Source organism: Lynx canadensis, chromosome A1 (genome assembly GCF_007474595.2).
Source record: "Lynx canadensis isolate LIC74 chromosome A1, mLynCan4.pri.v2, whole genome shotgun sequence".
NCBI lineage: Eukaryota > Metazoa > Chordata > Mammalia > Carnivora > Felidae > Lynx > Lynx canadensis.
Genome location: NC_044303.2, coordinates 112,130,804 through 112,202,086, shown reverse-complemented (window position 1 = coordinate 112,202,086; position 71,283 = coordinate 112,130,804). Strand labels below are relative to the sequence as shown.

Here is a 71,283-nt window from a genome sequence, read left to right as displayed (position 1 = left end):
CACTTGGCTACATGCTGGGGACCAGCAGCTGAGTTCGCACCCACGCTGGAGTCTTTTGCTGGAGCTACTTCCTCCTCAGCTCTAAGATCCCGAAGTCTTCACACGGTCTTCGGAGGGATGAAGAAGTGCCCAAGCCTCTAAGCCCGCGAGGCCCACGTGGGCGCGCAGGACGCATGGGTTTGGGGCGAGCTAGGGACTGCACCCTCAGGCCTCAGGAGCTTCTGCTGGAGAGGTGGGAAGGAAAAGCCTGGTGCTATGCGCTCCCGGCTGCCCTTGGATTTCTGAGGGACGCGGAAGGCAGAGTCCCCGTTACCCCCAGGGGCCAGGAGGGTACACTCCCGCTCTCATCGCGGCGCGGCACGCACAAAGGGCGAGGCGACGCAGTCGTGCCTACTAGTTAAAAGCTTATCAGTCCCCTTGGAGCGGTGTGATCCCACTTTGTTGCTGAAGGGCCTGAGCGCGCCCTTTCATGCTATTGTGCCCGCCGCGATTTAGCGCGGCCTTTGTGGGCCTGAAAGGACCCGCGCCCCCTCCGGGAGCGCATTCTCGCGGCACCAGCTTCCTCGGCATCGCGGTCCCGGACGTCCCGAGGTGCTGGGGTCCCCAGAGCCACTGCACCCTCTAGTCTGTCTTCGTGCGCGGCAGCCGGGGTAGACGGCACAAACCATTGCACCAGAGGAGCCCTTATTTAGCCCCCGCTCCCACAAGGCCCTCTCTTCTTACACCCCCGCTTCCAGCCAAAGTGAAAAAATGCGTGCGGACCCTTTACCTCTACTTAGGGGCAATTGGACTGAGTTTAAAAGGCTATTGAGGCCTGGAGAGGCCGCCTCTCTCTTTATAGCTTTGTGAAATGTTTGCAGAGACATTTGCATCTGTTTGCGCTTGGGGGAAAGGCCCTGAAGGCTCAAGAGCAAGAAAGCTCGAGGATTGTTCTATGTCGCCCTCCCCCTCCTCTCTCGGATCCGTGCTGGCCGATTCGTGCACCGAGCAGAGGCATGCAAAACCCGCCCGGTTCAAAGATTGGGCGCCTAGGCTCTCGGTCCACTTTTAAACAATTGCTGTTAACAATGCAATTTTAAGCAGAAAATCGTCTAACTAGATTAAATCCACATGACATAAAAACCAGAGGGGAAAAAGTCCGCATAGGCATAGGAGTGCGGACGCCTAACAGGATAGAAAGTGTGAAATGCATGCAGAGGTGGAGCGACCGGCAGGTGCCCTGGCCTCCCTCCTGCCGGACTAGGGCTGAACTGCGTGCCTCCCTCCAGCCCCAACGCCCCTGGAGAGGAAGGGGCTCCCGGGGGCGCCGGAGCGCGAGGCTAGCCTCCCACCTTTGGCGACCCGGGGAAGGGTGCTGTGTGCCCAAAATCAAGTCCTCTGCTCGCCGCCCCCGCACCCCTGCGGGTCCGGCGACCTAGCCCAGTCTGCGCCCTACTCTCCCCAAGGGCGAGGGGCGCAGGGGAAGACTGGAGAAGACGGAACGCCCTCTCGGCTCGCGAGACTGAGCAGACAGGCTTTTTAATGGAATCGAATGAAAGTCAGGCCATAGAAAGCCCTATTGCTATGGCAGCACAGTACCCACAAAGCGACAAAGCCCAGAGCCCCTCCCTCCCTTCCTGGCCCTGCCCTGCGCTCCCCTCCCCCTGCGCTGCCTGGAGCCACGCTTGGAGCGCGCTCGGACCGGTTAATCACTGTAAAAACAAAGAGATGAAAGACTCTCCAATTGGAGAGCTCTCGGCGGCCTCCTCCCCGGCCTGGGGGAGGGGAGGGGGCCACTTGGGCCGAGTTTCCCCGGCGTGCCCGTAAGACTCCCCTGCCCTCAGCCGGGTGGGAGCCACATCCCACCATCCCCAGGCGACGCCGCCCACACAATCTGGCGCCTCCCTAAGGGCCTGCGGAGGCTGGCGGAGGGGGACAGGCCGTCTCCCCCCACAATCCCCCTGCAGCCACAACCCCACAAAACAGAAGCACAAAGCCTCGGGCTTTATCACAGGCCTAAGGAAATGCTTGAAACTTGAAAAAAAATTACCAGCTCTGAAAAACAAAACAACCCAACTCCAGCAAAATTGAAATGAATAAACATTTAAATGTCTGTATATATAACATCGTTAATTAGTCAACTGTAAATCAACCTAACTTGTATACTCATAGAAAAATTAAATTTAACATGGGATCTGGGAGTATTTTTATATCTTTTTTTAACTTTTAAAAAATTTATTATTATTATTATTTTTTATTTTTTTTATTTTGAGAGAGACAGATAATGGTGAGAATCCCAAGCAGGCTCCACGCTGCCAGAGGAGAGCTGAACCCCGAGCTCAAACCCACATCCATGAGATCATGACCTGAGCCAAAATCAAGAGTCTGAGGCTCAACGGACTGAGCCACCCAGACACCCGTATTTTTATATCTTGATATGATGTAGGGTGCAGCTCCGGAAGTTTTTAAAAGTTTAAAATTTTCCTTGTAAACTTCCACTGGGAGCCAGGCAGGTAGAATCCAAAGGCAGCAGGTAGGTGCCTAGTGTATGTATGTTCTGTGATTGCTTTATTGGGGTTCCTGGCCCTGCCTTGCACCCACCTCACCCTTACCCTCATCCTCTCAGGCATAGTGACTGGCCCCCCAGTGAGCCAGACATCCTGAGATGGGAAGCAGAGAAAGGACCTGTCTGGTCACTCACCCTGTCAAAGGCCACGCAAAGATGGGCCTGTGGTTTTTGTCTGGGGCTGTGTCTTTCCCAGTTCTGAGTGTCTGTCCACTAAGAGAATGGGGCAGTAGGAGGGAGAGGGGCACAGAGGGGCTAGTTTGCAGGGTATCAGGATCCAGGGCTCCAGGGGGAAGTAGCCTTCCCACAGACTGACTCTGAAGTATGAGAAGACCAGTGGGCTCCTGGAGGGATGAGGAAGACTGGCACTGGCCTTGGAGCACTGCCTCTAGGGATGCTTTTCAGTAACTCGCTAGAGCCGCTTGGAGATTTTTTTTTTTTTTTTTTTTTTACGCTGTAAGTCTAGGACTACCACAGCTTACAGTCTCACCTAAACCAAGTGTCATCTAGTCCCCCTTCCTATGTTATCACATCCTCCAAGGGAAAAAGAGCACCTACCCACCCCCGGACCCCAACACACATATGTCACCCAACCTGATTCACTTCCTTAAGTCTCCTCATTTAGCATCTAGAGCCCTCAGATATTTCCGAGGTCAAAAATAACACTAAGAAAAATCTCGTCTAAATAAAAAAAAAAAAAAAATCTCTTCCCTTTTCTGGGACTCAGCATCCACATAATAGTAGTAAGAGATTCCTGAAAAGCTCTGAGGGCAGAGGCATGGGCAAGAAAGGCCCAGCCCTGGCCTGAGTGAGGCTCTTTTGATGTTCCTGGGCCTCAGGGTGCCTGGTGGTGGCATTAGCTTCATTTCACACACTGACAGAGGGCTTGTCTGAGGTCGCCCAGGGTGAGACAGCTTTGCCACCCCAGTTCTTACCCGCACCATTTTTTCCTGTCTGTCCTGGCACAGCCACCTTACTAGGGCCCCCAGCCTGTTCTAGGGGATCACTGAGGCAAGGTCCCCAGCCTGTTCTAGGGGGATCACTGAGGCAAGGTCCCCAGTGATAAAAAGGCTAGAGAGGGAACTGTCTCTCTCCGTGAGCTTTGCTCCCAGCCTAAGCCTCCTCCTTCAATGAGCCAGAGGTTTCTCTTCCCTTTTGCCTCTCCAGGGACGGCCATCTGTTCCATCACTGCCATATCCATCACTGCTGTGGAGGGGGGTGATGAGCCCCCCTGGGAGAGGGAAGAATGGGGAAGCTGCTCAGTCCAGCCATTCGACCCACTGTCTTTGGTCCGTGCCTGGGCCTTGCTGAGTTGCTGAGTCTCAGGGACCTTCTCTGTGTCCTCAGCTCGATGGAGCCAGGAACCAGGCCATCAGAGCAACATCTCCTTTGACTTTAAACTCTTCTGTTTTCACATCTCCTATTTTCTATCCTGAGGATACAGGCTTTCCTCACCCCCTCCTACCCTTCTTCATAGAAGAACATAATAAGGTAGTAGGGGCACAGCCTTCTGACTCTTTTGGTGCATCATGCCCAGGGCCAAGGCCAGGGCAAGCCTAGCTATGGAGCAGCTACACCCCTTCTAGGCTCCTGCCCCAGGCCCAGGACCAGAGAAGCCTCAATGCCCCTTCTCTGAGGGAAGGCAGAGTGGGCTCCCTTCTCTGTCCCCTCCCCCACAAGTCCAGGGTGACTCTGGGACTTCTGTTTTCTTCTTCTCTACCCAGCCCCAAACCACTTTCTGAAACAGCTGAAGGTGGTAGGGGCCCATCTAGTAGTTGGGGGAGCTTTTGTTTAAAAACTCAGACTCTGACTGCTGGTGGGAATGCAAACTGGTGCAGCCACTCTGGAAAACAGTATGGAGGTTCCTCAAAATATTAAAAATAGAACTACCCTACGACCCAGCAATTGTACTACTAGGTATTTATCCAAGGTATGCAGGTGTGCTGTTTTGAAGGGACGCATGCACCCCAATGTTTACAGCAGCGCTATCGGCAATAGCTGAAGTATGGAAAGAGCCCAAATGTCCATCGATGGGTGAATGGATAAAGAAGACGTGGTATATATATACAATGGAATATTACTCGGCAATCGAAAAGAATGACATCTTGTCATTTGCAACTACGTGGATGGAAATAGAGTGTATTATGCTAAGCAAAATAAGTCAGTCAGAGAAAGACAAATATCCTATGACTTCACTCATATGTGGAATTTAAGGTACCAAACAGATGAACTTAAGGGAAGGGAAGCAAAAAGAATATAAAAACAAGAAGGGGATAAAACATAAGAGACTCTTAAAGATCAAGAACAAACTGAGGGTGGCTGGAAGGGTTGTGGGTGGGGAATGGGTTAAACGGGCAAGGGTCATCATGGAGGACATTTGTTGGGATGAGCACTGGGTGTTAATATGTAGGGGATGAACCACTGGATTCTACTCCTGAAATCGTGACTGCACTATGTCCTAACTAACTTGGATGTAAATTTTTTAAAAATAAATTTTAAAAAATCCCAGGCTCTGAATCCAGGATGGGCTTAAAACCAGCTCCACCCCGAAGCCGTATAGGGCTGATTGTAAAATGGGGAGAGTAGGAGCACCCCTCCATGGGGCTGCTGATAGGGAAAAATGCCGTAAGAACTAGAAACGGTGGGCATCTGCAGTGGGAGCAGCCACTCCACAAACGTCAACGATCCTCATCCACCAGCGGGACTTTCATCCCTTCTCCACCCTGGGCTGCAAAGAGACTCCCCCCTAGAACTTCGAACATTCAAGCAGAGTATCCAATCCTTTCTTCTCCTTGTTATTGTTCCTGCCTTGTCATTTATCGAGCACTCATCATGGCGCTCAATAAGTGACACTGCCTTAACACCTGGCTTTGTAGATGGAAAGCCCACCCAGAAGCACAGAAAGGTTGATGACCTGCCAGATTTCACAGCCAGTGATGGAGCCTGAATTGATCCTCGTACCTCCTGGCTCCAGGGCCATGCTTATGAAACCCCAGTGGGCCCCTGGTTGTTCCTCTGTCCACATCTGCTGTCCTTTCCTTAGACCAGCTGCCTCTCTCTGACCCACCAAGACAGGAAAGGGCAGTCCTGGAAGAGCCTGTGGCCTTGGCCCCAGATCCCTGAAGGGGAGGTTTGAGGACTCCTGTGAATGAGAACAGAAAGCCCCCTGAGGGGGGAAGGGCAAGCTGAGCAATTTGTCTCCTCTCCCTTTCTTTCTCCATCATACCACCCACAACACTCAGTGTGCCTCTTCCACGAGAGCTCTGAAACCCTGGGCTGCACAGCGGGCGTGGGTGCCACCATCCTGACAGTTTCCCATTGGCACTGTACCTGACTGGTCAGAGGCAAGCAGGTGGAAGAATATCCCACCGCCCCTTCTGGAAGGACCCTGCTGTGTTGGCAGGACAGATCAACCCCCTCAAGCCTTGATCTCACCCCACTGGTGGGGCCTGCTGGACTCCAGCCCTTGTGAATCAGAGCCATCTAGATGGGCAGATGCGAGAGGCTGATGCACAGCTTGGGGTTCATCCCCCCTCACTGCTCCATTATAGACCAGCGGGGCCTGCCCTCATCCCCAACGTTTCCAGAAAAAACACCTTGCAGCTTGCTGGCCATCTTCCACGTTAACCACCGTGTCTAGCCTAACCTCCTCTCACTGCCCAAGAGCAGAAATATATTTCAGAGCTCAAATGGACCAAGACAATGAGCCATCTGCCTTTGGTAACCAATCAAATCCAAGGTCCTAACTAGAAAGATGGGGAAAGAGAGGCCCAGAGAGACAGTGACTTACCTTCATCAGAACCAGTTCAGTAATTAGAAACTGGGGGAAGAGAGCGTCCAAGCCAGGAAGATGGTGTATTTCCTTAGTAAATGAATCGACATTCCCTGCAAGCCTACCTCTGCTCTAGGGTTTAGGAAAATACCTGGAGGTACTTGTCTCATGGCTGATGGGTGACCTTCAGGGGTGAAAGCTTAACCCCTCTTAACCTTTGATCTCTGGCCATCAGTCCCCTCTTGGCCCCAACTCCATCTCCCGGGCTGAGTGAGTACAAATCCAGCATCAGTCTGTGTAGAGGCCACCTGGGGGGACAGCGAGGCCAAAAGGCCTGGCAAGCACAGAGCCCCTTTAAGCGGATCAGCCTTTCCTCAGCGAAGGGAACCCTGGAGGGAGCAGGGTTGCCGCCTGGCAGGATAATTGCTGCAGGAGGGAAGAGCTGGGCTAGGCCCAGCTCCTGGCTCCCACAAGGGCCCCTCTGTCCACATTCCCCGGACCGAATACCATGCCTGGGATGTGCAAATGCTCTCGGGACTTGGGGGAAGCATCCAGGGTTGAAAACCCCACAGCCCTATCTAGAGCAGGCTCCTGCAGGAAAGCTTGAGGCTGGAGGGGATGTTAGCCTACTTCAAAGAACAAATAGCTTTCAAGGGCTCTCTGGAGCACCTACTTCTTTGCAAACTCTTGTTATGCTAATGAAAGATCCTTCTTCCCTGTTCACTGGAGCACATCTCCAAAAGACCTCCTTCTAGCTACTGTGTGTCTGTGTGCCTTTGTGTGCAAGTGTCTGAGTCAAACACAGGTTCCAGAAAAGGCCTGGGGCTTCACTGTACACCCCGCCAGCGTGTGATGTGACTGGAAAGGACATGTCACCAACATCTCACCTATTTAGAAATCGCTTCAAAGAGACCTACCCCTTCCCGGAGCACCACTGAGCTTTGGGCAGCCAGCCAGGGGACAAAAATGTCCAGGCTGCACAGGAGATGTCACCTAGCTGTGCCCAGGACCTCAGTGGATCACAGTGGTGAGTCCCTGATTCCCGTCTTGGCTCTGCACTTACATGGCAGGTTCCCGAACCCCCTTCTGAGACTGACAGTGTCTGTCAAATGGTGAGGATTCTCCTCGAGGCCAGGAGCTTTGGAAAGCATTTGGCACAGGGCCTGCACACAGCAAGCAGGCAAACCCTCAGGGTGTCGTCTCCACGTGGTGAGTCTTGCTCTGTTCCTTGGCTCAGTGCTCGGCGCTTAGGAAGAACCCAGGACGGGCAGGTTTGGATGAAAACTTTGGAAAGGAGGCCCCTGGGTAAGTCCTGGATTTGTGGCTGGCACTCGGTGACCAAGTTGGGTAAGAGCTCAGGCATGCTTCATAGATTGCCTTTTCAGAAAAGCTTGACTGGAGGTTTTCATCTGAACAGAAGACTGAATAGGAGTAACTTCCCAGAAAGCGTAAAGGTGCAGGATAGATTCCTCACTTCCATCAGAATCAGCCAGGGGTCTGCTCCTTACCATATGGGCCTGTGGGTGCTCTGGACTGAACGCCCCTCCCCATTCATATGTTAAAACGCTAACTTCCAAGGTGGCTGTATTTGGAGATAGGGCTTTTCGGAGGTAATTAAGGTTAAAGGAGGTCATAAGAGTGGGAAGCTAATCCGACAGGATTGGTAGCCTTAGAAAAAGAAGAACAGAAAGGGACCTCTCTCTCCCTCTGCGACATGATGAGTGACACACTGAGAAGGTGGCCATCTGTAAGCCAGCAAGGGAGCTCTCGCCAGAAGCTGACCATGACAGCCCTGATCCTGGGTCTCCAGCTTCCCAAACTTCTATTGTTTAACTTCTCCCATCCGTGGTATTTCGTTACGGCAGCCTGAGTTGACTAATGTACTCGGCCTCTTCCTACCTTAGTCTCCTTATCTGTAAATGGGGATAATAATAATACCTTCCTCATGGGGTTGTCAGACACATTAAGGGAGCTGAGCCCAGGGCCATGCATCAGAGTAAAGGCTCAATAAATGTCGTCGATCGATATCACGGTCATCCTTCCATGATGATATGCATCTCACCCCCTACAACCATGATAGGAGGTGACAGTCCAGATGCAGACCCTGAATGACATAGCAGTCTAGAAAAGCAAGACCTCTCGGGCCTCTCCTGGGGTCAAAAATGGCTTCCTGGAAGAGGAGAACTTTGAAACACATGTTGCTAGTGGCTTTGTTGGCCCACCCCCCTCCCCTGCTCTTAGGGGCAGGGAGGGATCAGGCTGGAATAAGGTTGAAGTAGTCAGCAGGAGGAAACAGCTGTAATGTGGGGCTCACCTGTGCCTCGTCCCCCACCCCCATCCCTTACCTCAACCCATTCTGGGGCCATGCAGGGGCAGGATGCTCACACAGAGCGAGGAGAGGGCTGTTGCCTTGGGGAAGAGAAAGCCCTCAAGAGCAGGCCACTGATCTCAAAGGGAAATAATGGGATTTTCTGGGATTCACATTGATCCCCAAAGGAGAAAAGCTTCTGTTTGCCTTTTTTAAGCCGCCAAACAAGGAACTAAAGCCTCTTTCAGCCCTGAGTCAGGGCTGTCCTTTCTGAAGTCCTTATTATCCCTGGGGCACTGGGAGAACAGGCCCCAGCGCTGGGCCCTCCACACAGGGAGGTTTCCGCCGGGCAGAGGCCTGCCTGGTTTCCTAGCGACCCATACCCCACCGGACCGCAGGCACTGGCACCTTGACCCACAGTTCTTGACTGTGGCCTAGCGAGGGCCTGGCTCCTCTCCTCGATCGGCCCGGGGATGTGTTTCCCCACCCAGGAGGATGAACACAAGAAGCAATAGCTCTCCACGCCCCGGGATACCACACACACATCCCTCACCCCAGCTGACCAACAAGGATGTCAACCATGATAATAGTCACCGTAAGAGAGAGGCTAGTTCTTGAGCAGTGTGATTTTCCAGGCTCCATCCTCTTTTCCATGTGGCCTTCCCTCTGGAGACCCTGACACCTGGTGGGACAATCAGCCCTCACCCCCAAAGACCTGCTCCTAGCTCTAGGCCCACCAGCCACCTTCACCTCTTGACACTTGAGTTTTGCTCCTCTCATAGCCACACTCTACATGTGATCATCCTTCACCACTACTCCTTCCCCTTCTGCAACTACACACACACACACACACACACACACACATCACTAACAACCCTTAACTCAGTCTCCGGCCTTCTCTCTGTCCAGCTTTTAGACCCTCTGTTCCTTGGACACTCCTCCACCCCACCTGCTCTCCTCACTCCTGGCCAACTTCCTCAAACTCAAGAAAGGAAACCCCTCTTCTCTTTCCTGCTGCACCTTGGCCTTCCTCCATCCACCGGTCACCCAGCTCAGAGGCCTAAGAGGCTCTCTCCTTTACTCGTACTTCCTCTCCTGCTTCATCTTCTCCTACAGATTTGACTTCTGGAATATTTCAGTTTAGAAACTGACCTACAGTTCAGTTCTATAGTTTAGACTATACACTACACTTGGAGATAAAGCCAAATCCCTTTTTGAGGTGCACAGGGCACACACCTAAGGCTTGCCTGTCTTTCCAGCATCAGCTCTGGACGCTGACCCCTGTCAACACGGGTACATGTATTTATGCACACACACACCCCTGTGCACACATAACATTGTCATGCTGCCATATGTCAACCCTATGCTCTGCTCACATGGTCCTCTCTGTCTGGAATGTCCTTCCCCTCTTCTGCAAATAGCCTGCTCCAGTTCATCTTTTAAGATACTTAAGGGCCACCTCCTCCAAGGAACCTCCCCTAATTCCTACTGCCACCACCACCTGTGTCTGTGACAGAGAGATGGCTGATTGTCTTTTCTTCTCCCATGGTAAATGGCCAAGAGAAAAACTACACTTCCCAGCCTCCATTACAGCTAGATGTGGTCATGTGGCTAAGTTCTGGCCAATGGACTATAAGCAAAAGTGGCATGTGGCAGCCATCAGGGACCTTTTCTAGGACAGAGCTGAAGTTGTGCCCTTTGCCTCTTCATCTCTTCCTCCACCTTGCCCCCCGCAACACTGCCACCGTCTTGGATGATGAGATGTAGGTCCCAGGCTAGGAATGGAAGGGACCTGATTCATGAGGGTTTCATGAAGTAGAGCTGTCATGTTGGGCATGGACAGAAAATCCAGAGAGAAAAATAAACCTTTAGGCTGTATAAGCAACTCTTGCTTTGGGTCACTCCAAAGAGCATCTTTCCATGGTGCCCTCTCTAAATGGCAGGTGTATTGAGAACATCCTATTGTGATACAGTCACTTTTTGTGGATCTGCCCCCTAGAGAGTGAGCTGCTTGAGGCTAGGGGTGTATCTAACTCAACACTGCCCCCTCCATCTGGGAGCACTGTAGGCACTCAGTAGTCAATGGAGAAACAAATGGTTGCTTGCTGAGTAGACACAAAGATTTGGAATGAAAGACTTGCCTGGGGAGGATAAGTGTTAAGTGCGGTAGCATGCACAAACTGTCCCAGACTCAATTGTGTACTAGCTCAGATCTGCACACTGGCCTTGCTTTCTAGTTTGCATTGTTCCAATGGCTGTTTCTGGTCCCTCCTGTCACTTACAGCATGACCATCCCGTTTGCCAAGGGACTTCCCACACAGGCACACCAACCAGCTCATTCCCCCAGGCCTGTGAAGCTGAAGGCTATACAGGTGGGTGGACATGCTGGGGCACGCTTGGAAGCCAACACTGCTGTCTCAGAACCTGGTTTCTCTGTGACTGCTGCAGGGCTAGGTGGCACAGCCTAGAAGGGCAGGGGAATCGGCACCCTGTGGAGGTGAACTTTGGCCAACGAGAGACAGAAGCCAATCAAGTTTTCTCTCTGCCTCCTCCGGACTGTTTGGAGTTACAGTCACCTCATACAGCCTCTGAAGATGTCCACAGACAGCAATCCGCTATGCTGGAAGCCACACAATGGCCAGCTCTCCCTTATATTTGTTTCTCTCCTTGCCTCTCTCATTCCCTTTCCCCTTAGTCCTGCTTCCCTGGGATTGAATTCCCAATAAAATGTTACCACTTGAATTTTGTGCTCTATTTTGTTAAAGAAGACCCAAGGGTATCATGTTCAGGGGACAGTGAGGGATCTGGTGTGGTCAGAAAGCAGGGAGTGATATGACATGACTGGTGAAGTCAGCTGGTGGTGGATGGGATGCCCAAGAAAGATTGAATGCCAGGCCAGGAGTCTTCTCTTGAAGCCACTTGGGCACCATGAGAACTGTGAGAGCTATCATTGGGTAGATGCCTACATTTTCCCTGCCACAAACTGGCCAAAAGCTTCCCTTACCTCCTCCCCTGCCATGAACCCAAGGGCTTCTGTGATGCTCAAATATTGGCAGAGAAGATTCTATATGCTGCAAATGAGCCTTCCCTTTGACCCACCATTGCACTTCTAATAAAATATGTTCTAGGTCTACTGTCATGTGTACAGTTGAAAAGTTTCAACTACAAAGTTGAAAGTGTAAGTGACTCAAGTCAGGCCAATTAGACTCCTTTCCAGGACTTTGCCAGAATTAACAAGAAATTAACACCCTCCTTTTGGCTTAACTGGGAGGATGTGAGCCTGGAGTAGATCTTGCCTTTGCTTGTGGAGAGACTGAGAACAAAGCCAGACATAGAGGAGCAAAGCCAATAAATGAGAGAGAGAGAGAGAGAGAGCTAAAGCCATCATATGAGCATGATTGCACGGACATGGAAGTTGTAGCCAGACTTATGCCACATGAACCAATGAATTATTCTTCAATGAAGCCAGTTTACATTAGGTTCCTAACATTTGCAGATGAAAATGCACTCATCACTACAGTAAATGAGGATATGGCAGTGTTGTTTTAAAAGCAAAAATGTGGCACTATCTAAATACTCATCGCAGTACTTACTTAAGTAAATGGAACTATTTGTTCATAATGGAACTATGTAGCCATCACAAAGGACCTTATCTTTGCCCACATGGAAAGACATGCGTGCTATATCATTAAGTGAAAAAGATGAGGTGTAGAATAGTGTACATGGTATTTCCCAATAAGTGTGTGATTTTTATTTTTATTTTTTAACATTTACTTATTTTTGAAAGACAGAATGGGAGCAGGGGAGGAGGGGCAGAGAGAGAGAGGGAGACACAGAATCCAAAGCAGGCTCCAGGCTCTGAGCTGTCAGCACAGAGCCCGACGTGGGGCTCAAACCCACAAACTGTGAGATCATGACCTGAGCCGAAGTTGGACACCTAACTGACTGAGCCACCCAGGCGCCCCATAAGTTTGTGACTTTTTAAAGGAGGCACACGCATATGCAAGTACAGTTACATTTACACGCACATTTGTTTGAATTTACATAAAATTTTCTGGAAGTCGCACGCACAACACTTTGTTGCTAAACCTACCTTTTATGTATGTGCATTTGGCGTTGTGTTCAGTAAATGCATTATTCTGAGAGCTCCACGTGTTTTATCTCATTTTATTCTCACAACATTCCAGTGGGATTGGTACTGTTATTCGTCCTATTTTATAGCTGGGGAAACTGAGGCACACAGAGCTTTGCACATAGACCAAAGTTAAAGAGATAGTAAGTGGCCTTTAACTGGCTCAGAGTGCTGCTTACCTCTAGGCGGTGGGCATACAGGTCAGAACAGGCCCTTCACCTTTTTACACTCTTCCCTTCCACACTGCTTGTTTGGTCCCAAAAGTCACATATGTGCAGGGCAAAATAATGGAAGAAGAGCTTGGAAAGGACTTTGGGGAGTCCCTCTGCATGGTGCACCGGCCGGAGCAGTTAGAACAAGGTGGCTTGGCTGCAGGAAACCTCTGTGACTCAGACGGGAATCTGAGGGTCCCCCTTGGACCTTGAAGCTGTCTGTGCTAGGCCTGACCTCATGGGCTGCCCACTGTCCCCCTGTCCAAGTGGGTGGAGCCTGCTGACCATCACCCAGCCTCCAAGAGGTCTCCAGTCCCCAGGTCCCAGGAGTTAGAGGGCATCTGAGGCTCAGCTGAGAGTAAGGCAGCACCACCAGTCCTATGAATGACATGGCCTCAGATGTCCAGCAGTGTATCTTCCAAACAGGCGCTTAACCCCCAGGCCTCACCCCCAAGGCTATGCTCTTTGTTGAGGGATGAAAGGCTCCCTGGAGGCCACTACAGTGCTGCAGTGACCTTGTGGCTCCAGAAGGAAGACCTGGCCTTGCAGGGAGTGGCCGGCTCTGTTCATGTTGCATTTGGACCCCAGGCTGCCTTGCTGGGTGCTGTGAGCCAGGCTGGTCTTGGGATTCACTCTGAGCCCAGAGCTCTACTGTGTGCGGTGTGGATGATCTGCCCTGTGAGGGCTCGGGTGGTTACCACCGGGTGGGAAGTCTTCCACAGACCTCCATTAACCCTTTCAGTGCAGGATTAGCCTGAGCTGCCCCCCTCCACCCCCAGATGCTTCCATCCCTCTCCCTCAGTGGCAACGTTTACTGCCCCACCCCAGGCCACCTGCAGCCCCAACTTGATGTGACTCCTGAACACCTGGAAGCCCCAACCTGCTGATCCCATTACATGCCTTCCTAGGAAGCCCAGTGTGGTCGGGCTGAGAACCCAGGTTTGGGTTCAAATCCTAGCTCGATCACTCTGCATGCATTTGTTCATTAAGGATTAATTGGGTACCTGCTCTGTGCCAGGCACTGTGCTAGGACCTGGAGATAAAGCAGTGATAGAGAAGTGAGAAAGAGCAACACAGGCCCTACCTCCATGGAGCTTAGAGTCTGGTGGGGAGACAGAGTTTTAAGAAACTGTTCCTGTGGATTTTTCTGTGAATATCTTACTAGTACAAAGGTCACAGAGTGAAGATACCAGCGTGGAGACTGCTGCGGGTGGGGGACTCTGACCGGGTCAAGGGGACAGCTACTAAGAGGAAGGATGTATGGGAGCTGAGTTGGGAAGAGAGCGCAAAAGATGTTCTGCTCGGTAGGAATGGCATGTGCGAAGACCCTGTGGTTGGGGAAGAGTGCCTTCGATGAAGGAAGCAACTCACACAGGCCTCAACTCAGGGGCAGGTAGGACAGGGGCTGTTGCTATTTTGCAAACAAGGAAACAGGCCAGGAAGGTGAAGTCACTTATTCAGAGTCACTTAGCTGGTAAGTAGCCAGCGCAGGCTGTGAGCCCAGACTACTTCCTTCCAGAGCCAGCAACCACTGAGCCAGATTCACACCAGCAACAAGGGCAGATATCCAGGGACAGGCAGAGAGCCCAAGAGGGAAAGGAGCAGGGGACACAAGGACCCGGCCCACCCCAGAGCTGCCTGTCCTGGCCTTCCCAAAGCTTGATTATCCAGCTGTCCTATGTGCCTGTGCATGTGTCTCCTTTCAGTTTCTTCTCTCCCCAAGCCCATCTCATTCTGCAGTAAGTCCTGTTCCTGACAACCTGACAGAACAGAAGGCTTCTCAGAAGAGGTATCAGTGATGCTGAGCCTTGAAAGATGGACGAGAATCAGCAAGGGCATTCCAGGCAGAGGCACATCAGATCAAAGGGCTGGAGGCTGGAATGGAACTTCCCAGCCTGGGTGGGGATTGAGAGCAGCCCGACTCAGCAAGGATGGGGGGGGGGGCAGGAGAGGGGGACATTGGGAGATGCTCTTGGGCCAGTTTCTGGGAGGCCTTGGGCATCAGGCTGAAGAGCTGATTGTTTATCCTGTAGACAATGGTGTGTGAGTGCAAGACCCACAGGATAAAGATGACTCTTTATCATAGAGATGGACCTGGGGATCGGGGGAGCAGAAACCAGGTCAATGCCTGGGAGGCCCGTTGGGGCAGGTGTTTGCCTGGCGGCTGGTGGGCAGACGAGACAGGTGCAGAAGGCTTTGGCCCTGGCCTGCCCCCCTCTCCGCAAAGGCAGCTCCAAGGCCTGATTCTGGCCCAGCTATCTCCCCTGCTGATGGCTTGTGCCCCTCTCTCGCCCCAGCACAGCTAATCAGCTTAGGATGGCGGCAAATGAAGGCTCCAGAACTGCAGGGCCCTCGCTCTTGCAGCTACAAATTAACACTTCAATTAAAAGCCAGCCAAGCCAGACCTGACATCAACACTCTCACTGGGTGAGGATTTAATTAAGACATGGTGGGGAGGTGGCGACCTCGGAAGGCCTCACCTTGAGCTGCCCATCTTGGTCACTCTATTGTTTCCAGCTCAGACCATGAGATTGAGACCACAGAGCACACTGGAAGCAGCAGGGTTTGTCGAGGTGCAACAGAATTCCCTTTAAAGGGGAGGGAGAGCGCTTTGTCAAAAACATCCATTCACGGACCCTATCCCAGTGCTTCTGAACCACCTCTCAGAGATGGGCCCAGGGGCTTGTATTTTTATACATGCCAGGTTAGGGGCGGCAGGAGGGGTTTCATGGCCATGAACATTTGAGAACTACTGCTCTGGTAGGTTGTAAAAGCAGTGTGGTGGATCAGCGTCGTAAACAATGGAACAGAATGTTAGAATAGGAAATACCAGAGGGCGTTGCCTAGACTCAGGGGAAGTATTATTTTGTGAAACTTTTGCTTTAGTTATACATCTATGTGTGTATATTGGATTGCTATGAAAAAAGTATATATGTGTGTGTGTATATATATGCATATATATATATATATATATATATATATATATATATATTACTATGGACTTCAGTAAAAAGAAAGTTTAGAAAACCCCATACCCACTCTTCAGCAACAAAGAGAGGCTCTAGGCACACAGCTCATAGATGTGCCCAGCAGTGAAACATTACCATAGCTGCATAGCTGTTCCTCCAAGCCTACTGATGGGAAAACATCACGCCCGCTAGCAGCCTGCCCTCCCCCAGGGGTCAGCAGCAGACAGGTGGGAGGGTATAGCCGCCAGCTGCTCCTCAGGGTAATGGCCCTATTTCTGGCCCACGATAGGTGACGTATTGGAAAGGGGACCCCAAAAGAGACCAGAGCTGGGGTTTGTAGCTATGTCAAGCCCCGAGTTCCCAGGCCAGCCTCCCAGCCAGCCTGTGAGCCCTGGGCGGCACGAAGGCATTAGCAGCCACCTCCACACCTTCCAGAGCCCAGTGCCTCTTGGGAGGAAGAGAAGCAGTGCAGGGAAGAGCCTGAAGACATCACAGGGAGGCAGAGCAGAGGGAGGAGTGGATGAAGGGAAGCACGGGCCCGCAGGAGGGTGGGGCTGGCAAACAGGCTGCCCTCTGGAGTGCCACATTCCCCAGCCCTTGGGAGGCCACACAGTCCCTGCCCTCTCTGCCTTGGAAATCCCTTTGAGCTCCAGAGGGCAGATGGGGGTCAGAGAGTGATGAGCCCTGGCCCCAGCCCCGTTTGAAATCGAAGCATCCTGGGCCAGGGGCAAGGCCTGTGAGGTGGGGTCGCTACCTCCAGGGCAGCGGCCTCCTCGCGCCTGGGCCAGCCCGTTGCTAGGGCCCCTCTTCGGAGGCATCAGGTTATAGGGCCGCGTGGAGCAGCCCATCTGCCGGCTAACTTCTCACTTTCCCCCCTAAGGCTGCCTGTGACCCGGCTCCCCAGGCTCTGGCCCGTGTGTAAAGTGGCGGGGGGCCTTTATTCCCACCGAGCCCCTTCTCAGCGGCTCCGCGGCCAAACTGCTCTTGGATTACATTTTGATGAGTTTTCAATTTAGGCCCAGCAGACAAGGGAAGGGAGGGGATGGGGGTGAGGGGGTGGGGGCGGGCGGGGGCGGGCAGGGGAGCCCGCGGAATAAATGCAACAGATGGGTCCAATTGTGCTGCCTAGGCAAATGAAGGAAGACATCTGTAGCTCCCGAATACTGGTGGTCTGAAACGCAATTAGCCCTCTGTGAAAGGGGCCCCTCGCAGCCCCCTCGGCCAATCCCCTCCGAGGCACTGCTCACGTTACAATGGCCTTGACCACAATCCATTGAGCAGAAAAAGGAAAAAAAGAAAAGAAAAGAAAGAAAGAAAGATTAATCCAGGAGTTGCTGCTCGGTGGGGCCACAAGGAGAGCTGGAAAGGTTACTTACGTCTCTGCTTTTCCCTTTTTTTCTTGTCTATGTATCTACGGTAGGGTAGGTTTGCCTTAAAGAGGAGGGGAGAGGGGAGTGTCTTAGTCCTCGGCTTAGCCAGGCTATGTGGACCCACATCTTGAGTCCTCACTAATCTGCAAATGGCTCAGAAACCTCAATTTTCTACTGACTTGTTTGGAAAATAATGAACGGAGGCACAGTCCCCGTGGTTGCCGGTGGGCCCCACCTCCTGCCCCCTGAGGGGTGAGAAAGTTGTTATGTGATAAGACCCCTTCTGCACGTGGTGATTACAATGGCTGCGGTGAGGTTCAGCCAGTTGTCTTGCGCAGCTGGACACACGAGTTCTGCTGGACTTGGAGGACGACCTGCCCTTTCCCCACTGTCGGGGAGCCCAACTGCAGAACTGGGACAGGGCCAGAGCCTCCTTTATCTATGCATATTTCTGATCAGTGGTACTTGGTAGAAAAGGGGGAAAGCCCAGTACAACGGTGTGCCCTGACTCCGGGAGGGTACAAGGGGGTCAGGGCACCTTTAAGATACGCTCCTGGCTTTTGCTCCCCTCCGTTCTTTGGCATCTGATCCAGGAGGTGGTGGCTCTGACCAAGGAGGTGAAAGAAAGCCCAAGCTCTGGAGACCTCTTCTTGCGTTTCTGCTGCCCGTGCCTCATCGGAGCCTTGGAACAGCCCAGAAAGCTCCTGAACCTGGATCACAGGGACCCCTCCGGGACATGCACTTAGAAGCTGAGTTCCGCCTTTACCAAGAACCTGTACAGACTGAGAGCAGAGGGGGCGTGTTCCTATTGTTCGTCTTATTGTAGTAAAATACAAATAACATGAAATTTACCATTTTAAGTGTGCAGTCCAGTGGTATTGAGTATATTTACATTGTTGTGCAACCATCACCGCTATCCATCTCCGGAAATTCTTCATCATCCCCAGATGAAGCCCTATACCCATTAAATAATAACTCTCCATTTCTCCTCCTTCCAGCCCCTGGCAACCACCTTTCTACTTTCTGTCTCTATGAGTTTGCCTTTTCTAGGTACCTCATAGAAACGAAAGCATACGTATTTGTCCTTTTTGATTAGCTTACTTCAGTTAACATATCTTCAAGATTCGTCCATATTGTACCATGTGTCAGAACTTCCTTCCTTTTTTAAAGCTGAATAATATTCCATCGTCTGTATAGACCACATTTCGCTTCTCCATTCATCTGTCAGTGGATCCTGAGGTTGCTTTGACCTTTGCTCCTATGATTAATGTGGCTATGCATGGGTGTACAACTAGCTGCCCGAATCCCTGCTCTCAACTATACTGGGTATGTTCCACCCAGAAATGGAAACGGTGCATCGAATGGCGATTCTGCGTTTAATTTTGTTTTTGTGTTTTCCTTTTTTACTCCTAGTCTGGAAGCTTCACGTGAATGAAATATCAGTTCAGTCCCAGGAAGATGCAATGTAAAGACCATGTTGATGATGACTTCTGACAGCTTTAGGCAACTGACGCTTGGATTCACGTTGAATTTGGGGACCAGGTGCTTTAGTTTGCCCTGAGTTAGACTGTGTGCGATATAAGCCCCGGGGTTAGCTGGTTCCTGGGGTTGGTTTGGGCTCCCGTTGCATTTGGCTCTGATCTCCATCAAGGCTTGCTCCTGCCAGACCCTTTCTCTTCCCAGGTCAGTGACAGTGAGCCAGCTGTCAGGAGGTTTTTGTTGTTGTGTTTACAATTATTCTCATGTGTGCTTAGACGAAACAATGGATGCTTAGACTTAATTTTTATAAGCTTCCCTAACCAAATGTTCTAAGATTCAGGGATTTCCTAATTGTCATCACCTGATGCTATCTGGTTACTCAAGGCAGCGGGAACTGAAATGAATGATCTGTGCTTATGTGCCTATCTTCCTGAGAACTCCCAGTATTTCTCCTATGGCCATATATGTCTTCCCCTTTCCCAAATCCCTGTGGTGGGCATAGGATTAGTTTGAAAAAGTTGGTGACCACTCATCCCTGATTTTTCAGGTGCCCTGACACCCTTCTACTCAGGATGACCCTGAGTTCAAGTACTGTGCTCCACATGTCATTTCCTTGAACCTTCATAATCCAGAAATCCCAGTGTTTCATCATGCAGGCTCTCTCTCCTGTCCTGGAAATGGGCAAAATCACTCATCTGTGAGGCTTTCCCTGACAGAAGTTTGCATATTTACAAGCCCCTGTCTGTGGGTCTAGCTTCTAATCAGCCTGCACCCGTGGGCTGTGATTCTCCCCTTTGGGACACTGATTGGTCTTGGCATACCCTCAATTACTGGGATCCACTAAGAACAGAGTAAGCTGCTTGGACAATCACAAAGACCCCATATAGTCAAAGGAGTCTTGAAAAGGAAGAACAAAGCTGGAGACATCAATGTTCTGATTTCAAACTATATTACAAATCTATAGTAATCAAAACAGTATAGTATGGGCATAAAAACAAACACATAGATAAGTAGAACCAAAAAGAAAGCCCAGAAACAAACCCATGCATATGTGGTCAATTAATTTTCAACAGAGGAGCCAAGAATATACAATGGGGAAATGTTAGTCTCTTCAATAAGTGGTGTTGGGAAAACTGGACAGCCACATACAAAATAATGAAAATGGACTGCTATCCTACACCATACACAAAAATTCAAAATGGGTTAAACACAGGGGTACCTGGGTGGCTAGTTAAGCGTCTGATTCCTGATCTCAGCTCAGATCATGATCTCACGGTTAGTGGTATCAATCCCCGAGCACAGAGCCTGTCTGGGGTTCTCTCTCACCCTCTCTCTCTGTCCCTCCCTCCCTTTCTCTCTCTCTCTCTCTCAAATAAGTAAATAAACATTAAAAATGGATTAAATGGGGGTATCTGGGTGGCTCAGTTGGATAAGCACCTTCAGCTCATGTCATGATCTCCAGGCTTGTGGGTTCCAGCCCCATATCTGGCCCTGTACTGATAGCATGGATCCTGCTTTGGATTTTCTGTCTCCCTCTCTCTCCGCCCCTCCCCGGCTCATTCTCTCTCTCTCTCTCTCTCTCCCTCTCTCTCCCTCTCTCTCTCTCTCTCTCTCTCTCCCTCTCTCTCCCTCTCTCTCTCTCTCTCTCTCTCAAAAATAAATAAAAACATTAAAAAAAACTAAATAAAGGGATTAAACATTTTGGTGTTGAAGAAATGACCTTGAACATAAGACCTAAAACCATAAAACTCCTAGAAGACATCATATGGGGTAAGCTCCTTAACATCAGTCTTGGCAATGATTTTTTGGATTTAACACCAAGAGCAAAGATAACAAAAGCAACAAAAATAATAATAAACCAAAACAGACAAAAACCAGAGGGACTACATCAAACTGAAAAGCTTCTGCACAGCAAAGGGAATCATCAACAAATGAAAAGGCAACCTGTGGAATGAGACAATATTTGCAAACCACATATCTGATAAGGGGTTAATATCCAGAGCATACAAGGTACTCATACAACTCAAGAGCAAACACACACACACACACACACACACACACACAAACAAATAACCCAACTTAAAAACGGGCAAAGAACCCAAATAGATTTTTCCAAACAAGGTATACACATGGCCAAGAGGTACATGCAAAGATTCTCAATACCACTAATCAGGGAAATGCAAATAGAAACCACAATGAGATGTCACTTCATACCTGTTAGGATGTCTATTTTCAAAAAGGCAAGAGATAACAAATGCCAGCAAGAATGTGGAGAAAAGGGAACCCGTGTGCACAGTTGGTGGGAATGTACATTGGTGCAGCCGCTATGAAAAACATATGGAGTTTCCTCAAGAAATTAAAAATAGAACTACCATATGATCCAGCAATCCCACTTTTGGGTATATATGCCAAGGAAGATAAATCACTGTCTCGCAGAGGTATCTATACTCCCGTGTTCACTGCAACATTATTCACAATAGCAAAGGTAGAAATAGAAAACAACCTAAGTGTCCATCAACAAATGCATGAATAAGGAAAATGTTACACACACACACACACACACACACACACACACACTGGAATATTATTTAGCCTCAAAAAAGAAGGAAATCTTGCTGTTTATGACAATATGAATGAATCCAGAGGGCACTATGCTAAGGGAAATAAGCCAGAGGAAGAAAGGTCAATACTGCACCGTATCACTTACCTGAGAAATCTAAAACAAAGAAAAAAGGAAGTTGAACTCATAGAAACAGAGTAGAATGGTAGAATGGTGGTTGCCAGGGACGGAGGGATAAGAAACTACAAAGAGGCTGCTAAAAGGGTACAAGCTTTGTGTTGTAAGGTGAATAATGTCTAGGGATCTAATGTATAACATTATACGTTAGAGTTGATAATATCGTATTGTACAATCAAAATTTACCAAGAGAGTAGAACTTAATTGTTCTTACCCAAAAGAATACAAAGAAAAAGAAAAAAAAAGTAAATATGGGCAGTGAAGGTATGTTAATAAACTTGATGGTGTGAAGTCTTTCACAATGTATACATAAGTCAAATCTGCACACTGTACACTTTAAATATATTACAATTTGATTTGTCAGTTGTACTTCAATAAAGCTGAAATTAAATGAATGAAGTAACAATCTCATTTCAGGTTAACCTATGACATTTTTAATGAAAAAGAGCTTTGTTTTTTGAAACAGGAACTAGCGAGAAAGGTGACATTTACATGTTTGCAAATCTCTTTAATATCTGGCTTAATAGAAGACAACTAGATTCATGTATCTACTTCTGCATTCAAGCTGGTCTGATGTGGTTTTGAACTATATGAAAATGCTTTTTCACATAAATATGTAGCTGGAAGACAAAGACCTTACAGACTCCATGTGAGGGTCTCAGGGATTCCCCCCTCCCCCCGCCAGGGTCCTTGGAACATACTTTGAGAACCATTGGGCTAGAGCATGCCCACTAGTCCTACTTCAGTGTGTTTCCTAAGAAAAGAATATTTAAAAATGTAATCTCAGGACAATTATCAAAATCAGGAAATTAAATATTGACATATGCCAATATCTAATGTCCAATCTGTATTCAAATTCCTCCAGTTGTCCCAATAATGTCCTCTTTAAGTATTTCCCCCCTAGGCCAGGATCCCATCTAGAATCATATACTACTTTTGGTTGTCATGTCTCCTCAATCTTTTTTAATCTAGAATGGTTTTTTCAGCCTTTCTTTATTTTTTGTGACCTAGACATTTTGGAGAAGTATAGGCCAATTATTTTATTTTATTTATGTATTTTTAAGAGTTTATTTTTGAGAGAGAGGGGGAGAGAGAATATGTGTGTACATTCATGCATCAGCAAGGGAGGGGCAGAGGGAGGGAGGGAGAGAGAGAGAGAGAGAGAAAGAGAGAGAGAGAGAGAGAGAGAATCCCTATGCTGTTAGTGCAGAGCCCTTCACAAACTGTGAGATCCTGACCTGAGCCGAAATCAAGAGTCAGACACTCAACCGACTGAGCCACCCAGGCATCTCTAGGCCAATTATTTTGTATAATGTCCCTCAATATAGACTTTTCTGATCTTTCCTCATCATCAGATTCAAGTTTTACATTTTGGCAGGAATACTACAGAAGTGATGTATGAGAAGTGAGAAGTGATTCTTTCTCAGTTCGTCAGACGAGGAAGCACTTGGTATTCACTGAATTGTCCCAATATTGTTAATGTTAACTTTAAGCACTTGATTAAGGTGATGTGTTCCAGGACTCTCCACTGTAAAGTTACTATTCTTATAATTAGTAAGCTTATTACAGGAAGATTCCTTGGGACTCTAAATATTCCAATTCACATCGAGCTTTCACCCAGTTTTAGCATCCATTGTCCATTTTTGCCTATAACAATTATTACTTAATGTTTGCAAAATGACAATTTTCTAACTCCGCCATTCCTTCTCTATTCATTAGTTGGCATTATACTGTAAGGAAAAGTTTCTCTTTCCCCCCATTTATTCATTCACCTATCGATTCATTCATTCATGTGTACATTTATACCATTTGGATTCATGGAATTTTATTTTTATTCAATGGGTTATCATCTTTCACTGTCATTATTTGTTTTTTGATGTTTATAATTTTCCAGATATGACTTGTGGGAGCCACTTCCAGCTGACTTCTGAGACTTTTTAATTTGTCCCTGTCATTCTTTCTGACATAAACAGATGTCTTACACTCATCTTATGCTTTCCCTGCCCAAGCCATCCTCCAACAAACGCTTGTTCCTTTTTAGTAAGGAATGGCAGTTAGAAACCAAGATTTAGATATTAAACGTGCTCATTGTAACTAAGGTGCTTTTGCTTCAGGACGTTTCATTGTACAAAGGTAGAAAATGTACGTATGTATATATGCATATTTGTTTATGTATGTATATATTACGTATACTGTATGTACTGATATCTCCAATCTTACAGTTCGAATCCAACTCACAGAATTCTTTCTTTTTTTTTTTTTTAATGTTTATTTTTCAGAGAGAGAGAGAGGCAGAGCACAATCAGGAGAGGGGCAGAGAGAGAGCAAGACACAGAACCCAAAACAGGCTCCAGGCTCTGAGCTGTCAGCACAGAGCCTGACGCAGGGGTCAAACCCATGAACCGTGAGATCATGACCTGAGCTGAAGCCGGACGCTTAACTGACTAAGCCACCCAGGCACCCCTGAATTGATTCTTTCTTTTTCTTTCTTTCTTTCTTTCTTTCTTTCTTTCTTTCTTTCTTTCTTTCTTTCTTTCTTTCCTTCCTTCCTTCCTTCCTTCCTTCCTTCCTTCCTTCCTTCTTTCTTTCTTTCTTTGTTTTTAAATGTTTATTTTTTAGAGAGAGAAGCAAGGAGAGGCAGAGAGAGAGGGGAACAGAGGATCCGATGTACATTCTGCACTGACAGCAGTGAGCCCCATCTGGGGCTTGCACTCACACACCATGAGATCACGACCTGAGCAGAAGTTGGATGCTCAACCAACTGAGTCACCCAGGTGCCTCACAGAATTCTTTCTAGGCTTCCTCTATCCTCTGTTTTGTATTCCCTTCTCCAACAGTGAGAATCTGACTCTCAACATTATGTATTTACTCATTTGCTTAATCCCACAATACCACAGAAAATTGCTATACTCGTATAACTGTGAAAAACACATTACAAGTAGAGTTTAATATTTGCGGTTCTTTTTGCCTTAACCTGAGGGTATATAGTCAAAGTATTGTGTTCAAAAGTTACTCAGGTTACTTTTCTGTTTCTTCCTTCAGTATGGTTATGTTATTCACTGGAAACACCAAGTAGGTTCATCTGTTTCTATTTTTAGGGTTTCCTCCTCCATCATGGTTGAGTTAATGGGGCCTGGATCCTTAATTACTAACTACTGTTGCAATTCTTATTCAGGCGTGGGCCCTGAATAAGTTGGGTAGTGTGGGGCTTTTGGACCCAGTTCTATGGTTTTTCTTAGCCCCACAACAATACCTATTTTCATCCTGATTTACATTTCCGGGACGCTTTCCCACTATCTTTTACAAACTTAGCAGCCACGAATGCTCTTCTCTCCTTCCAAACCTGAGTTGTACATGCCCCACTCCCGGCCTTTGTTGTGCTGTCCCTTCACACAGACATCCCCTATCTGCTCTCTCAGGCATCAGGCCATTTAAGGCCCAGGTGAAGGCGTGGCCCTCCAAGACGTCAGAATGGCAGACTGGGCCCAAGGGAGGCCATCTCCAGATTGCCAACCGTTACCCAGAACGGCTCCTGTTGCTGCGGGCGCCCTTCTGCCTCTGCCTCAGCCTCTTTAAGCGGAGACCTTGAGTCAGGTTCAGTGCACATTGAACCAAGTCTTCCTACCACGTGGAGCCTGCGGGAAGCAGGCGCCCAGCAGAAAACCCTGGGATCACGATCTAGAGCAAAACACCTTGTTTTCTCTGTGAAGAGTCCCTCCTAGAGGGGCACGGGCAGCGGGCTTAGATCTGGGACAGAAGCCCGTCTCCTCCAAGTCTAGATACTTCTGCGATCACCAGCCCTAGGCAGCCTCCCATCCAGGGACTCACTCCCCTCGCTCCTCTCTGCTGGGCCCTACATGGGGAATCCCATCCAGAAGGGGGAAAAGCCAAATCACATGTCAAATATCATTATCTCATGGCTGAACAGAATAGCCCCATCACCAGGGTCCCATCAAACCCTCTTGTTTCTTAGCCACCCCCTTCGGTTCCAGGACTTCGGTCAAGTTTTCTAGGATACAAACCCTTACTTGGCCTGGGCTATGAGGCATGCAGATTCCAGAGCTGTCCACTGCCACCTGGGGCTCATGAGGCTCCCTAAGTCCAGGGTGGGTATTGAATGTCTTGCGCCCCAGAGATCCTGCCCGGTCCACTTGCAGTCCCGAAACCCCTACCAACGCGCGCTCGTCTTGGATCTCTAGCCCCTGGGACAGAATCTCTGACCTCCCCGTCGGGTCGCCCCGGCCTGACCCTGTTGCCGAGAGTAGCAGATGCCATCGAGTGCTAGCGTTCCGGGCAGTCTGTTTCCACTTGGGGACAGTGAGTGCAAATTTAGCTCCTGTGACCAGGACACACGTCACTCTGTGTGCACTTCTAACGAGGCAGCACACAGGCACGCGCACACACACACACACACACACACACACACAAGCTGTTAAACTGTGGACACGCTGCAGCTTGCCAATGAGAGAGGATTTCAAGGGTGTATTTTTATAAGGAAGAAATGACATAAGCATCCGCCTTTGTTATTTAAATTTCATGAAAATCAACTATAGATGGTGTGTAATTGAGCACAAAATAGGTCCCAGAATATATTCTGAAATAACGGGAGCTCTTTTATCGGGCTATATATGAAGGGGGGAAAAAAAAGTCAAAGAAAAGCAAAATCTCCGTGCAAAATAATGAACTATTTGAAGGAAGAAAAAAGCGAGAGAGCGAGGATCAAGCACGGCTGGGAGAGTATTCAAGAGGCTGGTTTTGAGAAGTCGCTTGAGAGCCGGGGTTAGAGACAGCGTGGGTTGTGGGCATTACTGGTCGACTTGGGCTCAGAAACAGGCTGTAAGCAGAACTTTGCCCAGGACCCAGGGCCGGGCGAGTGAAAACCCAGAACCCCCCAAGGTGGGCCAGGTGACCCAGCCTCTGTACGGGGACAGAAGCGGCTGCAGGTTCTAAGAGGACATGCCTTCCCCCACCTGCCCTCCCCCACCTACCCTCTGTACTCTGTACCCTGCGGCCCTCAGAGGCAGTCTGACCCTGGAGCCAAGCACCCAGGGGACAAGCAGAGCTGGTCTGGGCGTGTGGTCAGGAGCTGGCCTGACTCAGGAAGAGGAACTCCCCAGCTCTGCACATATATGCTCACTAACAAGCCCCCACTCCTTCACCAGCAAAGGGGTCCTGGCCCTAGTGTCTGCCAGGTCCCCCACTCCCTGTGACAACAGCACAGCTTCTCATCGGCCGCTCACCCCAAGTACACCAGGACTTGAGGCTGTCCCTCTCCCGAACCACTGTGATCCTCTCTGCCTAAGCAAAAAGAGAAGGTCTCCAGAAAGGCTTGTCGTGAGGAAAATGCAGGATTCAGTGCCTAGCACGGTGCTGGCCACAGGAGAGGTGTCTGTAGGATACTCTTTTCTTTCTGTCAACCCAATGCCTCCACTTACTCCCTTCTGCTCTGCTTCCCTCTGGGGGCTACTGCACCAGCTGCCCTGTGGTTCGATGTCTCTTCAAGGCCAGGTGCAGCTCTGAGTCCTAAGGAGACAACAGCTTCAGAGAAGGTGCCCAGAGTGCCACAGTGAGACCCTAAGGAGCCCAGGAGTCCCCAGGAAATGATCACACTGCTGTTCTCGGTGCTGCTGGTGCCACTGCCATGCCCCCAGCATGCCCTCATCTGCTCTCCTTCATTTCTCGAGCCCCAACGGTGTGCCTGGCGGTGCCTGGTCCCGAATATTCCCTCAGGCACAGCCTATGAGAACACGAACTCCAGCCTTCACCCTAGAGGGTGCAAGGCCACCAAGCCTGGTGTTTCCCCAATTCTCGAGTTCCTGCCCAGGACCCGAGTGTCCTAGACGAGGTCACGCTGAATTGCCACGGCCTTATTTGTCCTCCTCATTGGACCGTGAACACTGAACACTGAGAACACAGCACGGGTCCTGATACTCAGCAGGTGTCACACAGTTTCTGCTAAAGGAAGAGCAGTGAAGAGACAGCTCGCCCTCTGAACGTTTGGCGCCTCCCACCGACTCTGGGTCGGGCAGGCTGACACTGGGATCTCCAGCACGGAGAGCGGCAGGGAGCGGGGTCCGAGCGCCATCTACAGGCAGCGTTGCAGACTGGCAGGAAAGGGCTGTTGAAGCCGAGAGATCCAGGGCGCCTCCCTACCGCCCCTACTGCTGTGATGTCGACCGCGATCTGCAACGCTTCTCCGGAGTCCACGCTCTGCACGCTGCCTCGCAATCACCAGAAAACGTGGTCGCCTCATTGAGAAAAGAAGAGTAAGGCCCGGGAGTGAGTCGAAGTCTGGATGGTGTTGAGAATATGCAGGAAGGGCTTCTCTTCCACCAGCTTGTCTAGGGCAGGAACTACCAAGAAACTCTCCTGCGTAGAAGGCATTGGGCAGGATGCAACGACTACAGGTACTGCAGAGCTGAGGTAAGGGCCTCCTCCCTGGGAGACCAGCAGGCTTTGGGGTCAGACAGACCCAACTCTGCTGCTGGCTAGCTGTGTGACTAAGGGCATGCTGCTTTCTCTGTGCGTCTGTGTCCCCACCTGAAACACAAGCTCCGTGATTAGAGGGTTGCTGTGAAGATGGAAATCATATCTGTAACCCAGAACCCACTGTTCCCAAGGGTCAGGCTTCTCTCTCGGGCCCAAATAGCACAAGAGACCCAGCCTTCACCCTATCTGCTCATTGTATGGCCAGCTTTGATCAGGTTCCCTCCTCAGTATTTCTGGGGGTCTGCAGGTTAAATTTGCCCTTCTGTCAAATCCTGGCTGTGGCTCCTATTTTGTTACACCTCCTGACCCTGGCTCCCCACTCTCCTTTTCTCCAGTGAACTCTTGCCCCCTCATAACAAGATTTCCCAGGTTCCACTGATGCCCAGACCTCCTCATCCCAAACGTGGTCAGGGATGCCCCCCAAATACCCCAAAACCCAAAAGGACCAGACTTGCCTGAAAGAATGTCAGGAGCCACAGAGCATGCTGGGAAACCCGTAAGTAGCTGCTGGGGGTGGCCAGGCTCAAAGTCCTAAAGCCAGCCTGGCCCCAGGTTCCTCTTGACTCTGTCTCTCTGGGGTCCTAGACTAGCATCTCCTCCAGAAGGGTGAGTCCAGTCCCTCCCTCAGTTCCAGAAGCATCCAGCTTTCTGAGTCCCTGAGAGGAAAATTGCTTCCCTCATATTTCTGCAAGCAAACTGGCCAGAGACCCAGTTCTCCCCTGAACAAAGGCCACCTTTCGTGTGATTCTACAAAACAAAACTCTCAGGTATTTTTATTTGGTGGGCTGGAAGCTCTCCATCCCAAGACAGCATCATGGCTTTTTCTATATAAAACCAAATTTCCTATTAGCTATTTTTTCCCCTTTTCAGAAAAACAAAGCAATGGCTTACTCTCATAGTCGTTTCCTACAGAAACTAAAGCTCAAACAACAACAGTTAACATTTCTTTTTTTTTTTTTTTATGAAATTTATTGACAAATTGGTTTCCATACAACACCCAGTGCTCATCCCAAAAGGTGCCCTCCTCAATACCCATCACCCACCCTCCCCTCCCTCCCACCCCCCATCAACCCTCAGTTTGTTCTCAGTTTTTAACAGTCTCTTATGCTTTGGCTCTCTCCCACTCTAACCTCTTTTTTTTTTTTTTCCTTCCCCTCCCCCATGGGTTCCTGTTAAGTTTCTCAGGATCCACATAAGAGTGAAACCATATGGTATCTGTCTTTCTCTGTATGGCTTATTTCACTTAGCATTACACTCTCCAGTTCCATCCACGTTGCTACAAAGGGCCATATTTCATTTTTTCTCATTGCCACATAGTACTCCATTGTGTATATATACCACAATTTCTTTATCCATTCATCAGTTGATGGACATTTAGGCTCTTTCCATAATTTGGCTATTGTTGAGAGTGCTGCTATGAACATTGGGGTACAAGTGCCCCTATGCATCAGTACTCCTGTATCCCTTGGATAAATTCCTAGCAGTGCTATTGCTGGGTCATAGGGTAGGTCTATTTTTAATTTTCTGAGGAACCTCCACACTGCTTTCCAGAGCGGCTGCACCAATTTGCATTCCCACCAACAGTGCAAGAGGGTTCCCGTTTCTCCACATCCTCTCCAGCATCTATAGTCTCCTGATTTGTTCATTTTGGCCACTCTGACTGGCGTGAGGTGATACCTGAGTGTGGTTTTGATTTGTATTTCCCTGATAAGGAGCGACGCTGAACATCTTTTCATGTGCCTGTTGGCCATCTGGATGTCTTCTTTAGAGAAGTGTCTATTCATGTTTTCTGCCCATTTCTTCACTGGGTTATTTGTTTTTCGGGTGTGGAGTTTGGTGAGCTCTTTATAGATTTTAGATACTAGCCCTTTGTCCGATATGTCATTTGCAAATATAACAGTTAACATTTCTAATCTCCTAGTCTAAGACCCTGCTATAGGCCCTTTGCCTGTTTTAGCTCTTTGCATCTTCACAACAATGCTGAAAGGCGGTCACTGTTGTGTCTCTCCTTTACAGAGGAGGAAAAGGAGGGAATATGGCTTTGCTGACACCTTTCAGCCCAGTGATAGTGATTCCAGACTTCTGGCTTCCAGAACAGCATGGGCTTAGGGTCTGTGTTAGTTTGTTACAACAGCTACAAGAAGTGAACGTGCCAACCCAGCAGCTCACTGCTGAACCCCCCCGGGCCAGACCAGTGCCCGGCACACAGCAGGTCCTCGATATGTATGTGTTAAGTAATTGAATGAAAGAAACTACGCCTAAACCAAACTATCAGAAAAATAGATGGGGTAGAAAACAACGAAATACGGCTGCAGGTTCTAAGAGAACATGCATTCTAAGAGGTAGAAAACAGAGAGATACGGAGCTGCTACATTATGAGCAGAGTAGATAGTAAGGCAACGGGGCATCAATGGGGAGTGTGTGGGTGCCTAACAGCTTGATCTCGATACAGGTAAAGCAAAATTCGACTAAATGAAAAGGATTAAAAGGTGATAGAGATGAGAACATAATCATAGTAGGCAATTGTATTGTTCCTCTCAAAATTGATGCAGACCTCAGTTGGTTAAGCGTCTGACTCTTGATTTCGGCTCAGGTCATGATCTCATGGTTTATGGGATCAAGCCCCACATCAGGCTCTGTGCTGACAGCGCGGAGTCTGCTCGGAATCGTTCCTCTCTCTCTCACTGCTCCTCCCCCCGCCCCACGAACATCAATAAATAAACATTTAAAAAAATGGATGGATCAAATGGAAAATGAGTAAGTTGGTAGAGTTGACCATGACAACGAGAAGCTGGATCCTGTTGGTGAATGAATGGAGACGAAAGAGTAAAGGCAGGCCACGTTTCAGAGAGGGGAGGAGGGGCTGTGGGGCCACCTGGGAGCTGGAGATGAAGCTGGGCCAGAAATTACAACCAAGGAGGCGGAGCGGAAGGCAGGGGCAAGGGGCAAGCTTTGGAGAGAGAAGTGGTGCGGACTGAGCACTCAGTCTATGACGGTGTTCACGGCCTGCTCTATCACTGACGAGCTCTGTGACTTCAGGCAAGTGAGGGAAACTCTCTAAGCCTCAGTTTACTCCTCCATAAAATGGGGGCAACAGACTGACATTATATGGTCATCAAGAGGGTTAAATAAGACAATGACTGCAGAGTACTTAATGTGTGGTAACACTCAGTGCATAACAGCCCTTCATAGCACTTGAGACTGGGATGAAGTACACAGGCAAGTGGAAAGGTGGGTCCGCCTGCTTTGAGGGCAAAGAGGGGAGTGGGGGCTTGAAGGTCTTGTCCAGGCACCAGCCAGCTGCCCTCCCATCATTTCCCTCACAGGCGGCTGACCTGAGTCCTGAGGAGCCCCCCATTTCCTGCATGGGACCTGGGAGACCCTACAGGGCTCCCCTCCACTCCCAAGGGCTAGGTCCCGCTTTCCTGAGGGGGCCCATTTAGCCCTCACAGTATCTTTATCAGGAGGCAGTGTGTGGGGTGGTTAAGGTCGCAAGACTTCGAAGACATCATGTTTATCACCTGTGTGATCTTGGGTGCGAGACTTAACTCCTCTGCCTCAGTTTTCCCCGTTGGTAGAATGAAGGCAAGAACGGCCCTGGCTTTATAGGCCTATTGAAGAAATCCAATTGGTCAATGTGTGGAAAGTGCTCACAGCATTGCTGGCACACACTAGCACAGCTAGGGACCCCCAAAGCACCCCAGTCTAGAAAGGCCACCCACTCACTTGTCAGGCTTTGCTACTTGGCAATGATTTCTGTTATTTGGTCCTTTGGGGATTCACTGCTGAAGAAAAATCGCATCTTAGTGAACACACCTCACCTAAGAGCTGCAAACTCAAGGCAACAGGAGCCTAGAACGTAAAATAGGTAAGTGACACACGGCGGGGGGGGGGGGGGGGGGGGGGGGGGGGGAGTGGCTGGGCAAACGGGGACGAGTCCCAGCTCACCCCGAGGGTGAACAGCAGCCCCAGTGGCCTCATTTTATGACTTTTCAAGAGAAGCTACAAGCAAGGTTTATACTTCCAGGTCCCTAGTTTTCAAATGTTGACAACCTAGAATGTTTAAAATACCACACTCTGCAGGCCAACGATAGTCGCCAGTTTTTTCTTTGACAGAGAATCCATGAGACAGAAGGGGCAAAGTCCTAGTTGCTCGGCTCATCTGGGGTACCTGAAAGGTAGGACTTCCCTAGGGCTCCATGGGGGACTGTGATTCTCCTGAGGTAAATCACCATAACCAATTTGAATGCGATGTGGCTCTGTGTTTGCAACACTTAAATAAGAGTCATGACACGGGTGCCTGGGTGTCTCAGTCAGTTAAGCGTCCGACTTTGGCTCAGGTCATGATTTCCCGGTTCACGGGTTCGAGCCCCGCGTTGGGCTCTGTGCTGAGAGCTCAGAACCTGGAACCTGCTTCGGATTCTCTGTCGCCCTCTTTCTCTGCCCCTCCCCAGCTCGTGCTCTGTCTCTCTCAAAATAAATATTTAACTAACTAACTAGAGTCATGACAGTCATTCCAATAATGACAGAAAATACCAAAAGTGAATGAAATGTTGTGTTCTGGATTTTTTTTTAATGCTGGTTTGGGGGGCGGGGGGAATTCAGTTCATACCAAAACATCCCGCGGGCCCTTGAACTTGTGGAGTACAGGGAGGGAGGGGGAAAGATGCAGTCCTGCTCACTCACATCTCCCCGGCGCCTCTCCACCCATGCTAAGAGGCACTGGGCTGATGCCACCCAGAGGGACAGGACGTGGACTCTGAAGAAGTGAGGTAGGGGGAGCTCTGGCCCTGACAGAGGAGAGACTCTGCTAGGGCCCCAGTGAGCTGACTGAGTATGGGACAGCCTCCCCCACTGAGCGTCCTGTCCTCCAAATATACAGCCAGGGATCCGGCCGGGCATGCTCCTTGCTGCATACTCAGATGAGTTGAAAACTCAAGTCCACACAAAAACCTGCTCAGGGAGGTCTCTAGCAGCTTTACTCATAATTGCCCCAAATCGGAAGCACCCAAGACACCCCTCAGCGGGTGAGTGGATGAGTAAACGGCGGTACGTTCCAGCAATGGAGCGTTATTCAGCACAGAAAGGACATGCGTTATCAAGCCATGAAAAAGCCTAGAGGAATCTTAAATACGTATTACTCAGCGAAAGAAGCTGGTCTGAAAAGGCTATGTACTGCCTGATGCCGACTATATGACATTCTGGAAAAGGCAAAACTACAGAGACAGTAAAAAGATCCGTGGTTGCCAAAGTTTACAGGGGAGGGAGGTGTTATTTATTTTTGAGAGAGAGAGAGGGAGCAGGGGAGGGGCAGAGAGACAGAGGGAGACAGAGGGAATCCCCGGCAGGTTCCGTGCTGTCAGCGCAGAGCTCACTCATTGCAGGGCTCGAAGTCACAAACCCTGAGATCATGACCTGAGCGGAAATCAAAGTCGGACGCTTAACCAACTGAGCCACCCGGGTGCCCCAAGCACAGAGATTTTTTAGGGCCGTGAAAGTGTTTTGTAGCAGACTGTAATGGTGTTACCCGTCATTATACATTTTTCCAAACCCAAGAGTGAACCCTATGTAAGCTACGGGCTTTGAGTGATGATGACGTGTCGGAGTACATTCAGAGATTACAACACACATATCATCCTGGTGCAGGATGTTGACAGTGGAGGGGGTTGTGTGTCGAGGCATGGCGAGGGGTATGTGGGAACTGTCTGTATTTTCTGCTTAATTTTGCCATGAACCTAAAACTACTCTAAAAATTTAAGTCCATAATATATAGATATAGATATAGATATAGATATAGATATATACATACATACAAGCAAGACCCTTTTTGGAGCACACAAAACTTGCCCAACAGTGCCTCCTAGCACTCACAAACCGTAAACGTTCTTAGCATTGGGCTTCCAGATTAAGTATCGCAGAGCAAGAGACTGGGGGAAATCTTGCTTCTTTGAGCCACACTCATCCATAACCCGCGCATGTTGGGGGTTAGAGGGACAGGAAAGGGAGGGAAAGAAAGGCAGGCTGAGGCTGGCATTTGCCAAGCCCTGGCCCTGGTTGTTAGCCAGGTTCCCAGGTTTCCAGGCAGGCCAGATACTGGCTTGTACTAGAGGTTCTCAAAGGCCCGCCGAGGTGGAGCAGAGAAACCCCTGGGCTTTATTTAAAGGTGTTGGAGGCATCCCGTGGTCTGCAGCAAGCCCGTCAGCAGCGGGGTTTGCCTTGAAGGATTGAACCACAGTGGTCCTGGGCCTCAAGTAGAAACCCAGAGGGGAGCATATGCCCATCTTAGGAACAGGTCCGCTGGCAGCCGGCATGGAGGCAGACACGCAGAGGGCAACACTTACACAGCGTGGACGCTCTGAGTCGATGGCCGCCAAACAGAAATAGCCACGCGCTAGGCCACCGGGTGACAACTTGAGCGGAGGCCTCGTTGGTGATTTACGCTTCGGGAGGTGACACGGTCCCAGGGAGCCTCTGGCAAACCGCTTGGAGAGAGAGCTCTGGAGGCAGGATTTCTCATTTTCTCTTCACTTCTCCATTTTCATGATATAGTGCCCCCCTGGGGCCGAGGGAAAGGGGAAAATGCTTTTTATATTATAGTAGTGGCCATGTGGAAAAGACATATTTCCCACGACATTCGGTTCGGAATGAAGACGCACATTTGTAAAGCATATGTGAAAAATGTCATGCATGAAGGGTATGAAATATTTGTTGTCGTGGCTGGGGCTAGTTGTGTGAAATATCATAGGACAGGGAGAATAATTTTAAGAGTGAGAAACCGCTGGGGAGAACGTGAGCTGCTGGTCTTAAGGACACCTCCACAATGCAAGGCACCAGGCAGTGTTTAGGAAAGAGGAGGGCATGGCCAGACTGTATACTCATACATGCTTGGAACTGCATAAAGAATATCTGGAAAGGGGCGCCTGGGGGGCTCAGTCAGCTGAGTGTCCGTCTTGGCTCAGGTCACGATCTCACGGTTCGTGGGTTCGAGCCCCACGTCGGGCTCTGTGCTGACAGCTCAGAGCCTGGGGCCTGCTTCAGATTCTGTGTCCCCCTCTCTTTCTGCCCCCTCCCCTGCTTGTGCTCTGTCTCTCCCTCTCTCTCAAAAAATGAATAAACATTAAAAAAAATAAGAATATCTGAAAGGATGCACAGGACACAGGCAGTTACCCGATGGGAAGGGTGACAGAGACTTTTCGCTCGGCTTCCTTTAATCTTTTCAAGGGCTGTGAACTATGTGAGTCTATTACTTTTTCAAAACGTTGCATATAAACAAAACAAACACAAAGCCTTTCACTCTGTGAGCCTGCATCTCAGAATGGAGCTAGAACGTTCAGGGAAATGTTGCATATCTAGACTGGAGAAAACAACCTCAGAAACGAAACTTCCTCCCTCGAGCCATGAACTTGAGCACGTCCCCTGGGCATGGAGCCATCCAGACTTCCCAGCTGGACGCTGCAGCCTCTTTCCCCCCTGGTCCCGGGGGGCAGTGACTGCATGTTCTTTATGAGGGGCTGTGGCTGCACCCTAATAAACAAGACATTCTACAGCACAGCAGAGACAGGACAATGAGCTAAGCGATGAAGGCCAATATGCCGCATCAACCAGCCTTGGGGGCTTTGACAGGGTCAAGGGAGAGATTGGAGGGGAAGAGCAGGAGTAGCTACGAGCAGTGATGATAGCAGAGCCCCAGGTGTTTGTTCGGAGGCAGAGGAAGTAGCCCACTCCTTCTGTGGTTCTCCTGACATCGGCTCTCTCGAACTTTCCAAGGGAGACTTTGCTTGTGCAAGACCTCCTCTTGGGACACCCGCTCCTCCTTCTTAACTTAGCCGACACATACTGTTTCTTCAAGACCCAGCCTTGGCATCACCTGCTTGAGGAAGCCCTCCTTATGCCCCCAGGCTGGTCTTGGACCTTGTTGAAACTCCCTTGGTCTCACGATGCTCTTCTCGGTCCCTCCGGCTGGTATGTGTCCAAGAGTCTGTCTTGTGCACTGGCCTGGATCCCCACGAAGTAGAGTTTGTCTCTTTGCTTGGCCAGTACAGAGCCCATGCAGGGCTGGGTGCAGAGGAGGCCAATTCTCCCCCGGGCCCAGACCTCTTAGGAAGGGGTCCAGGAGGCCCACTTGAAAGCATGAGCTGGTGTCTGGGGGCACCAGTCGGTTAAGCGTCCGACTTCAGCTCAGGTCATGATCTCATGGTCCGTGAGTTCAAGCCCCTCATCAGGCTCTGGGCTGACAGCTCAGAGCCTGGAGCCTGCTTCGGATTCTGTGTCTCCCCCTCCCTCTACCCCTCCCCTGCTCATGCTCTGTGTTTCTCTGTCTCAAAAATAAATAAACATTAAAAATAATAGTAATAAAAAAAAAAAAAAAGAAAGCACGAGCTGGAACTTGGCTCTGGAGCCGGGGTAGGGTCCCAAAGCAGGGAAGCCTGGTTCTGTTTCCGGGGGGGGAGAGACAGCAAATAGTCCCTATGGACTCAGAACATGTCTACACGTTGGGGTGGTCCAGGAGCTGCAAAGCCTAGAGATCCCACTCTGCCAAGGCCCCTGCTCCCTGGAAGTTTCCATAGTGTCTCTCTTTTTTTTTTTTTTTTTGGTCCCAGGCTGAAATGCAGGTCATGTGGGATCTGACACCTAACTCCAAAGTGGGTTTTCTGAATGTCACTGGGTTTGAAATTCCAATAGGTATTAAACTGGTAAAGGAGAATTAAAAGCAGACAATTTAATTTTGCAAAACAAATCCACAGAAATTGCTGGAGGGCCTTGCCTTTGTTTTGGCAAAATGAAGCCAGATGGCACTGCCCACGGTGATGGCAGCCTCTTGAGGTGGCATCTGAGGTTCACGGCCTCAGAGTTGGGCCAAGCCTATTTTTCTTGGCATCAGAAACCTCCATGATTTAGCGGCTTTCCCCAGGAAACTTGGGTCCTCCTCCAGCTCATGATAACTATTCTACGTGCAGGTGGGGGCCTGAGGGGTGTAGACAGAGGTGGTAGACGTGAGTGGACCCCCACTTGTGGGTAGCACAGTCCCCTCAAACTTCCTCTCCTGGCGGCAGTCCCCACAGTGGGGACCAGTTTTCCTTGTGGGAATGAGCCAACGGTTTAGACAACCAACTTTCTAGGAAGAGTTTTAAATTATGAGCAAACTCAAAAATTTTGAAATGCTTTGAACCTCTGGGGTTTGTGAATCTACCGTACTACTGGGGGCTCAGAATTCTCCTCATGGGCTCTGAGTCTGGGACCCAAACCCGTGAAGTGGAGGTTGTCTGGTATGGCTTTGTGCAGAAGCCCGTGGTAACAAAAACACAGCACTAACACTAACACTTGCCCTTAAAATCTGTGACACCAGGAGCATCAGGCAAGGACAGAGAGCAAGGGCATGGGGCCCAGTTTACAGGCAGGAAATGGTGGGCTCGGGAGCCTGGCAGCTCACCGCCATCACCGATTTTCCCACTCACACCTCCGCAAGACTTATATCGTCAGAAAATAATCTGTACTGCTGACAGTGTGGCATGTTATTTATCCCAAATGAAGAGTATTTCTGTTCAGCCATAAAGATGGGAACATAAAATTAACAAAAACTACAAGGTAAATTTGGAGGCACTTTGTTTTATATTGTTACCAAGGTATGTAAAATATTTTATGTTGCCTCATATGGTCAAATACGGTACATTGTCACCATCAGTCATAAATCTTATCTGAAAATAACTCTTTGTAGGGGTGCCTGGGTGGCTCAGTCGGTTAAGCGTCCGACTCTTGATTTCTGTTCAGGTCATGATCTCACGGTTGAGCCCCACATCAAGCTCTGTGCTGGGTGTGGAACCTGCTTGGGATTCTCTCTCTCCCTCTCTCTCCGCCCCTCTCGCCTCCAACAAAAAAATAACTCTTTGTAGGAAAGCTGCACATCCACATGTATTTGGACCTTGACCTTAGGTGGTATACAAAAATTATTTCAAAATGGATGAAAAATTTAAACGTTAGAGCTAAAACCCCACAGCTCTTGGAGGAAAATCTTTATGACACTGGATTTGGCAATGATGACTTAGATATGATAGTAAAAACCACAGGCAAAAATTTAAAAAAGGTACACTGGACTATATAAAAATTTAAAACTCTGCATCAAAGGATCAATCAACAGAGAGAAATGGTAACCTATGGGATGGGAGAGAGTATTTGTAAATCCTATATCTGATAAGGGTTAATATCCAGAATATATAAAGAAAGTGTACAGGGGGAGTCTGGGTGGTGCAGTCCGGTGAGCGTCTGACTCTTGAATTCGGCTCAGGTCATGATCCCAGGGTTGTGGGATCAAGCTCCACGTCAGGCTCTACGCTGAGGGTAGAGCCTGCTTAGGATTCTCCCTCTGTCTCTCCCTCTGCCACTTTCCCCTGCTTGCGCGCTCTCTCTCTTTCTCTCTCTCTCAAAAGAAGAAAGAAAAAAAAAAAACAATGCCTACAATAATGGGAAAAAAAAATTCAATTTAAAAATGGGCAAAGGACCTAAGTAGACATTTCTTTATTTTTTTTAAATTTTTTTTAACGTTTTATTTATTTTTGAGACAGAGAGAGACAGAGCATGAACGGGGGAAGGGCAGAGAGAGAGGGAGACACAGAATTGGAAGCAGGCTCCAGGCTCTGAGCCATCAGCCCAGAGCCCGACGCGGGGCTGGAACTCACGGACCGCGAGATCGTGACCTGAGTTGAAGTCGGATGCTTAACCGACTGAGCCACCCAGGCGCCCCAGTAGACATTTCTTTAAAGAAGACGTTCAGTTCAAATGACCAACAGCACATGAAAAGATACTCAGTATCAGTAATCATTAGGGAAACGCACATCAAAACCTCAATGAGCTATCACCTCACGTTCATTGGGATGGCTACTATATTTTACAAAACAGAAAATAACAAATGTTGGCAACGATACGGAGGAGTCTAAATCCTTGTGCATTGTTGGGGGGAACGTAAACTGGTGCAGCCACTATGGCCGCCATGGTGGTTGCTCAAAATATTAAACATAAAATCACCGGATGATCCAGGAGTTCCCCTTCCGAGTATATTTCCAAAAGAATTGAAAGCAAGGAATCAAACAGGTATTTGTACACCATGTGCAGAGTTGCATTATTCACAACAGCCAAAAGGTGGGAGAAACCCAAGTATCCATGGACAAATGGATGGATAAACAAAATGTGGTGTATTCGGTGGAGTGATACAATGGAGTATCGTTCAGCCTTAAAAAGCGATGCAATTCTGACACAGGCTACAACATAGATGAACCTTAAAGACATCGTGTTACACGAAATAAACCAGTGACAAACGGACAATTACTGTACGATCCCACTTATATGAGGTCTCTAGAGTAGTCATAGAAAGAACACACTGGCGGTTGCCAGGGGCTGGAAAGAGGGGGAGTTTTGTAACGAGTTTAGAGTTGCAGTTCTGCAAGATGAAAAGGTTCTAAGATTAGGTGCACAGCAATGTGAATATACGTACCACTGTGAATTGCACATTTAAAATGGTTGAGGTGGTAACTTTTATATATTGTACACTTCACCACAACGTAAAGGCAGATAACTGTTTGCAGAGGGAGAGTTTTCTTTTTCTTCTCCCTCCTGGGTTGCTATCAGATCTGCATGGAGTGTTTCTAGGCGCCAGAAACCACCTAAATTCCCACAGTTTTTTTCCCCCATGGTATGTTAAAAGTCTGCCTTTGAAGACACGCTAATTTCAAAATACACTTTATTCCTAAACTTTAGTTAAAAGTATTTATGCTAGGCTTTTACCTCACTTAATTAAAAACAAAAAGGCCATGTTTGATGTGTGTTATGCTGTGTTTGAGGCCATCTTTCCTAGCCAGATGCATCCTCTAAATAAGACCAAGCTGTATTTCTTCAACGTGGGTTCTTGATGGAAACAGAAAAGCAGCCATAGGCAAGTCCTTTCAACCAAGTGAAAGCTGACTCCTCATAAAGTGTTAAATGAAGACGGTGGCTATAGAGCAGGCATGATGATCCCCATTCTACAGATGAGGACAATGAGGCCCAGAAAGGAAAAGCGACTTGCCCCAAATTATGTCCACAGGAAAGCCAAGGCTGGCTCCCTATGAGGGCTCTCTCTCTGCCTTTTGGACCCTTGCTGCTTTGGATCCAGTGGGTGGAGGTGGAGGGAGTGCATGCTGGCTAAGAGCCAGGATGCCTCCTCCTTCCCTGAGCCCTTGCTCCCCAGGCAACCTAAGGGCTGGCTCTTAGTTCCGTGGGGAAAAAATAGGTCAAACTGTAAGGGAACTGGTGGGCCTACAGGCACCAGCTCCGTGTGTCCTGAACACCCCACCCCAAGGTAAGAGCCAAGAAGGCCTCAGAAATCCCAGGCACCCCATCCCCAGGCCTGTTCCGGGCACTGGTCAGGGCTCCAGGATTTAGCTCTTAGGTAAGTCCTTATTATGGGATTTAACAATAAGTAAAATGGATACATATTAAGCATTTAGCACAATCGTGAAATCAGTGAAATCAGGCTTGGTAGTGGCCCCTGGAATGGGGGGGAGGGCCTGGGTGGCAATGGTGGCAGTTCCCGAGGGCCTTCCCGCTGTCTCTGGCTCTCGGCAGGAGGAGGCCACCCAGGTCTGCCGGCCCGCCCAGCCTCTGCAAGGGGCCCAGCCGGCACTCTGGGAGTGAACACAGAGGGAACGAGCAATCAGGGCAACCCCGATAGCCATCTGCTTCCCACCGGGGCTCAGGCCAAGAGAACGGTAGCGCTGGACAAACCCTGGTCACTCATTCAGTGAGCCCTCTCATTAACCAACCATCACCTGGTGGTTAGCCTTCTTATTAGCCAAGAGCATGGGGCAGGGGGAGGCAGACGCATCTCTGGAAACTGGGTACGGTCTCCCACCTTCCTCCAACAGGCACCATCCACGTCCCACCCTACAGAGTCAGCACAAGCGTCCCCTCCTCCAGGAGGCCTTCCCAGGTGTCCCCCACCCCTGGCAGGTTAGATGCTCCTCCTGGAGGTTCGTGGTTCTGTGCCCACCCCCCCTCACAGCACCTATCTCTATGAGTTACAGGTGCTCTTTGTCTTATGGGAGAGCTCAGTGGGGGCAGGGAGCAATCAGGCAAGATCAGAGTAACAGTAGGTACATGGTAACAATCATAACAGACATGGTAACTGCGGCCATAGTCCACTTCCCCTGCATGAGGTCCTGGCCTAGGCTCTGCGCATTGCATGCATTTCCTTTCCTGCTGTTCCCCCTCTCTGGAGGGCACCCGCGGTACTCCATTTTACTGGAGCCAACCCGGCTTCTCACCCATCCTTGCTGTGCACTAAGTCTGTGTCCGTGGGCAGTTTACTTACCCTTCTGAGCCTGTCTGGCCCAGCACCCGTGCTTGTGACCACTGCTCCACGGGGCCTCCTGCGCTGGTTTCCTGCTTTATCTCCATGCACACACAATGAGGTTTGAGGTCCTCTGGTGAATGACTCCCCATGCTTTGCCCATCCTCTCCTTCCCCCTCGGAGAGCAGGCCGCTAGGTTTGTGGGTGCTGCCACCTGGTGGCCACAGGCCACCGGGACATCAGTAGAGTGGCCTCTGCACAGTTTGGCCGGCTGCCGGAAGTCGGCCTCTCTCTCCCGAGCACACTGCCAGCCAGGTGGCAGGAGCACGTTTGCAGAAGGCAGGACAGCTGGACTCCAGAGAATACCACCTTCGAGGCCCAGCAGCTTCACGATCAGGCCCAAGAGTGCCATGGAATGGGTCCCAGTCCTGGTTCTGCCGCTTCTCAGATACGAGACCCTGGGGCTAGTTGACTAATTGCTGTGGGCCTCAGCTGCCTCATCTGTCAAATACGTAACCTTGTCCTCCTGTGTTAGGGCCACATGCCCCAGGCCATAACTTGGAGAGTCTTCCTGGAGCACGCCCTTTTAATTTCATTATCATTGAAAATGGAATTTATGTTAAATGCGTGCAAATTAGGTATTGCATTCCAAAATTATGTTCCTTTAAAGCAAAACCTGGGTCAGGGCGCCTGGATGGCTCAGTCGGTCAAGCGTCCGACTTCGACTCAGGTCATGATCTCACCGTCTGTGAGTTCGAGCCCCACGTCGGGCTCTGTGCTGGCAGCTCGGAGCCTGGAGCCTGTTTCAGATTCTGTGTCTCCCTCTCTCTGGCCCTCCCCCGTTCATGCTCTGTCTCTCTCGGTCTCAAAAATAAATAAACATCAAAAAAGAAATTTTAAAGCAAAACCTGGCCTTCTGAGAATTTGGGGTTTGTGCAGGCTGTTAGTCTGCTCCTCCAGCGTCTCTCACAAGGTGCATCTTCGCGGTCTTCTGCTGTTAAGGCTTCTACCATGAGCGGCCCTCACGTACCAGCTCTGAACCATGTCTTGGGCACTTGGCGCCTATCTCATTTAGCCCTCACACAACAAACTGTCCTTATTTCACAGAGCAGAAATCAGGTTCAGAGAGGCCAGGTAACTTGTTTGGGGTCACACACACACCTGCTATAAGAAGGAACCAAGCCTCACACCAGAGCCTGTGTGACCCCAGAACTCTCGCTTGCCCGCCACTGTAGAAAGCCTTGGAAACTGTTGTTCTGTCCCTGAGTTTTCCCAGGAGCACACGACAGAGACATTTGCTCACTGAGGTACACTCCTCGGGGTCCCGACACCAACTAGAGAAGGCCATCCTGGCCAAGGGGGCCAAGTAGAGAGAAGCCAGCACTTGCTCTCCCCCTGCTCTCGCTGTCCCCTCAGGAGACTGCCAGCCAGTGACGAACAGGACTTCCTGTTCTCCTTCAGAAGACACAGCCCAGGCAAGACTTCCTCATACTGATGGATTCCCTGGCTGTTTCAGTTCTCTTGCTAGGGAATGCTCTGAACCAAGGTCCTGAGGGCACAGGGGGCCATGAACACATCTCTTCTGCCCACCTACTCTCCCATGCCAGGGCTGGAAGTGTGGACAGAGCCCTTCTCTCACTGAGACATGGTCGCAGGGTACAACGGGAAGGCGGTGTCCCATCCCCAAGGAAGGAAAACTAAGACCCAGAGAGGGGATAGGACTTGCACAGAGCAAGAGGTAGTAAAGCCCCTGCCCGGATTCTGCCTGTTGCCCACCGCCCTGGGTTCCTGACAGGAATGCTGATATTCTGTGCGGATCCCCATGGGGACAGGCCTCCCACACACACACCTGGCCCAGCTCTGTGCATGCTGGAGCTTAGAGAGCTAGTGAAGAAGATGCCTCTAGGGAGGCAGCCTGGAGTTAACAGTTGGTCCCCCCCCAGGGGCAGATACAGTTCCCATCTCCGGAGGACCTGGTTTCCTGGGGGAGCCCTCGTGCTTGTGTCACACCGGCTGGGACACATGGGGACAGATGACCGTTTCGAGATTTTCCTATTTTCCTTCTTAGTTACTAAGCAACCAAGTAGAGTCTAAATGCTCAGAAGAGATAAAGCAGACGAAGCACTGAATAGTGCCCAGAGGGGCTTGGCCCCCACAGTGTGGCCTGCTGAGTTCTCAGGGGCTACAAGGGTCATTCTCGGGGGGAGAGTAAGCTGTGGGTTGGGGACAGTGAGGCAGATTGGGAGACCAGCGGGCTGTACTACCCACCTGGATACCCCCCAAGAATCCCCAGGATAGCCCAGATTTGATGGGAAAAAGAGGAAGGATTATATGCTGACGCATTCTGGGGCCTTGGGCCAGGCACTGCCTCTCTTAGGGCCCCCGTTACCCCCTGTATACCATGGGCACCTGTCTCTTGCCAGCTTGGGGGGTACAGTGAAGGCAGTATGAATACACCGGTGGACACTGGGTCACTTCCAGGATGGCCGGGGCTCACAGTGCTGGGCAAGCATCTATCTCAGTCTCTTCCATGCTGCTCTGGAAGGCCAGCAGAGCCCAGGAGGGGTGAGCATAGAAGATGGCCTTTCTGCTGTCCTGTGGGACAGGCTGCCCACCATGAGCAGCCCTCACCCCCATCCGCTGAGGCCCTGCCCTTCCCGAGATATTGAGTGGACTGCTCTGTCACCCACAGCCCTCTTGGCCACCGCCAGCCCATCTGTAACGCTCTCCTCACACTCTCCCACATAAGTGGGGGCTCCCCTCATTGGCTCTCTGTTCAAAAAGCCTCTCCTTTCTAAAAAGCCTGGGAGGCCTTCACCCCACACACCCACACACCCCCGCGGTTGGCAGCAGAGAAGAGTAGCAGCACCAGTGAATGGTGCCCTGGACACAGCTCCCGGGGTGCCTGGGGACAGTCTGCAGACCCAGGCAGTGTACTGAAGCCCAGCAGGGAACCCCACCCCCCAGGGGCCAGGGCTAGCAAGGATCCCAGGCTGTGGTTTCTCAACCACTCAGCGCTAGGCTTGCACTTCTGCAATGGGAAATCACACATACATTTTCCTTCCTAACGGGAAAAAGGAAGAAAGCAGCAAAACTGATGAATGTTCTGACGTATCACATCCCCAAACCGCAGCCTTAAGTGCCAGGCCAGACCTGCCCTGGCCGGGACCCATTTGCTCCTGAGAGCTCATGGCTGCCGAGTCACAGCCAGAGGTGCCCCTGGCGGTAAGGTAGGTGGAGGGAGACTTGACGTACAGCCAGGGGAGATGGCCCAGGGCGGCGGGGGGGAGGTGGGGAGCAGAGCCCCTGCTGGCTACTCACCAGGCACGTATCTCAGTGTCTTTCTGCTGTCTCCTCCCAGAGACGGCATTGGTAGGGCTGGGTTCTGCTTCCCCAGAACAACTGGAGGGTCCTGGAGATGTGAGGGCCTCTTCCGGGGCTCTGTGCTGCTGGGGGGTTTCTGTCGGCTCTGGAGCGCGCAGTGGAGCAGAGAGTAATGTCTCACGAGCAGCGGTGAACCCCCATTTCTGAGGGATTTTCTCAGGGTCCCTGGGATGTGAGATCGGGTCCTAGAAGTGAACTCTGAGTTTCTGGCCTGGCCTGAGGACTTGGATACCCCGCTTGGCCATTCCGGGCCCAGCTTGTCTTTTGTAGTCAGGAGGTCTCCTGCAGGCTGGGGCCAGAGCGGGTTGTGGATGGAGACATGTGTATATCTGTGCTTTAGGGAAAAGGGAGGGGCCTGAGGGGCCAGAGTGGAAGGTCTTCACCATGAACCTACTTCACCCAAAATGCAGAAGGGGTGGAGGGTCCCAGATTCAGACCACCTGTGACAGGATTCCAGCCGCCCCCCCCCCCCCCCCCCCCCCGCCACTCCACACACAGCCCTTGAGCTCTAGGCTCACATTTGCCGCGTACCTAAACTTGGTTTCACATGATTTTCCTGTGTGAGCGTGTCTTCATTGAGCCATTTGTCAAATGTGCCCCCAGACACATGTGGCCAGGCCCTGTTTGTACAGGCCAATGGGACACTGGGCAACAGGGCGGCTCAGACCACAGCCTGACCCTGGGAAGTCTAGGGGACAGAGCAGAAGGGCTCAGGGAAGACAGGACGAGGACCCACATAATTCTGATGTGTAATGAGAAGATGGACTGAATGGCGGTGTCCAGAAAGGGTCAGAGGGCAGAGACAGGAAAAGAGCTACATAGAAGACGCCACGTTGGAAACAGGCCTTTCAAGAGGAGCGGTATTTGGTCAGGGTTTGGGATGGAGGATACATTCTTAGCAGAGAAAAACCTGTAAGCAAAGTCTGGTGCCGAGAAAATATACAATTAGTTATTCCAACCCACTCATCCCCTGGTTCCCAGTGAAGGCTCTGGCAGGTTCTGGGCCATATGGGGTTGGGGGATGTGCCAGAGAGTTTATATTCCTCAAATGCATGCAGGAGCAAAGCCGGCTATTGTAAGTAGCCTTGCTGCATGTGCCAGTGACATTCTAAAGGACAAATGATCAGAGATGGGGTTGCTGGAACAAAGGATGTGTGCGATTCACACTGTGGCCGCCTTATTACTTGGCCTCCACACAGCCCCTCTCAGTTCTTTTTTTTTTTTTTTTTTTTTAAGAGAGAGAGCGCGCATGCATGACTTAGGGAGGGGGAGGGAGGACAGAACATCTGAAGAGGGCTCTGTGCTGAGAGCAGCAGAGCGAGCCTGATACGGGGCTCGAACTCACAAACTGTGAGATTGTGACCTGAGCCGAAGTCAGGTGCTCAACCAACTGAGCCATCCAGACGCCGTGAGCCCCTGTTGGTTCTTGAGTGACATCTCTCATGGCTCTCCACCTTCTCCATCAGGATCTGTCCTCTGCCCATATAGTGAGACATTCATGCCCAAAATACACTTGGCATGGGGCCAGGCCCATAGAAGCAACTTGGAACATGCTAGCTGTTTTTCTTCATCCTCTGGGTCTCCAGGGAGCCTTTCTGGTTCCCCCAGGAGCCAACTGGGCTTCCCTGTTCTGTCTCTCTCCATAATTCCTGATGCAAGAGGCACCTGTCTCCTCCCCCAGCTGGGTGTTCCGGAAATCAAGTTCTTGTTCTCCTGTTGCCTGTGCTCATTGCCAGCAGCTGCTCAGTGCCTGGCTCAAACAAGGGCCCAGCAAGGGTATTTTTGTGTGACGGTTGGATACAAGGAAGGTGTATCCTGTCTGTCTGTTCTTCCCTCCCCCCAAAACAGGGCCAGATTGTCTCCAGATGTCAGTAGGCCACCACCATAACCACACCGCAGAAGCTGGTATCCCATATACCTTACAAAGACAAGGAGGGGCATACTGACAGTACAGAAAAGAAAACTAAAGCTCAGAGTGGATGGGTGGTAAGGCCCACTCACAGAATATGATCAAGGTGACACTGAGATTAGAACCAGTGGGGCTGAGGGGCGCCTGGGTGGCTCAGTCGGTTAAGCGTCCGACTTCGGCTCAGGTCATGATCTCATGATTCACGGGTTCGAGCCCCATGTTGGGCTCTGTGCTGATAGCTCAGAGCCTGGAGCCTGCTTGGGATTCTGTGTCTCCCCCTCTCTCTGCCCCTCCCCCACTCGCACTCTGTCTCTGTCTCTCAAAAATGAATAAACGTTAAAAAAAATTAAAAAAAAAAGAACCAGTGGGGCTGAACTTCCACACCAGCTTGAGCCTCGGTGTTATCCTGGCTTGAGCAGGATGACCGTGTCCACACTCCGTGCTCTGCTCTGTTGGGCTGTAGGGGGTCCAGGGCCCCTGAGCCGGGCAAGCATGTCTAGGTTCAGGGAGTCACAGAGGTGTCAGGCTCCAACCACACTTCTCTGTCTGTGTTCCATCCTTCCCAGGCTCCCATCCACGGAGAAGCCCCTCACGGTCCTGCATGTGAGCCTGTACCACCCCACGCAGGACCCAGACACCTTTGCCAACGTCCCACCGAAGCTGCAGCATGACACCAACCCGCTGCTGGTGGGGCGGGGCCCGGACGCCCACCTCCAGCTGCGGCTCCCGTGCCTCTCCCGCAGACACCTGTCGCTGGAGCCCTACCGGGAGAAGGGTGGCACTCCCCTGGCCTTCTGCCTGAAGGCCCTGAGCCGCAAAGGCTGTGTGTGGGTCAACGGGCTGACTCTGAGGTTCCTGGAGCAGGTTCCACTGAGCGTGGTCAACAGGGTTGCCTTCTCCGGCATCCAGATGGTGGTCCGCATAGAGCGAGGCACCTCCCTGGAGGCCTTTGTCTGCTGCTTCCATCTCAGCTCCTCGCCCCTGATTCACAGGCCCCAGGCTGAGGAGACTGATGAATGGGAAAGCAAACCCCAGGAGCAGCCGCCCCCAAGTTCGGGGCAGCGAGCTCCAGATCACCGGGGGCTTCTCCACGGCCCTTCCCATCCAAGCCCTGGAGGAGGAACAGAAACACAGCTCCAGAAGGAGCCCTCAGAAAGTATGCTCTGCTAGCCCCGCCAGCGGCCCAGAGCAAGGCTTACCTGAAATAGAACTTGAACTCTTGTAGCTACATCATGTGAGGCTGACAAGCAAGACGGGCCTGGTAATAATGAACAGATTCTGCAAACACGAACAGCCTGGGCTGGGGGAGCACCCTCCATGGTTACAGCTACGTAAAGGAACGGGAACTTTGTATACGTTAGAGGCCCTGAGGGCTTCTGAGAGCCTCTCTCAGCCTTTCCCCACGTTTCCCCCGGCCTGTCTGCCTAGGAGTTACTTTATGTGGCTAATTTCGTGAGCCGCTTAAGAGCTGGAGTCTGAGGTTGCACGAGGAATGCATGGACACATGTACCAATTACGTTCGTGGTAGCTCGGGGTTACCTTGGGCTTTCTAATACCCACAGGCACTCAGGGCTTAGGGAAGCCTGTGTTTAATAAACTGTAAGTATTTCATTAAGCTGGCATGCCCAGTAGGATTCCCTGATCGCCAGACGGGGTGCGTGCACGCCACGTTGTCACGCAGAGGCAGGGGCGGGAAATACAGAAGAGGTGTAAGAGGAAATTGGAAAGGTGGGGGCTCACATTTCTGGAAAGGATGTGGGCAGAGCTCAGGGTTTCCTGGGGGCGGGGAGCTGGGGGCTGGGCCTGCCGGGAAACTCACTGTCACACGGTCATCCTCACATTCCCTCCCTCTGTTATTTCTGGATCAAAGCCTTGGCTGATGGGAGGGCAAGACCTCCAGGGAAAGGTGGCTTCCCAGAGCAGAGAAATCTTTCAAGACTAAGTCAGTGAGGGTGGGGGGAAGAGGTTGTGGTAAAATTCAGCTCAACGGTAATTTTACTCAAAGTGGGTCATATACCAACGGGGGTGGGGTGGTCTTTCCAATATAAGGGACTAGTTAGTAAGCCATGCAGGTTAAGGGTGGGACAACTTCTCAGTGAACAGAGGGGCTGAGCACAAGTACCTACTCTCCACATCATCTCCATTCCAACTCCCCAGTGGGGGCTTGCAAGCATCATTGAGAAACAATGTTCACCTGTGCCATGAAGGGAGGGACCTACAAACTCAGATGGCCATCATCATCTTAGACCATGCTCTAGGATATTGGAGACACTGAGCCTGGCAAGAAGATTCAGCTGGTCTGCCAGGCACTCTCTGAGCATCCTCTCCATGGGGAAGACAGCAGTGGGCAGGAACCAGGCCTGTCCTGGCTTGGGAAGCTTCCCTTCTAATGGGGAATAGGACAAGTACACTCAGATTACAGCAAAAGGCAGAGGAGGGCAAGGGCTGTAAGAAGAAGGGGCTGTCCAATGTTGTGAATGGCATGTGGGGGCCCCCAAACGGTCCTTCACTCAGTTATTCAACAAACTTTCACCAGATGCTATGCAAAGCCCCAGGAACCCGCAGTGAACTAGGCTGACAAAGTCCCTGCCCCCAGAGAGCTTACCTGGGCTCATGAAAGACACCTGTTGAGGAACTAATCACTGAATTATTTGATCACCCCTGTTCTTGGTGCTGTAAACATTGTGTTCTCTCTCTCTTCGGGCTGGTGTTAACATTAGTTCTACCATTAAGTGGCCATGTCTGGTGAGTGCTTACGTGTGCTTAGCCCTCTGCTAGGAGCTATGTGCCTTACCCAGCTGAATCCTCAAAACACTCAGATGGACAGTGGTGTTAACACATTGTACACCTGGGGAAATTGAGGCTTAGAAAAGGTATCTTGCCCAATATCATGCCACTTACTGGCTGTGTGATGTTGGGCCAGGGACTTAGTCTGCTCTTGGTCTCCATTTCCCCCTCCGGCAAGTGGGTAAGATAACAGTCACCATTCACTGGTGATGTTATGACGGTCTTAGGAGCTCATAGTGAAGCATCTGTCACATAGTAGGCACTCAGGAAGGGCTAGATACCATCATGAAACCTGACAGAGGGAACGTGATGGGTCCGTACCCAAGGGCTCACCTGCAGTCTGTGATTTCCTGATAAAGGATTTTGCCTTTGCTGCAGCCCTGGTGGGCAGTCAGGAGGGGGCTTTAACCTGTTCCTTGCACCAGAAGGCCCATATTTAGAGTTTGTTGGATGGGAGACACACGGTCGGGGCTGGCAAGCAGAAGAAGCCGTGTGCTGGGCGGTCTGATGAAGCCCACTGTTTTGGAGCTGCCTTTGTATTTCATGCACGGGTTCAAAATGCAGCGATCATCCCTCCGGAGACCAAAACGTTCACCAAACTGTGTATAAGGGAGCAAATACAGAACAGGGAAGCCACAACCTGGAGACCACACCTGAATTTCAAAGGCAGAAAAGAGGAAGCTGGCTGGTGGCACGCTACCCCAGAGTCCCAGGGGGCAGCTCCCCTGCTCCAGCACGGAACCTCTACCACTCAAGGGGTCCCCTCCCCCCCCCCCCGGAAGAAAGTAAACCCTAGCCGCTGGGGGTCTATGAGAGGAAACGAGTTACCTCCCCCATGAGGAGAGGGAAGTGTCTGGGAGTCCCTCCGGGCCCCAGGATGAAGTGTACAGCAGGCTGCAGGATGCCTGCCAGACACGAGGCAGGAGGGAGCCCAGACACGTCCGGCTCGTTGTTTCGGACTCTGCTGATTCACAAACTTTCCTTGGAAAACTCACCGCTTGCCTCGTACCAGGTTGCAGGGCAGCAAAGCTCTGCTCCGTGCTAGATTCCATCTTTCTTGACCAGAGAACCATTTAAATCACCAGGTCCCTGCACCCACCTACATTTGCACACTTGGCCTGCACAGGCAGCCTGAGCAGGTTGGAAAGACCCTCCCAGAAACCTCCTCTGCATTCTCTCAGCTCCCACACACAGGGCAGTGCTCGGAGGCGAGGGGGTGCACGTGCACGCACGTACACGGGCCACGCCCACCCGCTGGGGCGGCTCCAAGCCGGGGCTCTGCAATCGGGTGCTGCCTGGGTTGGAATTCCTACTCCACCGTTACTAGCTCTGTGACCTTGGACAAGTGAATGAATGTCCCTGTGCCTCTGTTTCTTCTTCTGGAAAATGGGAAAAGTGACAGCCAGCGGTGGTGGTAAAATGAAGCAGTGCATATAAAGCACCTAGTGTGGTGCTTGGCGCATAGTAGGTACTCAGTAGAGTAAGCTTTCACTGTCCAATTCGGTGGAATGAATTGAATGCGGGTTGACACATACACTCAGCATAGACACACATGCGTACGTCTGCTACAAAGGGCTACAACAGGTAGCCCTAGAGCACTACGATTCTCTGAAGGCATGTCCGGAAATCTAGAAATCACCCCTTGTGCCCTTTAAGACATTTTAACCTTCACATTCCTCTGCTCTTCCAAGAATGGGAGTCTCCCCAACCTGTCTGTAAGTGGGACACCGTAACCTCCCAAGCCCCATTTCCAGGGAGACCTGAGAACTCCACATAAATGTGCAGGGCTCTGAGGCGTGAGCAAGCATGGTGAGGATGTGATGGCAGGACAGCACAACCGTGGCTGTGGCCTGGAGCAAGGAAGGGCACCGGACACCCCAATGCTGTCGCCATAGTTTCTGTGTCTGTCTCCCTGTGAGACTTAGGCTCCACACAGATGAGGACCACGGGTGGTTTGCTGTTGTGTTCCAGGGGGCCTCTGGGGAGCTGGTCAGAGAATGGATGGACAGACGGGCAAGGTGAGTTGTTAAGGAGTGAGCGAGGCAGGTGAGGGCATGGCCAAGGCTTGTAGTGACAGGAGGAGAGATGGGTCGGCCAACTGGGGCAGCAGGGCCTGGAAGCCGTGGGCAGACAGTAAGTCTCTTCCAGCTCTAGGCCTCAGGGAGGAGAGCCCAGATCCTCCAGCTGGCGCAAAACACAGCTTGTGCTTCTCTGTGGGGCTTGAGCCTCTGCAGCCCAAGTCAGCCAGGATGCTGCATTTTTGAGATTCTGTGAGATGACTGGTGGGGAAGGTCGACAGATGTGACAGGTCCCCATGTGACTGAGAGACAGCTCTCAGCACTTCCTAGAGGCACATAGGTACCTCCAGGAGACTCTAGGAGGGGCTCCAATCACTAGGAGTCTTGAGTTGGACCGGCAGGATAGAGTGTGGGCCCCCAGCCCCCCACATCTCCTTGGATCTGGTTCGATACCTCTGCTCCACGCCCATATGATGGAGGCCACCCTCCACAGAACCTCCTCCCCCAGACACTCGCTAGGAACATGCTGCCTCCCTAAACCGACACCCCACCTGCACAGACCAGAACTGTTCCTTGAAGGGATTCCCTGTGGCTTGGGAAGCTAAGATATCACACTGCTGAAGGCATCGGTATTTCCAAAGAAAGGGCTGGAGAGGGTAACGCTTACCCTGCTGGAGTGAGTTTCATTGTAGAATGAGCGGCATTAAACGTTTCATTGTAGGCCAGGGGCGCCTGAGTGGCTCAGTTGGTTAAGTGTCTTCACTCTTGATTTCTGCTTGGGTCATGATCTCACGGTTCGTGAGTTCTAGCCCGGCGACGGGTTCTGTGCTGACAGCATGGAGTCTGCTTGGGATTCTGCCTCTGTCCCTCTCTGCCCCTACCCTGCTCGTGCTCTCTCACTCTCTCTCAAAACAAATAAATAAACTTTAAAAAAAGGCTTCACAGTAGGCCGATGAAGAAAACATGTCCCTTTCCCCTCAAATGGATAGACACTTCATAAATGTATAAAGCAAGACATAGTCAAGTGGTTGGTTCAAGGTCTCCCTGTGACTAAATAGAGCTGAGACAGGATTCCACACGAGCTAAGAACGGATTCTTTGCCTAACAGCCCACTGAGTAGCTAGGCTGCTGTCAGCAAAGATGTGTGTAGAAGCAAGTAAGCCACAGGCAGTGTGGACAGTTCATCACCACCTCCAGGACCTTCCCCCACCCCCAAACTGGGCTGCGGAGGGGAGACTATCTACTTTATCTACTGTGTGAGCTCATTTCTTCCTCCTCAGCTTCTACCCCATGGCACCTGGTGATGCTGATGCTGCCATCGGGTTAGCTGGTCCCCAAACTGGACCCTCCAGCTTCCTGTCGCTGTGGCCGCCCTGCCCACATTCCGGCGTGCTCTGGTCGCTGGCCGGCACACGAGGCCCAAGCCTGTGCAAGGCTCTGGGAGAGGAGTAGACAGACCCAGCTCCTCCGCCTCTAAGTGGAGATGCCAAGTTAATGAACTCTATTCACATTGCAGGGCTGTGATCCCTCTTACCTTGAATGTGAACTCACAGGCGGATTAAAGTGAAATAAAACCTACCATTTGAATTACATTCTCAGCTGATTGGAAACATACATTACCTCCCTATGACCGGGCCGTGAGAAGGGAAGTTATTATCTTTCTTTAGAGTTTGTAAACTCTTTATGGCTGAGGCAGCTTTAAGCCCGCCGGGGGAAGAAATGATCTGGGAATAAATTGCTCTCATTTACCTTTGTTTTCCAATCACACGCTCCAGTGGGAACAAAACATCCTAAGTGAAGGGATGTGGGAAGCCAGGTGATCCCCAGCAGAAGAGTTTAATTATTTTCTTCTTTAAGGACGTGAGTTGAAAAGGCTTTAAAGTGTCGTTTGGTATGGGGCTTGCTCCGCAAAAATGTGCCCTCCCCCGATAATGCCAGCCTTCCCTGAACTGTTACTGTTCTCTGCCTCTTCTTTCCAGGGGAACATAGCCTCCATTTCCCCCACAGTGCCTACCTTTTTAAGGGGCACTGGCAGCTACAGTGCCCAGCTCCAGACCTTTGGGAACCAGGAAGGAGTCTGAGAAGGGGCAGATTTGAATAAAATTCAAATCACAGTCCTGGAAGGAGGGAAAAGACCCATGGGGTCTGGAGTTCTGAAGGGGGGCTTTCTTCCCCACTCTGTTATTTCTCCGATCCTCTGTGTTACCTAACAGAGAAATTACACAGAGCAGGTACCGGAGCAAAACCATCACGACGTCCAGGCTCTGAGCCAAGCATTCAAACTGCTGGAAGGAGCCCCAGCTGAGACATCTGCCTTGCTTTCTTTTAAAGACACAGAGGCAGGGGGTAGGGGGTGGGGACTCTTCAGAATAAAGCAGAGACGGGGAGGGGGGGTTGGGGGGGGAGGGGGGTTCCCAGGGAGAGCTCAGTCAGGCAGCCAGCCACGGGTTTCCTTTCCGTAATTTCTTCTCTGAGGGATCAGGACACCATGATATCATTCCTCCATTCATATGCAGCTTTCTGCACGTTGGATCCTATTAGGTCACCTTGCCTGGGGGGAGGGAGCGGTGGGGGTTGGGGGGGAGGTAGGAGAGGGTGCATAGCAGGATCCAGTCAAGAAAACAAAAACCACTGTAAGCGGGGCGCCTGGGTGGCGCAGTCGGTTAGGCGTCCGACTTCAGCCAGGTCACGATCTCGCTGTCCGGGAGTTCGAGCCCCGCGTCGGGCTCTGGGCTGATGGCTCAGAGCCTGGAGCTTGTTTCCGATTCTGTGTCTCCCTCTCTCTCTGCCCCTCCCCCGTTCATGCTCTGTCTCTCTCTGTCCCAAAAATAAATAAACGTTGAAAAAAAAAATTTAAAAAAAAAAAAAAAAAACCACTGTAAGCATTGCAAAAACATAACAGGCCACGCACCTCAGAAATCAGCAAGAGCAGAAGTTGCTCCCATCTCTGGGGCTGCAGAGTCAACCAGAGCAGGCATTGCCAGGCACAGAGCTAGAACGAATGTGCCTTGTCCCTGCAGAAGCTGGGACCTTAGGGTCAGAGGCCATCTGGGGGAGGGGGGTAGGCTGGAGCCAAAGAGGAGATACACCTGCCGCTCCAGACTCTCTCCCCAGCGTAAGGCGCAGAAAGAGAGGGTGACATATCCTGGCTGCTCCCCTCGCCCACCCCTTGCGGTTCTTATTGGCCGAAGGCAGCCAGAAGGCAGCTGGTGAGCAAACCTGGGGAATGCAGTTTGCAGGGTGGACTGCCGCCCGCCCCTCCCTCCCCGGTAAGCAGAGGAGAGAAGGGAGAAGGAGGGTCTGAGGGCAAAAAGGGAGAAGGGGGCCTGGGCCACCAGAAAGGGAGAGGAAAGGGGGCATGGCCTAGAGGGCTCCCCTGCCTGGGGGCCTCCTGGAGGCAACAGGCGAGCACAGACCCCCTCTCCCACACGTCACCCCAACCACATATCCTTTGGCCTCTGTAAGAAAGGAAAGAGGAGGGCACAAGAGGACAGGTACCAACAGTGAGGTCCAGAGAAGAGCCAGGTGGGGCCATCCTGGTCTGGGTCACGCAATCCAGCCGGGGCTCCTGCTTTGAAAACCCCTCCCCCCCCCACCTCAGAGGCAGGGCAGCAGAGGAGGGTCCAAATCCCCACCGTTGTCCACTTACTGACCCTAAAACTTGCCTCATCTCCCAAGCCGCCGACGCCCAAGTACAAAACGGGAATGCTGTCAGTACCCGCGCCCCCTCTGTGCAGACGGAAATGCACACATATGTGTAATGGAACTTAGCATGCACGCCTTGGAAACCCTCAATGACTGCCGGCCGTGAGTGTGAACTGCCACCACCCATCCCCAAACGTTTCTCCCTCCAGAAAGCTTTCCCGACTTTTTCCAGAAAGGAATGGTCTCCACCCAAGCTCCAAGCCTGTTGTGGGACACTCAGAGGGGTTTCCAGGCAGTGATCCATGGTATCCACTACATGTATCTCCTCAGCTGGGAATACGTGTAGTTGCCGTGTGCTCCGCCCCGCCAACATGGCCCCGGGCAAGGCAGAGACCAACTCGGACGAGTCTGCGTCTACTGATGGGACAGCCACCCGGCTCCTCAGCAGGGGTCTATTGACTGCCAAGAAAGTGAGCTGGGACAAAGAATTTGCGTGGGGTGAAAGCAGGTCTTCGGGAATGAGCTTTGAGAAGAACCTCATGTCACAACAAAGCTGCTGGTTTAACAGGTTAAAATGGACTTTAAACAATGAATTACTCAGAATGAGAAGAGGCCAGGGTAAGTGGTTTGTTCCATGAGTGCCCTCATCTTCTCTATAGGACCCTAAGCCCGGGAGGCAAGGACAAATCCAGCAAGGCCCTGCAGGGCTCACACCCCTGATTCTTCTACTCTCTGCCAATAGGTTTTCCCGTTTCCAGATGAGTCCTATGTCTATGGTTCAACACAAGTGCCCAGCCCCCCACCACCCAGAAACACATGTACGAGGTGCGGAGCTCCCAAACTTGGACCTCTGCCCCGGGGAACACTGGAAGCAAGCAGGCTGCATGCTTGATGTCAGAGGTTTCCAGAATCATCCTGGCCCTCATTACTGAGGAACACATGGTCCCCTGTAGACACTTGTTGGAGGCCCAGGAGGGAAGCTAATAATCAGGGGGCTCCATCTTTCACTTTTACGTTCCTCTTCCCCTGGGGCTGCGGTTGCTGTGCAGATTTCAATTTGAAATGTCAGGAAAGCCTCATGTGGTTTGACTTCTCCTTCTCCATGCCACTCCCCATCTCGCGCGCGCGCACACACACACACACTCACACACTCACACACTCACACTCTCACGCACATGCAAGCCTCTGGGCTCTGTCTAGCACCCCGGGTAAGGTGTTGGTTAGAAATCCCCAGGGTCATTATGAGCTGTGAGTTTTGCTTCTCTGTTAAAGAGAAAATACCTCCACCTGAGACTCTCAGCATGCTTCACAAAACCAGGGTGAATATTTTGGCTGAGCTCAGGGAAAAAAACAGAAGCCAAGGAGAGACCTCATTACAGGAATGGTAGGAGGCATTCGGAGGAGGCCAAATTCAGAGTGTTCTGAATAAAGCAATGCCGTATACCCTGCACACGAGGGCCTGGGAATGCTGGAAGATCTAAGTCTGATGGACAAAGCAGCAGTTTGAGAGAACGACGCGGCATACCGAGAAAGTCACCAAAGGCTCTAGAGACTTCACTCTGCCAATCTCTACAGTCAGTCAGGGTCTGGCAGACGGTTAACCACCAGCTCTCTGGGTGGTGGGAGACCTCTGATTGTGTAGTGTTTGCCGATTTCTGATTTCGGTGATGGAAATTCTCCCACCATCATCAGTTTCAAGGTATCAGGGTGACACCACTGAACCTGGAGTTGGAAAGAGATGTGCAGTAAACACACACAGATAGCACTACTACACACAGAGAGACTGGATGCAAATACCCCAAGAGCACAGATATAGCCAAATATAGTAAAATAATTAGGAAACTGTGAGTTTTTATTATTTAACTTTGTATTTAATGTAACTTATTCAACACTAAGTTCATGTGCTTTAATTTTCTTTTTTTTTAATGTTTATTTTTGAGAGGCAGAGACAGAGGGTGAGTGGGGGAGGGGCAGAGAAAGAGGGAGACACAGAATCCAAAGCAGGCTCCAGGTTCTGAGCTGTCAGCACAGAGCCCGACGCGGGGCTCGAACTCACGAACCGGGAGATCATGACCTGAGCTGAAGTCAGATGCTTAACCAACTAAGCCACCCAGGCACCCCTTTGTGCTTTAATTTTCAGTGGTGGCTTGTTTAACAATCGGCTCTTATAAGACAGTATGGGACCCTCTTAGCACACCACCATGTGGAAAAAGTTCCAGCACCTGAGAACGGTGGGCCAGAGAAACAAACAAATAAACAAACAAACAAACAAACACGTGAAAATGCCTTGAGATGCATATGGTGCCTACACAGAAGTGCTGGAGAGGTCAGGGTAACCATTCTAAGAAAACAGTATGGTGTTTGGCCATTTTAAAAGTGAAGTCATTTGTATTTATAATGTTAGATGTTTCAAATAACCTTATGAGGATTTTAAACCATCCCATGCTACAGATGAAGAAACAAAAGCGCAGGGTGGGGAAAGGCTCCCAAATGCACTCAGCTGGTAAGTGGGGGACTCTTTCCCTTCTCCTCACCCCCACCATCCATGCACACCTGGTGAGAGGAAGCCCACAAGCTCTGGCTGAGCTTGGGTCGTAGAACCCCACTGTTGATGCCCACCTAGCAGATGCCACGAGACATGGTTCACAATTAAAGTGCTGTGCCTGGACCCTGTAATCAGTCCCCTGACTTCAAACGTGCCCACAGGTATTAGCTAAGAGGCTGTGCTCATTTCTTTCCTGGGATCTCACTCTCAGAGCTCAAGGAAGTACAGGTCGCCTGGCATTTAGAAGTCACTTTCTTTCTGAGAAGGGAGGAAAACACAGCTCTCTAGGTCCCACCTCATCTCCCTGCCCTCTTAGACGCTGGGTGTTGGAGTTTCTGGTGAACTGATCAGCAAGGAGCAGGGAGACTTTGAGCTCAATCTCCGAGCTGTAGCCCAACCCCAAGGCCTCCAGGACCCCGAGATCAGGGCAGTGACTGGTTGGTCACCCAGGCTGTGTGCGAGCATTACCCGACAGCCCTTTGGGGAGCCCAGACAGGTCACCACCCCAATGTAGAGCGAAGAGCATTGGATTCCAGATGGGATCAGGACGCTTGTTGGGGGCTTGGATCCCACACCCCAAACTTACATGCATCTAGATACCAGTCCCTACAAAATCCTCCAGTGCAAAAGGGAGCCCCTCTCCCACTTTCCACCTTCTCCTGGCTTTGCTACTACAGCTCTGGCTTCTGGGTAGGACATGCCCCATTGCCCAGGCCACATCCCCCTCAATCCTTTGTCATTTCAAATCGTCTGGCGTGTAGGTTCCGTATGCTTGGCTCTTTATGGCCGTTTGCAGTGTAATTCTGTTCCTGTCCTGCCATTCAATTTGAATTAAATATCAAACAGATGTGAGTCATTTTTTGCTCTTTTTAAAGAAAAAGTTTAATATTAGGGAGCATGCCCTCCTATATGATCAGGAAAGCCATTCAGAGAAATAAGCCCCTTCAAATTAAAAAAGAATCGCATTGGTTAACGTTAAGATGCTTTCAAGTGATACATTTCGAAGTGTTAAGGGAAGGTGTTTCCAGCAAGCTATAAAGCAGCCAGGAGAAAAGAGGAGAAGATATACGGCCACAGGCCGATGGGGAAATTGGAGCTCAGAGAGGGGGCAACCCCACCTGGGGAGGAAGCTCTAAACTTGGAGATGAGGTTCACAGATGATGGTGGGGGAGGCCATCTTCCCTCCAAGGGCCGGAGGGCTCTGCTCTCTGCAGCCTGTGTGGTCAGAGTAGGAGGGGAGTCAGCAGGAGCTCCATTCTGCTCAGAGAGGCAGCCTGACCTGGGTACCTGTTCCCCCTCCTCACACTCTCGTCAGTCTGGCACATCTCCCCCTGTCAGCCGTCCCAGGGGTGAGCGTATCTTAGAACATGCTGAATGGCTTAATCTCTTGGTCCCTACCTGCAGCCTCTTGGATAGTAGGATCTTGGGTCTGGGATAGCTCTGAAAGCCCAGAGAAAGCTATGGCCGCCCATTGGATACAGGAGCATGCGTAACACTCGCATACAACCTCAGAAGCCCATGGTCCCCTGATTTAGACCGTGCCCCACCCCCAAGGCAGCCATGGCACAGAACATTTCATCACCGGGCACTTAGCCCACAGGACCACGGCCCCTCTGTCACCAAACAGGGATCTACATTCTCAAGCACCCATACGCCCAGCACTGTGCAAGGCATCTTCACGTGCTGCAAGAGCTGGTCAATCTCCAAACCCCTCTGGCTTCTTGGCAACACGCATGCCTGGAGCTCAACATTATTGGACCTGCCGCCATTCATGGCTAAGAGCCAGGGCCTCTCCGATGCTGGCTCAGGCACTGAGTGTTTCCATGTGCTCCTTTTAGTCGCTGCACCTAAAAGGCAGCTCTCCAACTACAGCCGGCTGATTGCAAATGACATTTCCATGTGGCAGGGAAAAGGGCCAGAATGCCTCTGATTCCAGCTGGTTCTGGACACCCTGGACTTGGAGATGAGGCTCTGCACACCCAACATTTGCCTGTAGGGATGATGTGCAAATGCCCAGAGACCCTGCTCTGCGGGGAGCACGAGGCCCTGCTGATGAGAAACAGAACCAACACTTCCTAGAATTCCGCAGACAAAAGAGAAGGTTGAGTGGAGGGATTTAGAGCAAAGGAAAGCCTAGACTTTGGAATCAGACAGTCAAAGTCTGGAGCCTGGCTCTACCTCTTACTAGCTCCGTGACCTTGGGCAAGAGACCAATCTCCTCCAGCCTCAGGGTCTCCCATCTATAAGTAGGAGCACCGCCTGTCTCGTGGGGTGTTTGGGGGAATGAAACCAGATGATGCCTACGGGGTGCTGAGTGCAGTGTTTGGCTTTCAGTGAGCAGTCAGTGTTGGGAAGCTCTCTTTCTTTGCTGCTCCCCCCTCCCAAAGGTGAACAGCACCCTGTCTGATGGTTCTAGGGTGCTCAGAGGTGGATCAGAATCAGGCTTATCCCCGAAGTAGCCATACTGATAACCACAGGAGGAGCAGGAGAAGCAGAGGGGGGAGTGTAAGTTACTGTTTCCTAAGTCCTGTCTGCGGCGAAGGAAGAAGTAGGATGGGGGAGTGGAGGAAAGCAGCAGAAATATCTGCAAGCGGTTTTAGAAGAGGAATTGAAATTCACAAATCGTTGCTACTACTCCAACTGCTATTCTGCATCTGTGGCACGGAGAAGGCACGGAGATCCGCTCTGAAAGCCCCAGGGTGGGGAAGGAGGTGCTGTCCAGAGAGGGTGAGGCCTGGCCCCTGCCCTCCTCAGACTCAGGACCACATCCAGATTCTAGAAGCACTCTGAGTGCAGGCTGGCAAGAGCTGAGCTGCTCAGAAGAGGTTCCTGGGAGCAGGAGGATGGAGCTACGCCTTGAAATACGGGAAGTATGTTGAGCAAGAGAGATGCCCACCCTAGGTGCCTTGCAGCATAGCTGGCAGGGGTCCGAGGCCAAGGTAGAGGTAGGGGTAGGGGGCTCAGGGGGCTCAGTTTTAGGCCCCTCCGTACCTCAACCTACACAGTCACTTGTGGCAGCCATTCATTTGTGCTTCACTAAGAACAAGAGGTCCCAGGGCGCCTGGGTGGCTCAGTCGGTTGAGCGTCCGACTCGATTTCAGCTCAGGTCACGATCTCATGGTTTGTGAATTCAAGGCCTGCACTGACAGTGCAGAGCCTGCTTGGGATTCTTGCTCTCTGCCCCTCCCCCAATGCTCTCTCTTTTCTCTCTAAAAATAAATAAATAAACTTAAAAAAAACAAAACAAAACATGATGTCCCTTCTACAGTGCTGCTTAGGTAACCCAGCCTTAGAACTCCTCACTACAGTGAAAACCCATTTCTCGCACCCTACAGCTAGGGGCAGCCGTGTGCTGGTCAGAGCCCTGCGGACCCTCCCACCCCTCTTCAGAGACCAGGGGATTATGCGGGGTCCTGAACTGTGCCAGAGGCTTAGCCCCATTTCCCCCAGGATGCCCAGAACACCCTAACCACAACCTCACGTGGGTGGCCACACTCACTGTGATGACTCCACTTTTATGTCCCCCCACGGTGGCCAAGCTCCAGTCATAGGCTTTTCTCCAGCCTTTGAGATCCCATACATCCTGTCCTGGACAGACAACACGGGGTCTCATCCTAGTGGAAACTCGATAACTTACACATATTCATATCGATCTCTGTTCTTACTTAATTTTCATTTTAAATTATGCATTTAAATATTGAATGACAAATATATTTAAATGAACAATTACTTGCATCTTCCTCCAGTCTTCCTTGAGGTACACATTTTCCACACATCGTAATTGGGGGGCATAGACTTGTCTTCAGTCGTTTCCTGGGCCTTTTACATGGTTTCACACTCAACACGGTGATCTGTTTGCTACTCGGTATTACGTCAATGACATACCTCAGTCTGCAACCAACTGAAGGGCATTTTCATTGGTTACATTTTTTGTTGTTGTTGTGCTGTGTCTAAAGTAATACTCTAAACTGCTCATAAAATGATTTTCCTTTTGAGCACTTCCCTTGGGAACATTCCCGGGAGCTGGATGGTCAGTTGAGAGCCGCGCGAAGATTGTGGGCTCCTCACAGACCGAGGGTATCTCCTCAATCGGCCAACACAGCAGACTTCGTTCCTAGGATGCCCATTAAAAAACTGAGGTGGGTGGGTGGGGGTGAGCCTCTGCCCAGAGCTAGCCAGTGTACCTCCCCGTGCCATTTCTCAGGAGGCCTGCTCCCTCCAGGCGCACTCTGGATGGACGGGGAGCCCCAGGTACCTTCATTCGCACAGTGAACGGCTGCTGGTGGAGATGCCCCTACGGCAGCATGGGGAAGCCATAGGACGAGGAAAGCTCCTTCTTTGGCCTCTGGATCAAGCCCCCAGATGGCTGTCTCAGACCAAGCCCAAGGCGGCCTCCCCAGCCCTTCCAGAGCCCCTTTAAGCAAGGGAGGGCATGCTTTGTAGCTCTTTAAGCCCTTCAGAAGATGTGAAAATGGGGGCAGGTCAGCCACGTGAAGAGCTGGCTACAACGTGTAAACACCGCCTCAGGGCGCCGCTAATCTTCCAGGTCAGGCCCTGGTGCCACCAGGCGCCACTCTGGGGCGCCTCTCGCCAAGTCGCCTGCGTGATCTTGTGTCAGCGGTGGGCAGGCACGGGGGACCCGGGTCCAGCCGTGGGACCCCTCGTCAGCACCCCTGTCTGCCCTGCAGGGGCCCGAGTGCCCTGTCCAGCCTTCCCCACGGGCAGAGCCACAGCAGCTGCCGGGTCACAGAAGCCCCGGGCTCACAGGCATCCCTGGCCCCCAAACGTGCCCCTGGGCGAGGTGCACGGGGCTAACCAGAAACACCTGTGTACATGGAATTTCCTGCCCCAGTTCAGCCTTCATTTCCTCCGCCAGTAAAAACCCAAGGCGTGCAAAGGTGAAAGAAACCAGCCAGTCAATCACCCAGACGACGGCCACCAGGGCCGCAGAGACGGGACTTTCTAAATTAAATTTTAATTCCCACCCGATGGCCTGGCCGCCACGGCCATGATTCAAACCGTGCAACTGGCCTCCTCGGCCAGGCAGATGCCCGCCCAGGTCCTTGCAGGAATTAACCTCCCCCCCTGGGCCAGGAGATGGTGGTGTCTGCCCTGGCCCTCGGGTTGTGGAATGAGACCCTAAGAATGAAAGGGACCCCTTCTCTCTCGACCTCACTGTGCAGCTGCAGAGGCTGCCCAGCTGATTAGCTGCTCACTGCCCAGGCTGTTTGAATTATTAGGTGCTGGGGAGATCAGAGCCCACTGGTGACTCAGGGACATTTACCAAGACGACATCAAAGCTGGAGGCGCCGGGGTCCAAAGTGTAGGATAACGGTCAGGGCCCGAGGGTCTGCGCTCTGTCCTGGCCCAGCAGGTTTAGGTGAGGAGAGAGTCGTAAAAATGCCTCCGTTTTTCCAGAAAATTTTTCCAGGGGTTCCTGTTGGCAAGAGGAGGCGGGGCTTGGGGCATGAAGAAGGGAGGTAGTGAGCTGCCCGTTTTACGGCCAAACCAACTGAAGTGGTGTCTGAGATAATGACTTGCCTGACCACACAGCTGGTTGTGACCAGGTCAGCAGACAGAGAACATCACCTCGGATGGAGTCCTGCCCCCCTGCCCCCATCTCAGCCAGCGACGGGAGAGGGCAAGACAGTGGCCTTGAGAGGCAATGCTTGTGGCCCAGCTCGGGCCTTAACGAGTTACTTCTTTCGGCATCGGACTCTTGGTGCCTGAACTGGGAAATCATGACAGTCCCTCCTCTGTAAGATGTTGGGGAACAAAGGAGTGTCCAGGAGGTTGCTTTACCCTGACGAATGTGACAAGCCAGGGGACCAGATGAGGCAAATGATGTCTGTGTCTCTACCCGTGGCATGCCAGTGACAGTCACCATGGGAACAGAAGTGAAGACCCTCTTTTCAGGAGTGCCTAGCCCCATTTGGGACACCCCAGGCCCCCCTTCCTGTTCAGCCTTGTGCAAGCCGCACATGCCCCTCTCGCTATCTTGTCTGATCGGTCTCCTCATCGGGAGTGGGGGGAGGGGGTTCAAACACGAATGTGCATCACCGGTGACAGCAGGTGAGCCAGGGGATGGTGAGATCAGCCTACGTCCTCCCTAGACTCGGAGAGCCAACTGGGAAGAGCAAGGCAGGAGGCAGAGGACCAAGGGCTGGAGGCCATGACCAGCTCCCCAGCAGAGAACTGTAGAACATTCATCGGGAAGTGGAAACCATCCCAGGTTTTTAATAGCTGCCATCTGCCGTCTTTGTAAAATAGCTTTATGATTTTAAAAATAATATACGCTCGTTATAAAATACTACAACCACACACCATAACATAAATGAATCGTACCAACAGCATTGAGCCCAAGAAGCCAGATACAAAATAGTTCACGCTGCATGCACAATCGCATCTATATAAAGAATATAAAGCTGTAAAGTATGTAAAGGGAATCTATGGTATTTAAATCAGGACCTGGGTCATCCTGGGGGGAGGGAATGACTGAAAGACGACACACGGGGCTTCTGAGAGGGCTGCTGATACTCTGTTTCTTGATCTAAGCACCGGTTTACACAAGTATATTCACTGGGTGAAAACCCACTGAGCTATATGCCTACAAACTCTTTTTGGACATATGTTAGATCAGTAATAAATTTCCTTAAAATAAATGAGTGGGTCCATGGCCACGCTGTGTGTACAAATAAATAAATATAAAACACCCAGGATCCGTGTAGAAAATGTGGTGGTTTCCTTATTCCTGAAAAGAGAAAACTTGGAAAGAGGTCACTTATCATCCAGAATTAATTTCCTTTCATATGTTAGTATTTTTCATTCCCACCTCTTCCCAGGTATGATGTGTGCTTACTTGTACAATTAGCATTATTCTTGTATAAAAAATTATATGTGCAACTTTTTTCTTCTTATTATTATTATATTGTAAGGATTCTGGCACACATCCTAAATCACTCCTAAAAGCCATCCTTTTTTTTTTTTTTTTACTTTTATTTATTTTTGAGAGAGAGACAGAGCATGAATGCGGGAGGAGCAGAGAGAGAGGGAGACACAGAATCTGAAACAGGCTCCAGGCTCTGAGCTGTCAGCACAGAGCCCGACACAGACTTGGACCCACGAACTGGGAGATCATGACTTGAGCTGAAGTCGGGTGCTTCACTGACTGAGCCACCCAGGGGCATCTTTAGGATGCTGTAATAGGTCACCGTTAGGGCACATCACGGGTTCACCTAAGTATTTCCCAACTGCAGTGGATTTCGCCCCTCCCTCAGGGGGCATTTTGTAATGTCTGGAGATATTTTTGGTTGTCACAACGCAGGGCGGGGTGGGGGTGGCTACTGGCATCTAGTGGGTAGATGCTTTTAAACACCCTACGATGCCCAGGACAGCTTCCACAACAAAGACTCACCTGACCTCAAACATTGACAGCTGAGGCTGAGAAAAGGTGTCTCTCTATATCCTTATTGTTACACCTATAGGCTACTTTCAGCTTTTCCTGGCACGAATGAAGCAACAACACACCTGCTAGGTAAACCCTCCTGCACATGTCCACCTCCTTGCCATCAGCTTCTGTGGGTACGCTCGATGCTAAGGCCACTTGAAAGAGCTGGGCTATCTTCCAGAACGCGGCCTCAGTTGACACTCACCACCTGACCTTTCCTCTACTTCTGGAGTGACAAACTAGAGCCTTTTAGCCTTTAGAGGGTCACAGACCTGCCATACCTGGGGATGTTCCTCTTTGCCCACCCGTCCTTTCTGACTATGGCCCATCCGCTTTCTCTTAAAGATTCCTGTAAAGGCTGTCCACATCCCTGTCCCCTCACCTTGTTCGTGTCCACCGCTCGGGACACCGCAGAAGGCTCTGACCTTCACTGTTCCCCTGCGACTGCCTCCAGAGTTCTATGACATCAGGTAGATATTCAACGCTCACCTGCCGCCGGTAAGCTCCCATCCCCCATCTCTCTTAAAGATTGCAAAAGACGCCCAAGCCCGCCACCCCTCAGGGTCCATCCTCCCAGGGCTCCAAGTGACACCAGCCTTTCTCACCCAGGAGCAGAGCAACTTCCCGCCGGGCCTGCTCGCCTGAACTGCAGGGCCATGTTTCCGACTGAAACAATGTAACTTGGCCTCTTCCCGGGGCTAGAAGATTTGAACCTTCCAGAGTCCACCCTTCCCTGGGTGAGCTTTCTAAAGCAAAAACTGTAACTGGAGTGTGCACACTGGCTTTGAAACCTGATTCAGACAAAGCAACCTTGAAACAAAAACGTTTGGGGACAATGTGGGAAATTTGGTTGTGAACTTGGGATGACATGTTGAGAAATTACTGTTAAGTGTGTGAGGTGTGATAGCAAGTAAAAAGAAAATCTGAATTTGTAAAGGAGGCACACTGAAGTTTCTAGAGAAGATGGCTTGATTTGCCTTAAAATATTTTAGCAAAGAAATACATTAAGAAAATTTGGAGAAGCATTCATAATTGTTCAGTTTAAGTATGGGCTCCTGGTTCATCACACTCTTCTTTTCTTCTTACGGAATTTTCCATACATTCAATAACCCTGCAGATCTGACCACAGCACTCTCCTGCTCAGAATATTCTGGTATTCTCTACTGCCTACAGGATCCAGTCTGAACTTGTAAGGGTGTCATTCCAGTGCAAGGGATCAGGCCGCTTTGCATCCTACAGCCTCCCCTCCCCTCATCTGGCCTCATATTGACTGGTGATCTTGTTCACGGCTTGGAGAGCTCAGGTCCCAACCACATCCTGTCTGCCTAAAAAAAATACCCATTTCTCAACAGTCTCCTCAAAGTGTCCTCTCATTTTTGATCTTCCCTGAATCCTCCAATCTATGACCCATCAGGCCAAGCCTCTGGCCCTCCCTCCACACCCCTGCCTTGCCCACCAGTCAAGGTGGCCGGTTGACATGTGTTCCCCGCCCCCACCCTCACCCCGCCTGGGACTGAGTTCCCCGAAGGCGAGAGCTGTGTCCTGTCCGCTCTCACTTCCCAAGGTGCAGACCCAGCCCCGGGTGGGGATTCGGTAGAAAGCAGGGGAGTGAACGAGCGAGCCTCTTCCCTTCTTCGTCTTTCCGTCCTGAAGACGAACAAGACTTAGATTTGAGTTTCCAGGTTCAGCCTTTTTTTTTTTTTTTCCTCAGCTTTTCTCTGGATGGGGCATTATCAGAATAGTTTCTGAAAATGAGTCTTAGGAACTCAGAGTAGAAGCGTAAACCAATCTCAAAGAATATTTGAGTTGCCAGGCAACAAAAGAACACAAGCACAACTCTCAAATATCAGCCCAGAGAGGTTGTGTCATTGTTGGGTCGTTCTCTTTGCTAGTAATTTGATTACTTGCATGCAAGAAAAGACATAGTCAATAAATACAGTAAAGTGCATTGGTCATAGGGAGGGGAATACCGGAATGGAGATCATGTACCACCTGAGGAAAGAACAGCAAACTTGACCCTGGCACTGGGAGAACTAGGGAGAAAGAAGACAACATGACCAACTCCAGAAGCAGCCAGAACCCCAAGTCAGCTCCTGCCTCTGGCCTTTGCTGGAGTCAGGAGGGAAGAATGGCTGGGCAGGTGCAGGCTGGAGAAGGACACGGGACAGGGCTCCGAGGGCTGGCATAGAGACCGGCAGGCGCCATCACAAGACCCTGGACCTCAGAGTCACGGTGTTGGTCGCAAGGTCCCTGTTCTTCCTCTGGTCCCAAGAGTGCCACCTTCAGATGCAGCCTGTGTAGTAGACCGGTGTGCCCGTCCTCACCAGGCCAGGGCGCGACATTGCCTACTTTTCCTCATCAGGGTGTGTGAAGTGGGCGTGTCCTGCCTCAGGAAAGCTTGGCCCACCCTCCTCTTTTGTTTCTTTATGTTTCCCAAGGAAGGCAGGTGGCCTGACCTATCCTTATGCATATCTGCATCCAAAAAAATCCCCTGGATTACCCACATCAGAGACACTTGACAAGTCATGATGGAGCTCCACCCTGGTCATACTGATTCAACAAGTTTGGGAGCGTCCTGGGAAGGTGCATTTCAGCAAGCTCTTGTGGTAACTTTTTTTTTAATTACGGTAAAATAAATACCACATGAGATATGCCATTTTAACCATGTTTAAATGTTCAATTCAGTAGCAGGCATTAATCACATCGACCCTGTTGTACAATCTTTACCACGGTTTCCCAAACTTTTTCATCACCCCAAACAGAAGCTGTACCCATTAAATAGTAACTCCCCATTTACCCCAAGGGTCTGATAATCCCTAATCCACTGTCTAGTTCTATGAATTTGCCTATTCTAGAGAGTGTGTGTAAGTGGAAATGTACCATGCATGTTCTTTTGTGTATGGCTTATTTCACTTAGCATAAATATTTTCAAGGTTCATCCATGTTGTCGTGTGTATTAGAACTCCATTCCTTCTGGGGCTTCTGAGTGGCTCAGTTGGTTAAGCATCCGACTTTGGCTCAACTCATGATCCCTCATGGAGCTCTGTGCTGACAGCTCAGAGCCTGGAGCCTGCTTCAGATTCTGTGTCTCCCCCTCACTCTGTTCCTCCCCCACTCATGCTCTTTCTCTGTCTGTCAAAAATAAATGGACGTTAGGGGCACCTGGGTGGCTCAGTCAGTTAAGCGTCCAACTTCGGCTCAGGTCATGATCTCACGGTCTGTGAGTTCGAGCCCCGCGTCAGGCTCTGTGCTGACAGCTCAGAGCCTGGAGCCTGTTTCAGGTTCTGTGTCTCCCTCTCTCTCTGCCCCTCCCCTGTTCACGCTCTGTCTCTCTCTGTCTCAAAAATAAATAAACGTTAAAAAAAATTAAAAAAAAAATAAATGGGCGTTACAAAATAATTAAAAAAAAAAAAGAACTCTATTCCTTCTTATGGCTAAATACTATTCCAGTGTATGGCTATACCACATTTTGTGTACCCATCCTTATTTTTTTTTTAGGTTTATTTATTTATTTTGAGAGAGAGAAAGAGAGAGAGCATACAAATGGGGTAGGGGCAGAGAGAAAGGAGAGAGAGAATTCCAAGCAGACTCTTCTCTCTGTGCTGAGCCTGACTCAGGGCTCGATCTCACAACCATGAGATCATTACCTGAGCTAAAATCAAGAGTCAGACACTTAACTCACTGAACCACCCAGGTGCCCCCATTCTTCCGTTGATGGACGCTTGGGGTTCTTCTACTTTTGGCTATTGTGAGTACATCGTGAGTACATTATGTGTGCATCGGTATACAGGTATCAGCTCAAGCCCCCGTTTTCCATTTTTTGGGTGAATATACCCACGAGTGGAAATGCTGGGTCACATGATAATTCTATGTTTAACTTTTCAAGGGACCCCAAAATTTTTTCCACAGCAGCCGCACCACTTGCCGTTCCCACCAGCAATGAACACACAAGGGTTCCACCAACACTTGTTATTTTCCATGGTTTTGATTAGAACCATCCTAGTAGGGGTGACATGGTATCTGACTGTGCTTTTGCTTCAGGTAATTCTCAAGCACGCTAAGTCTGGAGAACTCTGCTGTATACAAAGGAGACGGGACATTCGTTAGAGAGAGATAGGGACTCACAGTAAAGAAAAGGGGATTTGGGTTACTTTTCAAAGAGTGAATTTTCTTCTTCTTCTTTTGTAGACAAACAGTTTCCTAGTGCTGAGTTCAGTGCCCATCAATAGCACGTCACAGCAGTGAAGAGAATGTGAAGGGTTTGGGGGTTCCCAGGGCAGGGGCAATTCTGGGAAGACCAGGGCAGGTGAGAATGACCAAGCTGGGGGAGAGCCACTTAGTGCTGGGGATCCACTCTCATTAAGCTTTTGCCAGTGAAAGGGATTGAGTCTGAACCTCTCTCCAGGGTCTAATGATTTTATCTGTGGGCTTTGTAGGATCACTCTGCCTTTTAGGAAGAGCTGCAATGAGAATTCAGAGTGGGAAAAGTGCCATGCAGCTTTTAATAATAATAACAAAAAAAAGTGAGTCAGGAGTGGAGAGGCTAACTTCTCTACCTTCTCACCAGCAGTGTCTGTGGAACAGCTCTTGGTGGGCAAGATATCAGGCTTTGGGTTCATCTTGACAGACAAACAATCAGAGGGGTTTTCTCACATTCCAGGATTTAAGTCCAGGCCGAGTGAAAATCTCTCCGGAGGCAGGAGATGCCCCTTATGACCCTCCATCACCCTGATCAAGAAATGGCTGCCCATTAGCTGAATCTGGGAAGGGTCGAGTGGGATCCAGAGCTGACCCCTGAGCCCCTGTAGAGGCTGCCTTCTCCCAAACATCAAATCCTGCCAGAAGAAACACTCACTGCTTTAGGTGGGATTTCGCTTCTTCGGCTACCCGGGGCCAATTAGCATAGCAGAGCTCTGTGGGTAAGCGCACCCTCAATGGGGCTTATGAGAGCCACAGTCAAGAGATCAAATAACCCCCTTGCTCTCTGTGCAGCAGGCCTGGACTCCATCAGAAGGACACGCCCAGCCAGCCAAGACATAACTTTGGTGCAGACAGCAGGGCAATGAGGCAAGCAATAAAAAGGCCTAATCTCTTAAGGCAACATGAATTGTTGGCGAGAACACAAGGGGGAAAGCAACATTAGCCAAGGATCATTTTCCTCTTGTTAGAGATGCCTGCTGACTGCTTGGAAAAACCAAAGTGGGAGGAAGAAAAAATCCTGCTAGCACCGGCGGGCGGCAAGCTGCCATTTACAGAACTGGTTTTCCCCACTTTCGAACAGCTAACCAGGTAGTCTTATGGCAACCATTACTGAGTACCATTGATGGAGTGCTTCTTCGGAAAGCTTGCCTCAGCCCGTGATTGTGTAAGTGTTAGCAGTACCACCATCCTGTGCCAGTTGGGTTCAGTGCAAGGAACTGAAGTTGTTCTAGGTGTTTCTAGCAAAAGAGGGCTTTTGTGCGAGGAGTCAAATGCTTAGGAGGCTATGGTAAGGGCTGGAGGAGCGTATGCAAAGGAGTGACAGCCGGCTGTCGAATATAAGGATCCATCACATGACTGAGACTTCGGGAAGCTGCTAGAAGCTTCCACCACAGCTGCTGTCACAAGGACCCGGTGACTGCCTTTCCGGTCTGCTCCTAAACTCTCCACAACCAGGCTTGCCAGCCACCTCATCCCTGGCACTTAGAGGCCAGGCACCAAGGGTTAGCTCAGTTCCTCCACACAACAACTTAGGAGATAGGCGACTGTCTCCTCGGAACTTCAGAGATAGGGAGCCTGTCTCAGAGAGGTTAAATGACTCACCCAAGGTCACACAGCCAGCTTCTTTTTTTTTTTTTTTTTTAATTTTTTTTTCAACGTTTATTTATTTTTGGGACAGAGAGAGACAGAGCATGAACGGGGGAGGGGCAGAGAGAGAGGGAGACACAGAATCGGAAACAGGCTCCAGGCTCTGAGCCATCAGCCCAGAGCCCGACGCGGGGCTCGAACTCACGGACCGCGAGATCGTGACCTGGCTGAAGTCGGACGCTTAACCGACTGCGCCACCCAGGCGTCCCCACACAGCCAGCTTCTGATAAAGTCAGAGTTGGCACTGGAGTCTGCCCAAGTCCATATTCTACACCCTCAGCTCCTGGCTATGACTGTGCACCAACAACTCTACGAGGTCCGGCAGCCCACACAGCACACACAGACTCGATGAAGCCAAAACAAATGAACA

The 71,283-nt window shown here is 50.6% G+C and overlaps 1 protein-coding gene across 1 annotated transcript; it reads left to right on the top strand.

Annotated features, from left to right (window-relative positions):
- Positions 1 to 44,426: 44,426 nt before the first annotated feature.
- Positions 44,427 to 48,327, top strand: TIFAB (TIFA inhibitor). Its single transcript, XM_030318559.1, has 2 exons — positions 44,427 to 44,561; positions 47,191 to 48,327. The coding sequence occupies exons 1-2, from the start codon at positions 44,521 to 44,523 to the stop codon at positions 47,792 to 47,794; spliced, it is 645 nt and encodes a 214-aa protein (XP_030174419.1). The 5' UTR covers positions 44,427 to 44,520; the 3' UTR covers positions 47,795 to 48,327.
- The last annotated feature ends 22,956 nt before the right edge of the window (positions 48,328 to 71,283 follow it).

Bases quoted from the DNA above. Each gene is read 5' to 3' on its own strand.
- TIFAB (XM_030318559.1), top strand. From the start codon at position 44,521: ATGGCTGCCGAGTCACAGCCAGAGGTGCCCCTGGCGGTAAG. The intron at 44,562-47,190 runs GTAGGTGGAGGG...CATCCTTCCCAG, and splicing joins GAGGTGCCCCTGGCGGTAAG to GCTCCCATCCACGGAGAAGC.